At 43.0% G+C, this 60,948-nt stretch overlaps 2 protein-coding genes across 4 annotated transcripts; both read right to left on the bottom strand.

The window, feature by feature from the left end:
* Positions 1 to 2,070: 2,070 nt before the first annotated feature.
* On the bottom strand, positions 2,071 to 8,481 carry RPL14 (ribosomal protein L14). The gene is made up of 6 exons (XM_063124831.1): positions 8,382 to 8,481; positions 7,164 to 7,265; positions 6,136 to 6,230; positions 4,876 to 4,975; positions 3,484 to 3,537; positions 2,071 to 2,188 (listed from the first exon to the last, which is right to left on the bottom strand). The coding sequence occupies exons 1-6, from the start codon at positions 8,382 to 8,384 to the stop codon at positions 2,120 to 2,122; spliced, it is 423 nt and encodes a 140-aa protein (XP_062980901.1). The 5' UTR covers positions 8,385 to 8,481; the 3' UTR covers positions 2,071 to 2,119.
* Positions 8,482 to 12,393: 3,912 nt separating this feature from the next.
* On the bottom strand, positions 12,394 to 34,605 carry ENTPD3 (ectonucleoside triphosphate diphosphohydrolase 3). Of its 3 annotated transcripts, none has more exons than XM_063124717.1 (11): positions 34,534 to 34,605; positions 33,972 to 34,026; positions 28,567 to 28,694; positions 25,787 to 25,904; positions 22,770 to 22,920; positions 21,114 to 21,273; positions 19,185 to 19,415; positions 15,599 to 15,871; positions 15,150 to 15,260; positions 14,239 to 14,376; positions 12,394 to 12,685 (listed from the first exon to the last, which is right to left on the bottom strand). In XM_063124717.1, exons 2-11 carry the CDS (start codon positions 34,009 to 34,011, stop codon positions 12,452 to 12,454), a joined length of 1,584 nt encoding a protein of 527 aa, XP_062980787.1. In that variant the 5' UTR covers positions 34,012 to 34,026; positions 34,534 to 34,605; the 3' UTR covers positions 12,394 to 12,451. The 3 variants fall into 3 exon arrangements, with proteins under 3 accessions (XP_062980787.1, XP_062980779.1, XP_062980770.1); XM_063124709.1 differs by lacking the exon at positions 34,534 to 34,605 and adding an exon at positions 30,447 to 30,577 and having other exon boundaries at positions 33,972 to 34,501; XM_063124700.1 differs by lacking the exon at positions 34,534 to 34,605 and having other exon boundaries at positions 33,972 to 34,500.
* Positions 34,606 to 60,948: the final 26,343 nt, after the last annotated feature.

Raw genomic sequence — 60,948 nt, 5'->3', positions numbered from 1 at the left:
AATAATAATAATATATTTTTGGTGGGAGCACCATTCTCCCCAGTGAGCTGCAATGATGCTATGTCCATGACACAGAGGAAAATTAAAAATGGTAGCCAGACTGCCAAGTAAAATCCAGAGGAAGAAAGGCTGTTACTGCCACTGCTAATGGTAAACCCTAACTCCTAGAAACTGTTGGGGGAATTTATCCTCGCCCTAAAGAAATTTGGTGAAGTGAAATTCTCTACCACAAATATGGTAGAGAATTTCAAGAGGCCATTTACTCAAACTTTGGTCTCAGCTGCTACTATTTTAATAATTCACTTTTGGTTATAGTTTCATGGCTTCTATTCTTAGATTGCAAATCATCTTGAGTAGTTTGTAATGCAGAAATAAGACAAATTCTCAGGACCTGTTTCAATAGTTGTTCAGCGAGTCAGTTAATAAGTCAGTGTTTGATAAAAATATACACCTGGATCCATTCTATTTCCCTGCTCTGCTTGCAAGCACTTCAGGAAAATTTGGCCAACTGCTTAGAAAAAAATGGATGCTTCCGACATTCGCTGTAACATGCCTATGCAGGGCTGGCACAATACATTTTGCTAAGACACCTCCAGCCAAGTCAATGTGCATAGTACTCCAGCTTGTCCAAGTTATTTTCACCCGAGGTAGAAAATCCCACAAGCACATCTTCCCACCCCATCAATAAAAAATATAACAAATTGGTACCCTTTAATGACACCCAAAATGTGCTGCCTGAGGCGACTGCCTCACTTCGCCTTATGGCAGGGATGGCCATGTACCTATGTATATGCAAGCAAGTTTCTCAAACATATTCTAAATTTTGACATTGAATCACAGCATTTCTTAATGCGTAAGTTTCAGTAGCTGGAACAACACACAAAAGTGGGCATGCTTATTGCTTCTATTTATACCTCATTATTTAGCTTAGTCGGCAGGAAGTTAGAGCATAGGAAGCGGTCTTACCATTAACCCATCCTGCTTGGTATTGTCTAAATTGAGTGGCAGTAGTTCTCCAAGGTTTCAGACAGAGTCCTTCCCAGCTTAACCTAGAGGTGCCAGGGATTGTAACTGGGACCTTTAGCATGCAAAACTAATGTTTTTTGCCTGAGCTACAGCTTTTCCCATTGTTAATGTTAAGTCCCATTAACAGCAATTGGCACATATTTAGATCGTCAAGAACCATTGATTTCAATAGAAAATATAAAAATTAGACTCCGATTTCATCAGGTATGTTTTAAGCCTTAATCAGCTTGACATTATTTTGTTCAATTCAGAGCTCAAATTCTGTCAGATGTATTTAGATGTAGCAAGCTTTCCAAGCTAGAAGTATTCCATGTGGCGGGGGGGGCGTCCAAACTTGTATTGTAGAACTACTTTAACAATGCTTTAATCAGTGTTTTAGCCGAAAAAACACCTGCTCATTAAAATTAATTATAAAATTAAAGGGAACAGTTCTCCCATTATCTGTCTGCACTTAATATTTGTGTGAAATGGTTGTTAAACTTAATAGTGCTACAACCTTTTTGTCCCAGAGGACTCCTGGTGGTGGATCAGGGATTGCATTCCAGCAGCCAGGCTTCCCCCTCCCCTACACACAGAAATTCACCCCACTCAAATCATCTCTCACACACATACAGTCCCTTTTTATTGCTGCCCCTGCATCAGGGTCCACCACACACATATCCTTTCCTGCACAGGGAAGGCTTTCCTCTCCCTATTTAGAGACAAGAGATTGCCACTCCAGCCCAATTTCCTCCATGGTTTCTCCTGCAAAAATAACACTGTCGCAAAACTATGGAGTACTCTGTGGTTTTCCTCTCAGTAACATTATTCTTGAGAAACTAAAGAGTACAGTGGGCTAGCATGGCCACAGTATGTCTGTGGCCCTGGGGAAGTACAGTGACTAAAGTGCAGGGAAAGGAATGTTGGGCAGACAACCAAGGCACTAGCAGGCCACAGGGTAGACTTTCTGAGGGCTGCATGTGGACTGATGGTTGCCTACATTCTACAAGTACTGTTTTTCTAGGTGATTTAATCAAAGCAAGTGAAAAAAACCCAGACAGGCTATGCAATCATACTGTACACTCAGTAAAATGAAGTTTTATTTGCTGAAAGTTTATGCTTTTTTGGGAGGAGAAGAGGCCTTTTGGAGCTTCTTTATTTCATGCTTGATGATCCTGTTTCTCTGTAACAAACAAAATTGTATATAATTATAAGTTAGGGCTCAATTTTCACCAGCCTAATTAACTCTACTAATTACTCACATATAGACACTTATGGTTGTGCAAAAAAGACAAATTATAGCCAAATTATGATCTGAGTGACAGAACATTGATCTACTTAAATTATTTCTTCCTTGTATTTCAACTAAAAATACTTCTAAAGCAAAATACACATTTAAGAATAAGTTAATAATTCTTAAGAATAATCTACCAGACATGATTAAAACAGCAAAAGTTGAATGAGTACAAAAAGAAGCAATATATGCTTTACAGCTGGGTAAATAAGGTGTTTGGCTGGCATCTAATGCCATTATGTTAAGTTCCAGGCAAGCCTCTAGGGGAAAGCATTCCATAAATAGGGCATCTCAGCAAGAGACATTTTCCCTGGTCACCTTCTGCCGGATAAAATGGGCACCCTGAAGTAGGGCCACAAACGTGAAGAGGACAGGTTTGTGGGGGAGAACATAGTCCATTAGATACTTCAGTCCCAAGCTACAGAAAGCTTTTAAGAGTTAAAAGCAATCTTTTGACAAATAAAAAAGCGTATTTGATTTTATAGTGAAAGACACCCTCTTATATAATACTATAAAACAGAAAGGTCTACCAAATAAAAATATACAAGTTGGGCAGGGGCAACAGAGGACAGTAGACAGGGTATTTTAAAATGCTCCCAGAAACAGTATTTGCAAGTATTTCATCCACTGCCTTCAAAATTCATATTAACTAACTTTCCCCAGCATAAATACTACCAAAGCTGAACCTGAACCAAACTGTAAGAGATTCATATAAGAAACATCGTATTTCATTTCTTGATAGTTATTTACTTCTCTGAGTACCCATGACCCAGCCCTGCTTACAAACACAGCCACAATTATCTGGATAAGTTGATGCTTGAACTGGGCTGTACATAAATACAGCTGCAGAAATTTGTGATATAGTGGCAGGGAAATGAGCTGCCTTATTCAGTCACAGTAATCAATGCTGGTCTATATCCATAATAAAAGGGTAGCTATATCCTTCACACTTTTCTGGCTCCACATACTCACAAGTATATTTGTGGATGGTTCATATGGAAGAGCAAGTAACTGAGAATTAGCCTCAAGATTGTACATTGGGAAATGTACAATCAAAATTATGCTGGGAAATGAGCCTCACCCAGAATATAAAGCTAGACTACTAACAAGTATTTAGCAAGAATCTCTGCACTGCTTTTGAAAGTAACGATTTTTAAAGGGTCAATGAAATACGATTTACATACCATTTTCTTGGCCTTCATAACCTTGTAACGATCAAAATCGGACATTTTGGCTTTCTGTGAAAAGATGTGCCAGGATGGACAAGATTAATAAGAAGAGATCTTGTTGCCTGGTTCAGACTGTTTTCAACCCAACAAGATACATCTTACCCCTTCCTATTTATTTATTTAATAATGTCCAGAAGGTAATGTTTATCTTATTATATTTATATTCTGCCTTTCCTCGGATGAGTTTATGAGAAATGTCTATAGTTCTTTCCCTTTCTCATTTTATCTTAACACTGTGAGGCAGATTAGGCTGCGAGAGAATGACTGGTCCAAGGTCACCCGTGAGTTTCATGATTCCACCCCGTGATTTGAGCCTGCACTGCTTCTACAATATTGCAATCACTATAACAGGCAGTTTCTCTTATCTAGAGATGTTTTAAGTTTCCATTCAATCTAATGGAGGAAGCTTTTCTGGACACAACCCATCATTTTTTAATTGACTGAATGTAAATACAAAATCTTTTTACAGATGTTTTTAGAATGGTGGAAGTAATGTGAACTTATTTTAAAAAGGGCTGCTTAACAGGAGGAAGGCAATCTACTCGTATTTTTATTCCTTATTAGTTACTACCCTACAGCCAAAATGAATGTGCACCTTTCCACCTTTGTCTCATCAATTAAAAACAACCACCACTATTCAAATAATGCTTTAGTCAATCCATCCATAATCAAATCAATTAAAGCTTATAACCTATGTTTGACATTCAGATATGAAAATATCAGCATGTTTGGGAGAACCCAAAGGTTTGCACAAGTACTAAAAAAAAATTAAGGAAAACTTAAGGCATTGATGCAATAAGGCTCCTTGGCATTTTAACTCTTATTAGGGTTTTCAAAGAGCAAGTGGGGCGGACTGATTTATTATACGTATTTTACCTTACCCTCTAACCAAGTTCCCACCCTTTATTAAAAGCAAGGATGTGAGCAATTAAGACATATATATGATTGAAACATCTAAGTCTAGAAGAGCGACATGCAACAAGCCACAGAAATTTAAAGAGCCTCAAAAAAATGAGAAGGCTCCCCCTGGTTCCAAAAGGCATCAAAGTAGGAGCCGGACAAGTAGAGCATCCCACAAATGGGACACCACCATTGAAAAAGCCCTCCCCGTCGGAGTCATCTGCTGTACCTCAGATGGCAGGAGTACCCAAAGAAGCACCTCCGGCTGAAGAGCTTAATATACACGAAGGAGTCAGATGGTCATTCAATTTAATGGCTTTAGCTGCAGTACTACTGATGCTAAAGTCATCCTTAATTACTCAGCAGCCCAAGAAATATCATATTTAGCTACATTAGCACCAATTTAGTTCAGCATAATGTTGCATACGTTATATTCTGAAAACATACCTTCTCCCTGGCCTCAATTTTTTGTGCCCATCTGGTGGCTTTCCACTTGTCGTTAATGTTTTCCTTCTCCCAAGCAGCTCGCACATATTTCTGACGAGCACTAGATTTAAGAACACACACAACAAATATTTGTTACTGTAACATAACAGCTTTCTTTTATAAATGAGTCTTGACAACAACCACCTACACAGGATGCACTGAAAAACATTCTATGATATATTTTTATGTCAGTCTCCAGAGTTCTAAATCTATTCGATCAGCCTTCCACTCATTACTAAGTAAGGATGATAGAAACCCACACATCTGCTCCCTCCCCAAAACCTCTAGAGGGAAGACTTAAAAATCATCTTAATAGTCTTTTAAAGACTAAGTAAAGAGCAATAATCACAAGTTAGTTATTCATACAGTCCTAACCTAAAAAGTGAGGAAACAATTCAGCTGAAGGCTTGCTGCTGCCTGTTTGCACCATTCTACAACACGGTTTAGTGCAATATTCAAACATGGCAAATAGCTCTGGCAGACACATAAGACCATCATGCCAGAAAATCTTGTTGGTTTATCTAGTGAAGTCTTTCAAGAACCTATGTACGTAGGCTATCAGAAAATAATATTATCAGAAAATTTGACCCTATTTCAACATATGCAGCTGGCTGACTATCAAACCAAGGTGTTCAACAAAAATTCTGATATAACCATGTAGTTCTGACCACATTTGGCAGCCTAAAATGGGCTGCTGGCAGCATTCTATAAACCCATATACTACCCACCCTAGCTTAGACATGTTAATGCTGGATTTATATACTGTTAGTTTTACCCTACCCTGTGCCTGCTTACCCTACCCTGTGCCTGTTTGCATTCTCTTCCCCTCCTTATTGTTTTACTATGATTTTATTAGATTGTAAGCCTATGCGGCAGGGTCTTGCTATTTACTGTTTTACTCTGTACAGCACCATGTACATTGATGGTGCTATATAAATAAATAAATAATAATAATAATAATAATTTTGATCCCTCCATATAGCCGTTTTGAATACTGAATATACAAAATATCCTTCAAGTTGGCAGCCAAAAATACTTCCTCTTTTGAATAATCTAGAATGCAGGAAAATCCTATGCAACCATACATCTTTAGCCCAGCTTTCAACCAAGATGGAACAGGAGAAACCCTAACACCTTTCTTCCATCACCAATAATAAAAGCTATTTCCATATTAATTCAACCGTAGGGAGGCAGCAATTCTCAGCTAACAGGATAACCAACCTGTGAGGAAACTTGAGAACGAAGTCAGTTAGCTGCATGCACTTGAAAGGCATAGCCTGTCTTCTAACACCACTGCAGGGACCATCTACTAGTGCCTAAAGTAAATAGGAAAAATTGAGTAAGTTTTCTGAACAGTTTTCGAGATAGTCATTGAACTCATATTGGGGGGGGGGAAGCAAAGCAACATTATTCTAAGTCATTCTAAAAGGAAACTTGAATCAAGTTTAGATCCTAACCCTAAGGACAAAAATTTGAATGGGGAAAACTAAACTGCAACAGTTTGATCACCACGCATCCCTCTGGTTCCCTTTATCCTTACATCATATGCCTTAACTAGAAGGCAGCACCTTTTCTGCAAGCCTACTGCAATACAATGTTATAGGGTATGCCTACATCAGACAGTTAACATACTAAAAAGTTCAATGTAAAGCAAGCTGGTGGGGTAGACATGAGAACTTCTGGAGTATTACAAGATCGCCAATACAAACTGGCACCTTCAAAAAGCTAACACTTCATGTTTTACAAGCAAACTATTTCTTTAAATTATTAGCCTAGATAACTGACAGAAGAAAGGAAAGTATATCAGGGAAATGAACAGCAGTTTCTCCCTCAGTTATTAGAGTAGCTTTGTAAATAAACCCACAAAACTTGCTAGCCTACAAAACCAATTTTTACTACCCTAGTAACAGCCTGCATTGCCATGGTGGCCTTGGAGGATAGGAAACCCCCTTTCTCTGCAGCCAGCATGGAAATGCATGTTACTAGCCTCTTGGCAGATTTTTTACTAGCTTGCTTTCTACCAAGCAGACTGGTGAAGGAGGGATTGGGTGATCCATTTCCCTGCTATATCAACTCACAGTGTTTCTGTGCTGGTTGTGGAGGAAAAGACTTCCCTTTCTCTGCAGCTAGCACGAAAACCAAGTATGCTGGCAGAGAAAGGATGGCGCAATCTGACCCTTCTCCGCATGTCCCCATAGATTTGGAATTCTTGGTTGCCTCAAAAGCACATTGCAAACATTCCAACTTACCCTGTTCTGATCAATAACATCCACAATTGCTACCAGCTTGCCTGCATGCGGCCCAAAAGAAATGTAGGCAACTCGGCCAATCTCAACATAGCGCTTGAACACCTTAATGAGACAAAATATTATTTTAATGACTCCATACCTCTATAAAGTAAAGTATTATTAACTGCCTTTTTTAATTAGGGTGATCACCAAAGGTCTGGAGCAGAAACAGAACTTGGGTGGGGGGGGAGAAGGCCACTATTTCATCCTTCATGCTCACCTTTTCATACCACTTTAAGTGTACAAAATGTTTGTAAGTAATTATGCAATACCTCTCAACAGCCCTACAGAATAGACCATTTAAGATGTAGACAATGCTTTACAAAGGCTAAAAGAACAGCCCCCTGACGCTTACAATGTAGAAAAAGGAAAGCATGAGTGATGTTTGCAGTAACCCATACTTGGGTAAAAGTTACAGTAAAGGTATGGGGATGAGGGGGTTGTGTCCCAAACTGATCAAGGAAAATAATAGCTTTTGTGAAAGGGTTTAAAGAAATTAAGGGGCGGCATTATGGGCCTTCTGGTAGACAGTACTATGTATAGAAGGCAACTAAGAGAGGAAAGGGCCATGACTCTCCACGTGATTCGCAGCCTCAGATACAGTACATAAAAGGATTCCTGTATGCTCTTGTATTTCGTTTAGAAAGCCAGACAAGGCCCTGAAGGGAGAGGATAGCCTGCCCCCAAAACAGTCGTGGCCCGAACACGGATCTGAATCTGGCTCTTCCTTCCCTCGAGGCTCACGGTTTAGAGCCGTCCCCGAGTCCTTTGGCTGCCGGCCGGGCGCGGCGGCACGATGTGGTGCTCCATCACCGACCGCGGCGAACCCCCGCCCGAGATGGGAGAGCGGCTGAAGGGAAGTACCCGGCCAGGCCTGACAGAAACTCCCCGCTGTCCCGATTAACACCTCCCCCGGTTCTGCGCGGAGGAGCCCTTCCGCCGCCATCTTCGCCTCTTTCTTTCTCTCTCTCCTCCCAAGTCGTGGTGGCACCGAGGCAGAGCTGCTGCTAGGCACAGCCCGTGGCCAATCCCCTCATGGGCGCCCTCTTGCCGCCGCCGCCATCCCCGTGTGAAGCTGAGGCTTCCCCCACCCGCTGAATGACGACCCTCCCCGCCCGCCTCGAGAAAACGTTAAGAACAGCCTCGCGAAAGAGGCCTCAACCGCGCTCTCGCGCTCACCATGATGGCTGCTCCACGAGCCGACGAAGGAAAAAAAGAGAGAGCCGCTTCCGGTCGCGTCGGGATACCTCGTCCAGTGTCTTAATTGCGCATGCGCGCAGGAGGAAGCGGTAGGACCGGCACGAAGTGTACGCCGCCGAGGTTCGACGACGTAAAGCCGAAAGGGCCGACGAGGCGCATGCGTAGGAGCACGCGTGCGCTCTGTGGGAGGGACTATTTCGAGCGCTCGGCTAGTACGCATGCGTCCTTTCCGCTGCAGAAATCAAATCCTTTTGGGGATTCCCGCCTTCTTCTCCCACGGCTGTACTGTACGCATGCGCGGAGGGAAATGCAGTGTAGTGAAGAGTTTGGCCAGGTGGCAGCGCTGTGGTGCAGCTGCCTGTTACGTGGCTCTTTTGTTGGACAGCCTTTGGCTGCGCTAAGCCTCCCCTCATTGAACTCAGCGGGTCTCACTCCTGAGCAGTCCCTGTTTAGGACTGGACTGGGCACTTGGTAGGCGCTGTAACTTGCTTGAAAAGGATTTGATGATGATGATGATGATGATAATAGAAATGTGACTTTTAAATCGGCCTGAGGCATGCTGGGAGTTGTAGGCCTTTTTTCTGTCTAAACATGCATAGGATTGCGCCTTTAAAAACGCATTTGTTTTTAGCTGCAGTTTACTGAAAGTGTTGCGTTGGGCCTTTAAACTGCTGCTCTTTTTAGTTTTGTTACTGGATTGTTCTGTATGTATTTTAAATTTTGCTTTATATTGTTTTAATTATTTGTGCCTTGAGAGGGCTTTACCTTCAAAGTGTGGGGGATATGAATTCAGCAATAATATTTATTTATTCATTCATTAAATTTCTACACAGTGAGGCTTTCTGGGCAGTTTAATATATGTTGTCCAATGAGTTCCCCAAAAGCATCTGATATGATGTAGGCAAAGAAAAGATCTTAGCCTATGATCTTAGACCAATTTACTTGATGCTAGGAGTACGCCCTACTGGGCTCAAATGTGTTATTTTTGAGTAGACATATATAAGCTTGTGTTGTATGACTTCCTATAGCATGACATGTAGATAGAATTCCTGCCACCTTTTTATGCCCAGAGATGCTATGGCTTTAATAACTGAGTAACGGACAACATGCCAGGTTGTCCCCATCAGTGCTACATTTAGGGCCAGACTCTGGGGCAAAATCCAGGGCTCTGCACATAAACAGGAGCGACCCCAAATGCAGTAGGTCTAACAAGATTTTGAAGAGAAGTAACACATATTACCATCAAAGGCAGCTGTCTCCAACATGGTGCCTTCCAGGTTGGGGGATTATAGGAGTTGTAGTCCAAACCATTTGGAAGGCACCAGACTGGGGGAGGCTTGATCTAAGTATACACATGAAAACTATTTAAATCCAGTGTCCAAAATTACCCAACTACACCACTGGTTTCCTTCATTGCTATCTATTATAGCAAAGTTTTCCACTTGATTCCTGTCTGTCTCCCAGCTAATAAAAACATAGCACTGTCATCCTTAATAAAAGGCAAAAACTAGATTGCCTAGAAGTAGGGAACTTGGGGCTCTCCAGATATTATTGGACTACAATGCCATCATCCTTGGACGTTAGCCATGCTGGGCTGATGAGAGCTGGAGGCCAACACTATCTGGAGAAACACAGGTTGCCTGCCCCTGAAGAGTTACAGAAGACTGCATTCTTGGAGCAAGCAAGCTTTTTTGTTAAGTTAGCCTAAAGAGATATGGAGCTTTTCTACATGAGGCTGTCAATCGGCTGTTAATTTGTTTCAGTTTTGTTGCAGAATTAAGATCCAAGTACTACACAAGGAGCATTTCCTTTCCTGCTTTTCCATGACATGACCTCTAGGTGGCACTGTGGTATGGCTCACTTTCTTTCGCTTGCACAATGCAGCATTTTCCCTGCTCTAAAAATACTTGTTGAAACTGCTGGTCAGACAGAAGTGAAACTGGAGAGTTTCAACATTGTCAAAAGAACCTGTAAAAAAAATTGAGTAGGGCATGACAAAGGCACAATAAGCTTATATTATGGGGTTGTTTCCAGACAATCCTCTTAATAGGAACATACTAAAAACCACTGTGTAGCCAACCAGTCACCATGGGCTTGATGCATTCCTGTGGCCATATAGAAGGAACCAACAATTTCCAATGGGTGTTCTCTGCACTTTAATACACCTCCGAAGAGGGAGCATAAAGATTACATCTAGCTTTCTTATCATCTAACTGAATGTGAAAGTTTGCTTCTATAGCAGGGGTGGGGGACCTTTTTCAGCCCAAAGACTGGATTGCCACCCAGGAAACCTTCCAGGAGCCACATGCCAGCAGTGGGAGTGGTTAGAGTCAAAATGGGCATGGCTACCTCTTTTTCACGCCACCCCATTCTAACTCCCACCTATGTCCTTCTTAGCCCCTTCTTCAGATGATCCATGCCCATCAGCTGAGGGGGGGGCAGTATTTCTCAGTGCTGAGCAGGGAAAACTGATCAGAGAGAAGAGCTTTTCCCTGTCTGAGAAGAGGGGGCAGAGCTAAGCATGCAAAAGTGAAGGGGATTTTCTCCATTTCCCCTGGGGAATGGAGGAAGGGCTTTGTCCCTGCCCACTATGCAGTGAGCCACCAGAGACAGCTGCAATTGCCACTCCTAGCATGGGTCTTTGTCTCCATTTGTTGGTACTGTGCTATGTGGTCCTTCCCTTTGTGTTCTTGCTTGCGAAAGAGTGTGTTCATTCCCAGAGGATGTGAATCCTTGCCTGGAGAGATGCCTGCATGGGGACTGGCTGAAACAGCATCACTGGTGGCTGTGCCACTGGGGCGTTTGGAGTGGGGGTGCCATGGTGTCATGTGTGTGATGCAGGAGTTAAGGGGAGGGGCACGTAGCCATTGTTATCATTGGCTCCCTCCCTGTGTGGGTGGCCTGTTTCCAAACTGTTTTTACACCATTTCCAAACTGTTTCCCCACCCACCCCATCCCGCTGCCAGCATAATTAGAATATAAAATTGCTCTGCTGATCACCATAATTCCCCACACTCTCCCTCTATAAGTCTACACTGTTGTTCGTGCTAACTCATCTAGAATAACTACCAAGGCCTGGTTCCTCACTCTTAATCACTGCAGTGGCTTAAAAATTTCCACTTCATGCATGCATTGAAAGAGCTGTTCTTTAGTCTCTCTTTAATCGCTCTGATTGTGAATGCAGCAGCTTGCAGGGAACTGAAGGGTAACCAATCTACCTTAGGTGATTGGGAGTATGAGCTCTTGGAAAAAGCTGTCTTAAGTAATGGAAGAGCAAGGCAAAAACGGAGGGTTTTTTATTTTTAGATCTGGGGGAAATTCAGAGGTGTATTGTAGAAGTAACTGTTTAGAAAGGCTGTTTAGCTTAGAAAAAGGACAAGAGAGGCGAGACATCATAGAAGTGTACATTGTGGTGTGGGAAAAGTAGGTAGGGAGACATTTTCTTCCTCATTTAATACTACAACCTGAGATTTAGGACAGACAAAATGAAGTGCTTTTTCACACAGCACATAATTGAACAGTTGAATGCTACCACAAGATGTGGCGATGACTATCAACTAGGGCAGCTTTAAAAGGCGATTAGACAAATTCATGTCATCAGTGACTACTAGTTATGATAGCTGACTCCTCCAATATCAGGAGCAGTATGCCTCTAGATGCCACAAGTGGGAGCGTGCTGTTGCACTCATGTCTTGCTTGTGGATTTCTGGTTGGCCACTGTGTGAACAAAATCCTGGACTAGATAGGCCTTTGTTCTGATCCAGCATGGTTCTTCTTAAGTTAACCTTTTGACATATTTCTACAGTTTGCTGCTCAGTGCTTTTGACTGCAAATACATCCTATAGAATGAGGAAATGCCTCTCTGAATAGACAAAGCACAGTTCAAAAGTATCACAAAGTGCTGGAAGAGAACTGGGATGGATTTGGGAGTTTCGGGTGGCACATCTTATCATGCCATGCAGTTATTTCCTTTGAGCCTTTTTAATTTGATTTTTAAAAAGCGAAATTTAAGAGTTAGCGCAAGTTCAGACCTCCATTATGACCTTGTTTTATTCTGCAGCAAATACATGTTCAACATGACAGGCGTTCTTTCGCATGCGTGACACAACACATGAGTACACAAGGAAGATTAGACAGAGTAATGCCACTGCTGTGAAGAAGAAAAGGAGTCCAGCAAACAGAGAGGGATTCATAGGGGACCAGATCTTGCCGCTCTCTGCTGGAATCATGTTGGTGAGATTAAGCATGTAGCCTAGTGACCAGGCTATGCTGCTGTTACCAACCTGAAACACAGAAAAGGAAAATCATGAGATTCTGCAACCATCCAAAACAAAGGAAAAGCAGATTCTATATATACCAGCCTTCCTCAATCTGGTGCCCTCCCAGCATTCCTGACCATTTGCCATGGTGGCTGGGGCTGATGGGAGTTGAAGTCCAAAACATCTTGAGGGCACCAAGTTAGGGAAGGTTCATATAAATTCTTACATTGCTTTCACTCATTCTGCACAAGCAGCACCATTTCCTATCTCTGTGCAATGGATGGGCAGTACCCTTCTTGCAGGGAGACAGGGATAGTTTTGCTGGCAAAAGAATAGTTGTTTGCTCCTTTGAGCCTGCACAAGCCTCTGCTTCATGTACTCGCCCTCTGCCCGCTCTTCCGTCTTTGTATGCATCAGGCAAGAAGACTGAAAACTTTCACTTCAGGGCTTATTATAGTTCCGTGTTACATCAGCACTTGGAAAAGCATAGCTTGTTCTAGCTATGGGTATTTAAAAACAAACCAAGATAACTAACCATGGTTAGAAGAAACCACAGTTCCCCAAGTTCAGATGTAATAGGAACTATGGTTAGCTCTAAAGCCAAACCTTTCAGCCTCCTCTCCTCTTGCATGGAGGATGGGAGAGGAGCACAGAAGCTGTGCACGCTCTTCCTCATAATGAGAAACTAGGATTTCCAGTTACATCTGGCAATGGGAAAAAGCCCTTTTGCATCTGAAAACTTGCCCTGGTTTATAAACTTCTGTCATGGGATTTTATTTTATTCCTGTTCACCCCTCAACTTTACTAAAACCTTTTCTACCTGCAATACTTAGCGGAGTTTTCTGTGCAGAATACACAAGTAGCAATTGCAAACGCTCACTTATTGTTCCAAAAATTGGATGTGTGGGAACGTTGTGGCAAGGAAGGCACTGCAGCATCCCAAGACCACAGCTCATTCCAAAGCCACCATTGTTCCTTCTGAAATGAAGGCAACACTTGTGTTGCCTTCATGAACCCCTTTGCAATGGTCTGCAGGTTCTAACATCACCTTCACAGAGTAGTATGTACTTCACTTTTGCACCATGAACATAACATTATAATGGACCCTAAACATTTTCACAGTTGCAGTGAAAACCCCAAAGGACACTTTGCACTGTTATTTTTTCTTTAGTGATACTCTGAGGGTTGTTGCAGGCAGGAAACACTCCCCCCACCCCCCAATCTAATGCTCTAAGTGACTGCTTGCTATCACTTTATGGTCAGGGCCAGCTCAAGACATTTTTGTGCTCAGGGGTAAAAGTTCAAATGCCAGCCACACATTAATTAACAGGGTGGCACAATCCATGTTAATGAATGAATGGGAGTTGTGCAAGAACTCCAAAAAGGCCACCTATCAATGCCTCAGAGCTGGACCAACTCTGTTCACGGTAAAGCCAACCTCGTATTCTTTTGTAACTCTAAGAAAGGATACTGAGATCTGCTGTGAAAGTGGCTCTAAATGTAGAGTCGTCCCCCCTACCACACACACACACACACTTCTATTGTATCTTTCTTAGGGTATGGGGAATTAAACTTACTTCCTTCTGAAAGTGTATCTGAGGCCAATTCTCTGCATTAAACTTATACCCATGTACAAGAAGGTAATAGATGTAGTTTGCTGAAAAGCAGTAAGATCTTGCGTACGTTTCCTCAAATTTGGGTAGCACAAATGGAAGCTGAAAAACAAAAAAGGGTTATTCAGAACTAGATCAATATTTGATTTAAGAAAAAGTAAACCACAGGTGGGCAACTTTTGGCCTTCTAGATGCTTTGGCCTGCAATTCAGATCACCTTTAGCCAGCGTGTAAAGAGGAATGGTGGGAGTTGTAGGTCAAAACATTTTGAGAGCCACAAGTTGCTCACTCCTGATGTATATCCTGCCCTTCCACTGTGATTGCAATAAATGGGAGTAGCTAGAAAAATGCCTTCCTGAAATCCCAAGGCATGATTGTCAGAATAATTGAGAAATTCAAGAAGTATCTCAAGGAGAAAGATAAGGTAGGCAAAGAAAATTAATAAGGAGATCTGTCTGGGAACAACTGTGCCAATCAGTTTTTAGGAGTGATACATATTTTCCAGAGCAAGACATAGCACTTTCTTAGCAATATGTAATACAGAACTGAATATTAGATGTATGCTGTGCCATTCTAACAATATAAATCTAGGAAGAGTTACACATTTTTCTGTCCTGTTGATTTCAAGGAGAGAGCTAAGCACATGCTTAACTTTGGATGGATCATGTCCAGCATATCAGAGCATCACAGGGGTTGTGTTACGAAGTTTTAGAATGAGCTTAAAAGATTTATAAACAGCAAGAAACTGAATACATTTTGTGGTGTGATTTTTTTCTTAAGTGTTTTGGCAAAGTGAGATAGTTTGTTTTGCATGGGTGTAAGCAATGTCTTTTGTCAATACTTCCCTTTTGCAAATTCAGGAGACTGATACGGACCTGGTTCCAATTCTGTGAGCAGAAACTCCACATGCTTGAATTAAAATCAGCCAGTGAAAACTGTGTGGTTAAATTCAAAGCATTGACTGTGTAGTAAAATCCAGAAAAGGCCTATGAATAAAGCCAGATGAAAAAAAATTCACAATTATGGTTCTTATTGTAAAGAACTGTCAACTACAGGAAAATTATGTCTGCATATTTATTTTGTTGGTTTTAAAAAAGTACACTCTTTCATCTCCAAGGTGGCTTTCTAGCAAATATTAAACAACATAAAAAATACAATGCAACACAATTAGAAACAGCAACTAAAATAAGAATCAAGCACTACCATCACCAAATAATTTATTATTTATTATTTATTTATTTATTACATTTTTATACCGCCCAATAGCCGAAGCTCTCGGCAAGCAAAGTAACAGTATACTAAGCAGCAGATAAATAAAACTTACCACAAAGTTCCCTTTAACTTTTGGCTGATAGGTTCCATTAAATGAACAGTCTTCCCTGTCTCTGCAAGACGTAAAATCAAATAATACAGACACTGCCTCCCTACAGAGACCTGGATCTCCAGTTCCGATGACATTTACAGGCTGGCTTGGGTTGTAGTTCTCTGGTCTTAAAGTTGCTGTGCAGAGGCTTCCAAACAAATGTTTCATTGTTAAAACAGTTTCATAATTCTGAGGATAGCAAGGATTTTCAATCCTGGATTTATCGCTTGAATTCTGATGGTTAATAAACAGGAAAGATGTCATTAGAAGGAATTATTTAGACTGGCATAATTCAAAAACTATTTAGAGCTAAATATTTTGGCTTCTGCCCTCATCAGTAGCTGTGATGTTAAATAGATACCAAGAGTGGCAATTTAGAATGATGGGAAATGAAAATTCCTAATGAGAAAAGAACAGATATGAGTGGCATAGAATTTATGAGTTGTCCTCTAGATTAAGGCCATATGGCTAAGATTTCGGAGTCTGTAGATCCAGACGTTTTCCTTTCTGCCAAGCATGTTGTTTGTTCAATTATTTATTTATTTATTTTATTTATTGCACTTATATACCGCTCCCATAGCCAGGGCTTTCTGGGCGGTTTACAGAAATTCTAAAATTAAGATAAAAACGAGTATACAAAATTTAAAATTCTAAAACACAGAACATACACACATAAAGCATTAAAAACCGTTAAAAAAAACCTAAACATGTGGGTGATTACGATGTGCCGCCATATGCCTGGGCAAAGAGGAAAGTCTTAACCTGGCGCCGGAAAGATAGCAGCGTTGGTGCCAGGCGAGCCTCATCAGGGAGATCATTCCATAGTCTGGGGGCCACCACTGAAAAGGCCCTGTCCCTCGTTGCCACACTCCGAGCCTCTCTTGGAAGCAATTGTAAATCTGAGCAACTTATGTTCAGAGGAGTTACAATGTCTTTCAACTGGCTGCTCTAAGTTTTTGTTTTCTGGTAAGAATTGTAGATTTGTGTTTATGGAATCTTGTTCTTAGTTTTTCCTACATATTGCATACGGCATCTTCTTCTTTATATTCAATTAAATAAATCACATTAGTGGAAGTGCATGTTACTGAATGTCTAATTATGCTCTTAAAAAGTGTTTTCTTGGAGGTAACTAAAGGTAATGCAATGCACTGCTTTACATTGGTTTATGTGTGTGCATGTGCATCTGCATCTATATACATACATACAAAACTGGGATGCCATGAGAGGCAGCTGGAGAGAGAATTGCAGCAGAAAACAGCGAGGGGAGGTAAATCTATTGTACCCCACACTCCCTGCCCATGATTCTCTGTTCCAAATTGTACTCTTCTGAAGTTGCTTTGCTTTAATAAAAGCATCCATTGCAGTTTTGTTCTGTTAAACTTGATTCAGCCTTCCTCCCTTTTCCCATTTCTGCATTTTCCCTCTACTCAATAACTATAAGTCACTTGGATTAATATATACTCTACAATACTGTTTCTTCCTAATACGTTACGGCCATCAAATCCCAGAGCAAGGCAGGATACAGGACCTCAACTCTGTCCAGTACTGTGCATCCCATTTTGAAAACACCACAGATGCATTTGTGAAAAATAAATGGGCTATAATCAAGACCAGGGTAGACTCCACAGAGGGACAATGTTGGGCATTTGCCAATTATTATTATTATTTATCATACTTATACCCCGCTCCTCAGCCAAAAAAGGCTCTCGGAGCGGCTTACACTTAGCAAAAAAGACAGTCCCTGCCCTCAGGCTTACAATCTAATAAAGACATGACACACAAGGAAAAGGAGTCAAGGAGGGAGGGAGGGAGGAGAGAGAAAGAAAGAGAGAGAGAGAGAGAGAGAGAGAGTCCAGCAGGAGCAGGCCCCGATGTTACTTCTGCCTGCTCCTGTCCCCTCGGTCCTTCTTCTTCCCCACAGGGCCAAGATGGCAGTTTGCCTCAAGATGAGCAGAAAGTGCACTGCCTTTACAGTGCTAACATTTCTACTTTGCACAGAGTATCCAAGAAGATGAGATGTAACCTAAGAGAATTCCCAGTTTGCATGTTCCACCTCTTCCTGGTTAGATAGGCTCACTGAGGGGGGCATGCCCAAGCCCCTCCCCAAATCCTGGAGCCAACACTGATCAACACTGTGTATATTCTCCACAAAGAAGTTACAATTTTCTCCAAAAAAAGCAATATAGAGTAGATCTGTGATTGCTGAGATGTATCTCCTTGACGAACCTCCAGGTGCTTCCTGAAGCAAAAAGAGCTGCATCTACCTTACATGGCATTCTAATTACACAGAGACATTCTGCTAGTGTCTTCTGTGGTAAATAGATAAAATCTGAAAGGGAGGCCTGTATTTGAAAACACACAGAGGATATGCATCAGGCATCTCTGACTGAACACGACTCAAATTCATGTCCTTGAGTTTTGACAGATGTAAAATGGCTTCATTTCCTGTTTGACACTGATGTGAGAATGTTCAAATACTAATTTAATTTCAGTTCATTTGGATACTTTACATATTTATTGTGGCACAAACCAGTAGATGTAGGCTGCCATGTAAAGTGTGGAACAGTTGTGATGTTCCTTCAGATGTTGGCACAGGAATTAACACTTGCTCTGTCACATGTTCTTTGCAAACTATCCACAGACAGCTGTGCAGTGATGGATTCTGTACCTGCTCTTTCATGAAACCTTTCTAATTCTTACAGAATCATGTAGTCATATTTGCTACAACATTATCCTATCAGTCTGAATGCAGGATCTCCCTAACATTTGGGTATGTCTATGTGGTCCCAGGGTACAGAAAATACAATGAAGAGTAGACAAGTTGGATGATTTGAAAATACCACAACCCAACCCAATACACTCCCATAGTATCTAGTGTAAGGGCATATTGTGAATGCGGTTTCAAAACTTCCCATAGAATGCAAAGTGTTTCAGCTTCCAGACCCTTGCATTAGTCCACAGAACCAAATGGTGGCCAGTGTGTACTCTGCAGTTGGTATTATTGGTGTTCAACAGTGAATGCATGGAGGAGAAAGAGTTACTTGCTCAACAGGACCTGAGCAGAAAACAGGATGTTTGGTCTGGATATTCCAACCTAAGACAGCCATGATGTTTAATAGGGCTTATACAGGCCTGTGGTAGCAAGTAACATTTGCAAAATATAGCCAAATGCAGACAATATTATAGGGCAGTCTTTTCCAACCTGGTACCCTCCAGAAGTTTTGGGCTACAACTCCTAGCATTCCTGACCATTGGGCATGCTGTCTGGGACTGATGGGAGTTGATATCCAAAATATCTGGAGGGCACCAAGTTGGAGGAAGCTTTTAGAGACCCACAGGAATCTGCCCCATATCAAATCAGTTAACTTGACCTAGCTCGATACTCTATGTTCTGTCTGCCAGCAGCAACTGAGGATTTTCTTGTCACCTGTTTTTTTTAACTGGAGGTGGTAGGGATTGAACCTGGGACCTTCTGCATGCAAACCACTGAATTATCATCCCATCCAACATTCAATTTGGTCCAAACAGAACAGTTCCTTGATCATACCTGTAGTATTGACGCTAATAGTTTTTTCTCCGCTTCATCTCTCCCATAACACTGAAAGCTATGGGTGTACACACTGTATGGATAACCATACAGCTGAACCTGTCGTGTGCTGTTAGATGTTTTGGCACTTTGCTCCGGGATGAAGGATATTTGGGTTGAGGCCCCTCCTAAATCAAGTGCCCCTGTAGTCTCTGCTCCATGGGGATGGACCCAGGCACTCCAAATATTTTTCTAAAAATAAAGAGGACACATTTGAAATATCTGTTGTGGGAACTCCACAGTTTGTTCAAACTTTTTAGCTTAACGGGATCACAAATGTCCAGATCAATGTCAAAAAACTCGCCCCAGATTGTCGAAATATTTGCCCCCAGAACATTCTTGCAAAATACAACCAAAGAAGTATACAGACCCTATAACAACAGGGATGTAGGAGATAGATCAACTTGCATAGATTTGATCAGGAATAGAATCCCCATCAAGCTACATGGTGTCTTTGCCAAGGTGGGTGGTAACCTATACTTGGATTTGAATTTCTTTATTCAATACAGTTATATATTACATTTATCAGTTGTTGGTGTTAAGGGAAATTATGGTTATCAGGATCAGAACAAGCCAGGATCTTAAACCACAGTTTGAAGTTAATTCAAGATCATGGCTTGTTCTGTCCCTGGTAACCATAGTTTCCCTGTTTGACAATATGGGAAACCATAGTTAGACTTCATGGTTTACTGGGGCACACCAACAGGAGAAAAGCAAAGGAGCTGCATATGTCATGACTAACTCATCCCATTGATTTTAGTGGGTCTACTCAAAGCATGACTAAATCTGGTCCAACCTACTGATTTTTCAAAATCAAAGACGTGCAATGGAAGGGAGGGATAAAATTGCATATTATAAGTGTATAGACAATTATTTCCAGCCTGTACACATTCAACATCACTGTGCAGGGTCTTGATATACAGAACTCAACAGAATTCATTATTCTCAGCATAGAGCTGCACTGAAAGGGAAAGATTCCACTGCAGAATTTTGTCAAACAGCTGTGAAAGGGAAGGAGCTGCCATCCCATAGGCACAGTGGCAGCCCTATTACATCTCTGCTCCCAACTTGAAGTTTTAGCACCATGCAATAAGAAGAGAGCCTCTCTAAAACAGCCATCTCCAGTCTGGTGCCCTCCAGACCCACGCTGATTGGGAATGGTGGGAGTTATAGTCCAACACATCTAGAGGGTACCAGGTTGGGGGAGGCTGCTGTAGAAGAATGGGGGGAACTGCATGGTCCTTGCTTGTTAGGTCATCCAGTCTGTGTGACCTGTAAAGTTATTATTCATTCATTTATTATATTTTTATCCCACCCAAAAGCCAATACTCTCTGGGATGGTCACAAAAGTTAATGGGACCCATGATCTCTCCCTGTCTTCAGTGTAGATAAACGGGGAACAATATGTGTGGAATATAGACCATGGACCTGGCTGTTAGTGCTTTTGCTTTTCAAAACATGCCTGGTTTATTCTAGAGTGCCAATAGTTTAAGGTCAGTGAAATAAAAGGGGCTGCCTTATTAGGCAAGGTGAACTATAATTGGCCCCTTAAAAGAGCATTTCTGAGGACATGTATCATTATCAGAACGAACACCATCACTTTATAGGGTATTTAATGCCTGCAATATATAAGAGATCGATTTCCTAGCTAAAACAGAAAATTGTTATAACAAACGGACTTTTGCTATCAACATGCTCTGTTTTAGGCTAGGTTTTCATTTTTTAAAAAAAAACAGAACAAACACTGTGCTACAGTTCTACCAAGCCATACTGCGATCTTCCTTTGCATAAAATGTAGGGGATTAAGCTAATCTCAGAATACATCCATTCAAAGGCTAGTGATTTATCAAACAGTAGTATGTAATAAAACATGCAGATTGTTCCACACACCTCCAAGAAATTGCCCATTAAATAGTTGGCTGTAATCCATCCATACACCCCTTCATCTTGCCCAGTTATGATTTTAGCACCCCTAAATGCAAAGGGCTGGGATGTGAAGTAGTTATGAATGCTGTCAAGGACTTCACTGGCTGCTGATTCATTTTGCAACCTAAGCAATTCACAGAACACAAAATGCTGAGTGTCCGAAAGTAGAAGTTTACCCTTCAACATTTGCCAGATCTAGTGACTAGAGGAAAAGTTTATTATTTTCTATTTTTAGCTTGGAAGGGCAGCCTTTAATAAGTAACAATCAAGTGGGGGGAGTTCATACATGCATGCACATTGGATGATTCAGTCAAATGTGTTAACTCCCTTTATTGGAAAAATATGTTTGAGATGATGTCAGAGAATATGAAAGATTTACCTCTAGTGATTAATTTGTGCAGGTTCATTGTCATTCATACATCATCACACTTGACAAATGATGAACATGCATGTGTGAACAAGCCCCAAGATACACACCCAGCTAGACTAACAGCGCAACCTATGCATGATTATTTGGAAGTAAGAGTCACTGTGTTCAATGGAACTTACTCTCAGATATGTGAATATAGGATTGCAACCTGCAATTCTATACCTACTTACTTCTGAGTAGACATGTATAGGTTGCACTGTAAGTCAGTTCCAAGATCTAAAGGTGGTAAAGCATATACTTCAAGCAATATGGAATGTTATTCCTCATATAAACATATTTTTGTGTGCACAATGATCTCATGTGCATAATCTAAAAGTTCCAAATACTGGTACCCTGTTCTGTTAGTGTAAATAACAAGTTTAGCATATACTGTGCCATAATACTTATTCAGTAGACACATCAAATAGCTCACATGCAAAAACATACAAAGAAAAATGCTGTAGTTCATATTTATACATATCATATACTGTATATCATCAAGTTATTATTTAATGTCTTGAGAGTCATAATAGGTATTAACCATAATTTATATGCACCCAATGACCATTAGTACAGTAGGAGGAGGACACCATTTCCTCGAATCAAATTTGGACCTTTTTTAATATAGCAAACATTTCCTTTTAAAGGAGTAAAAGATAACCAACCCAGACCCAGCCACAACCTATTCCTGTGTATTGCAGGCCACTGTTGCCATATGGCAAGTTAGTCATTGCTCTGTAAACGCACCCACAAAAATCTGTGGACGCTTTTTAAAAAAATACAAGAGGCACATGCATGCATAGCAACAAATGTTGATTATGGTTCCCATGCATTATTGGCAGCACACAGCACAAAGTGAACTGATCAAGGGCTTTGTTTGCCTAAACTCACTCAAGAAAACCAAAACATTTATTGTGATACAAGAACACTCTGACAAATCTACCTTTGTTAAAGCCATCAATAGTCACAACCAGTTTAATCTAAGGGAAATTTTTACTTCTCAATAATATCTCCAAGGAAGATCAGAACCCATATTCAGTTTATAAAGTTGCCTAACACACCCACAGCTGTTAATCTCCATAGATTGATAGGTTTTAAGGCAAGGAGGAGAACATGTCATAATGAATCATTATTCTGCTCTATTGCTCTTGATATTGTAACAACGGATAAAGAATTATGTGTCAAAATTCCCAGTGGTTTGCCTACTATACCTCAGAAGTCTCATGCCAGCTGTGGCTCCCAGGTAGACAGATGTATTTCTGTGTAAGTGAAAAGGAATTTTCTCCTTGACTTTATCCATACAATCATTGATGGGCTTAGCAATTTCTTGAGGGTTATTTCCATAGCTGGATATCCCAGGACCTAGGGGAGAGTAATTAAAGGATTCCATTTTCTTCCGAGAATATTTTAAACCTAATCACAAAGATTAACATAGTAAGAGTTTTGCTATTCCGCCTTGCCTTAAAGTAACCTTGTTTTGAAATTTTATCCTTTTGTTTTAAAGCAAGTAAACAAGATTGCTATTAAGACCACTGGATTTCACTCAAGGCCTGTTCTTTGAATCTGGCATCTTGTATATACTTTCAACTGCTACTAATGCTGCATTAATGCTCTACAGGTGTCCAGGCTTTCCAGATAAATCAATATACATACCATTGGAAGGCTTTCTCAGATCCCACATTCAAGAACCTTTAAATATAAGGCAGTTCAGATTTACTGAGGTAAATAGGACTAAATCCACTAGGGTTGCCAGCACCTCGCTAATAGAGTACATGGCTAGCGTACAGGCAATGCATGAGGATGGAATAAAAACATTAGAAGTTACAGGAGGCATGTAAAACACCCCCATAAGTAGGGATGTATGAGAAATTCATTTCATTTCTGTTAGCAAATAATCAGAACTTGCTCCATTTACAACCTCAAATACAAATGTGCAACCTTTTTCAGGGAAATGCAGTCACACTTCCGAACTTGCAATTATGTTCAAAAAATATGTGTGTGTTTTCTGGAAAATGGGCACTTTAAAATGGGCACAATGGGGGGGGGATATGCATTTTCATGCTTTAGCAATGGGGGAAAGTGTTTTTTTGTAAAACTGCAGGAGAGAGAGAAAAAAGTATGCTTGAATGGAACATGGTGAAGGTGCTTTCAAACTGCCACCATGAATTACACCTGTTGTCACTCGATAAGCCCACCCAGAAGACTCACACAAAGGAGATGAAGGTGAAAACCAACCCATGCCATCATTCACTCTGTCATGGGAAAAATCCAAATGTGTGGCCCTCTGACTCAAACAATCCCTTACCACATGAGCAAATCAGGGTGAAAATCTTGCTTCAGATTACAGCTGACTGTGGCATGCATACCCTTTCATTAGTCACAAAAGCAATCCCATGAAGCCAATAATTTTCAGACCGGAGTCTATTTGAAGACTCCAGTTCCTATTATAAACTATTCTAGTACCATGAGCTTGGAAAGAACATCAAATGCTACCACAGAAAAGGCACTACCTAATTGCATGCATGAACAGAGATGCTCTTGAGTTTGTACCCAGCAATTGAAAATCTCACTTCGCTAACAGCATCCTTTGATCAAAGGGTCCATACCTAAACAACAAACAAACCCTGACACATCGGGCCTCCCGTATGCAGAGAACCTATAAAGCAACCAAAGAAAATTTAAAGCCTAATTTAACTGGGCACTGCCATGTAGGAAATCAAGAAAGGGTTAGTCATGAAACCAGTGAACTTGTGGTCAGCATCTGGGACTGACTCCCCTCCCCCACCCCCATATCCCATTCAGGCCTGAAGCTCACGATCAACCTCTCCCAGACTAGCCTATCTCACAGGGGTGATGCAAGGATGAAAAGGCTGATGTCCTGCTATGGCTGGATCAGGCTCAGGGGCAACCCAAAAGCAAGTCAATTAGCAGGCAATGATCAAAAGCACAGTTTTATCAGGCAAGAGGAAGAATTCCAAAACAGAAAGTCTGAAGAGCAGCCAAGGTCAAAAGACAGAGGAGCAGTCAGATACAATAGGCAGTCCAAGATGTGGAGTTAAGCAGAAGTCCGAGGTCAGTAGCCAAGAGGTGCAAGATCCAGAAAAAGGCTACAAGGCACTAGCAGCCAAGACTGCTTCCAGCCCTAGCTAGACAGATACTGAAGGTATTAACACTAAAGCCTGCTGAGCCCCACTCAGGGCTCAGCTGCAGTACATTGGAGGTCTCTGATCTGAATCCTACGCATGAGGAGTCACTTTCTCCTGAGGAGTCCTTCCTTGCAAGCGAGCGCTCCTTCTCATGAAGCCCACTAGCTTGTTGCTTGAGGCAATGACACTCCTGGGGCCAGGGGGTTGCTCAGCCTCTGCCTCAGGTGGGAGGGTGCTGTTGCGCCATGACCTGTTTGTAGGTCCCTGGTCAACAGCTGGCTGCCCACTGTGTGAACAGAGTGCTGCACTAGATGGACCCTTTGTATGACCCAGCATGGCTCCTTTTATGTTCTTATGTACTTCAACTCCTGCTGCAGTTTCCATGGAACTGAGGAATAGAAAATTTAATGCTTGTGACCTGCCACTTTCATCCCTGCATGTTAATCTATCACAGTTTACAATACCACAGAGACTTGGGTGACCATATGGAAAGGAGGACAGGGCTCCTGTATCTTTAACAGTTGTATTGAAAAGGGAATTTCAGCAAGTGCCATTTGTATATATGGAGAACCTGGTGAAATTTCCTCTTCATCACACCAGTTAAAGCTGCAGGTGCCCTGCCCTCTTTTGAATCTGGTCACTCTAGTATAGCTCCTGCAGCTTTAACTGTTGTGATGAAGAGGAAATTTCACCAGGTTCCCCATATATACAAATGACACCTGCTGAAATTCCCTTTTCTATGCAACTGATAAAGATACAGGAGCCCTGTCCTCCTTTTCATATGGTCACCCTGACAGAGACATACATGGCAACTCGTGCATGATTCCTGCTATGGTGAGATGTGTGAACTTCCCACACACTTTGAATTGCCAAACCTGTCCCTGAGTTACAGCTATTAAAGGCAGACGAGATCTCTGGATTAAGAACAACAGTCCTTTTTATCATGTGCCAGACATGTGCTGAACATGAGTGAAATGTAGGAAGTGCTGATTTTCCTCCCCGCGTCCACCTGAGTGTCCAGTTTTCAATATTGGTTGTGATACACCCCATTGTTTGAAAATTATGACTTTTTCCTTCCTCACCTTTCACATTGCACTTGAAGGTCTGACTCACTACTCCTGTATCATTTTCTTTTTCTGCTGGCCATTCATATACATAGGCTGTCGTTCGAGATGATCCGGCATCAAGTACTATTCCATACTGGAGAGAAAAAAAAGGATATGGGGTCACAATACAAAAAGTAATTTCTTTTAGGGGGAAATGCAAGTGTTAGAAAAGCAACCTGGAATTTTAATAGCTACTTAGCTCTTTGTCCTCATTCAGTATTATTTTTGACCTTTTTGTGGGCAGTGAACAGGTGCCGAGTGGGAGTGGTGAGTTAGTGGCAGCGGAGGTGTAGGAGGACAGAACTGGGTGTGCCATGCACCCTGCCTTGCTGCCTTTGGGTCCAGTGGAGGCTGGTGGATCCAATGTGAGAACCAGACTAAACTTTAAAGGACCTAGCATAGCTCCTTTAGAGTTCTGACTGGTTCTCACTGAAACCCAGAGTGGATTATCTGCCCCATGACTTCTGAGCCACCATCTTCCACCACAGTGGAAGGTACTGTCCCATTGCCAGTGTTGAAGTACAATTCAATGATGTTGTCCTTTGTTTCAGGCCCTGTATCTTCCACATCACCAATTGCTGTTAAATTTTCTCCCTCATGAAGAAAGGAAGGGGGCACAGCTGTTGGACAAAAACAAGTTTAACTCCTCTTTGAGCTCACAAAACCAGTTTCGTGGTTCTTTTGATACTGACCACAGATGTGAACATTGATGAAATCAGCATGCTCTGTGAAGTGCCACCTCTCCATCCTGCACAAATGAAAGTGCTGGAATGAGCTACTACTTAGGCCTTAGCTAGACCTAAGGTTTATCCCGGGGTCATCCCTGCCTGCTCCCGGGATATCCTGTGTGTCATTTACATGTACAGGGATGACCCTGGGATAATCCCAGGATAAACCTTAGGTCTAGCTAAGGCCTTAGATTATGGCTTACATGGTGGGGGGGGGAGAGAGATTATTCAGAGTGTGATCAAGTAAACAGAAACTAGGGGAATTATCATCATCTTACTGTTGTATTCATACAGTAATCTCCTCTCTGACAATGTTATCCATTTTATTTAGTGGTGTCACACAAGTATTTTGTAGAGCTGTGCCATGTTTTATAGGAAATAAAGAGTTTAGGCTGCAATTTTAAACATGCTTATTAGGGGCGCAAGAGGATTTACATCTAAGTAAACTTGCCTAGGATCGCTCTGCTAGAGATTTAAGTCCATGTTGTTTTGAATGTATTTTATGATTAGCCAGAAAGAACAGACCCCAATTCGGAGTGTTTTTTTTAAAAAAAACTAAACAAGCTAATGTGTGGGGTGGGGGAAATCCAGATTGACATTGTGGGGAGGGGAGAAGGGATTTAACCCTTTCCCCACCAATGTACTCCCCATCTGCTCTCCCCATGGCTGCTACTTGCATCAGGAGGAAAGCTCCTATTGTTGCCTCCACCATCCCTGGTGATAAATGAAACATGGTTATTTGCAAGGAGTTACAGCAGTTGTGCAAAACCCTTCATTAGCTGAATGTGGAAAAGTGGCAAATGGAAAACAAGTCCTTAATAGAGAAGCAGATTGGCATTAGATCAAGGATGGTCCCATCAACACATAGCAGAATTGAAGGTGGTCCCATCAACACGTAGCAGAATTTTACTACATTTGGGGGATACGATTATTTCAACAGTTATTACTTTTGTCAATAACTCATCTTGAACACTGAACTTATTCCATAGATTATTTCCCCTACTTGATTCTTTGCCTTTGGAATCATTAAGCAAAAGGATAATGCCGTCAACATGTTCTAACTGGTGGGGCAAGCAAGCAGTTAACACCCATCAAGTCCAAATCAAGCCTCAAGGAAAACATGCACAGTCAAGATGAGTGGATGAGGTATCTTTCAACAGAATCTGCAAGCCCTTTCAGGTGGGTAAACTTCTACCTTCAGGCATGTAACTGTCCAGAGATCTTCTCAATGATGACCTAAGCCTTTACATAATTACTACCCAAACCTCTACCATGCTAGCAAAGGGAATGCTTCTTGATTAGTATGTTATGCTATAGAGTGGCCTTCCTTTTACTAGGGCAGCAGCAGCCCACCAGCTCAGTTTACACATAACATTCTTCCAGCCCAATGGGTTTCATGTCTCCCCTCTTCTTGGGATGTGCAGATAAATGCACGTCATTTAAGCATTGAGGCCACTGTAGTAGCAGACTCAAAATGTTTGGGACAACCTCACCCCTTTGGAGCCAGGAAGGGATGTTGGAGAAATCCACAACGGAACCAAATGAGTTCAGATTTGTATGGATCCAACTAGAGAGAATTCCTCAGCAGACTGGTTTTTCTCCTGTCGGGCAGAGTCCACAGACTTGTGGGTCATTTCCTTAATCTTCCAGAATTTGGGGCAAGTTTTGTTGACCACGATATTTGAGAAATACTGCTCTAACGCCAAGTATGGGCTACTGAGGTTTCAATTATCATATGCAATCTACCTGAAGAGCTGTTTCTACAGTAATGCTGGTAATTAACTAATAGAAAGAGAGGAATTGAGGCTCAAACCTGCATGATGTTAGCCCACCACCACCACCACCACCACACCACACACATATCTAATCCCGGATGCTGCGGTTACTTCCTGGACTGGTGATAGGAAACATTTTTCACACGCTCAAAAGCACTTTTCTTTATTACTACATCACTGGTTCATTGGCTGAACCATGGAAAAAATGAAGCAATGGTTATTGCATATGTTTCAGTCTACTCTTTGGACTTGCCTTCAGACCTGGAGAAAGGACCTCTTTCTGATTCACCTGGACAAGAGTAATAGTCAGAATAATTGCAATGCTTAAAAGCAGAAAGATGAAGGTGACAATAACTGGCATTTTGTACAGCACTCGGAAACCTAAAAACAAGAAAGAGAAAAATATATAGCTTGCATTATGATGTTTTAAGGACCAATTTCATTATTTTTCACTGTACTTTAATGAAAGGAGTCCAGGTTTATCATTTGTTTGGGATGAGGAAGGCAGACTCCTATAGGACAGTCTACATGAAAGTCTTTGCCCATTAAAAAGAGCGAGGGGGTACATATATTTCCATCCACTAGTCCAGACTTTTTCTCCCTAACAGAGCTTCTGTGCCTTTCACAGCTGCATGATGGGTAGAAACGCAAAAGGGAGACACTGTGACTGAGAATGTTTGATGGGAATCATTTCTCCTGTTGAGTTTTCCTGTTGCCTTGCCCCGCAGCTGTTCCAAACATAAGAATTCTGCCAGCATAAAGATGACAACACATGCATGTATGTTGGTCAAACTTGATTTTTTTTCACACTTCAGTGTGTTGAACCAGCATCACAGATGAGCCATTCAAACGATATGAAAGTTCTGGCTGCAGTGCTTGATCAGTGATCACTCGTTCATAGAATCATAGAATAGTAGAGTTGGAAGGGGCCTATAAGGCCATCGAGTCCAACCCCCTGCTCAATGCAGGAATTTACCCTAAAGCATCCCTGACAGATGGTTGTCCAGCTGCCTCTTGAAGGCCTCTAGGGTGGGAGAGCCCACATGTTAAGTCATTCCACAGTTACTGTGAATATGAATAAGGACTGTAAAGCACTTGCACTTTAAAAGCGCCTCAAAAAAGGGAGGAGGCTTAAATCTTGCTAATTTTTTAAAAAAATGAAAGCTGGGTAACTCAGGATTCTGCTCAATATGCTCCATTCTCCACTACGGCCATAGTCTGCCTGTTGTGGCTTGACTGCAGTGCTGCAAGTTACTGGACCTCTTGACAAAGGAGTCCCAAGAGGAAAGGGGGCATTGAAGACTCTCAGCAGATACAACAGTCTTCAGGCACATCACGCATTGATTCCAGCAGAAAATGCTTTGACCTGCAAATCCTATCAACCCTAACCAGCATAGCCAATGGTTGTAGGACAAAACATCTGGAAGGCCACAAGTTGCCCACACCTGGAATATATGGATCTGCAGAGGTCTACGGTGTATGCTGGCCAAAACTCTCACTTCCCTTTGCAAAATGGTGGGAAGGAATTCCTGCTCTCATCCCATTGATGGTTGGGCCATGTTCTGGCACTGGCTGAAATAGATATGTGGGGAACGGCAAGAACAACTTTCTCAACAACACCCCTTTCTGCAACAGTTTTTTTGCGGGGAGAGAGGGGGGAAATCTAAGGGGCCCAGTCCCAATCCAATCAGATTGGCACATCCTCTTTCAATTTCACTGTGGCTCTTTCAGGGGGGACCCAATGCCCAGCAAATAGGGCTTTTACCATGAAGATGCAGAGCAACTCTCTGCTTCCTTACCCCAGCCTCAGTCATGGTTCTTCTGACATTCAAGTATAGTTTTTCAGTTCAATGCCAGAAGTTAAGGGCTGTGTTCTATGTTAGTCTTTTCGTAAGCTTGATGAATAAAACTGCGTCACCACCACCCACCCCATCATCTGCATCACCTTGGTAAATCAACGCTTATTATGACCACTAAGAAGAACTAGACATGGTGTTGGAGACTAAAGCATACTAGTAGAGATAGGCATTCAAGAGGAAGGGGGTCTGTTTCTATGAGCCTATCTGGTGAACTTGAGACAAATGGAACATACACACACACAATTTGTGAGCCTCATTGAGACACAAGACATACTTTTTTTGTGTCCATCAGGGATGGGGACTTTCTGCCCGCAAGTGAGGCAATCTTTGAAGGAGCTGCATTGCGCCATTCAAAGCCAGACGGTGGAGTCTATGAGCGAAACTCTCCCTGAGGAGAAATGTTGGCTGTGCCAAGGAGTTGATGTAGTGAATGACTATGAATAACCCAACAACAAAATGGGGGGGGGGGGGGACACACTGAAAAGTAAAGTATTGAAACTAATTTTCAGCAAAACATGGTTTTTAAAAGAAGCTTCCCAAACCCCTGAAACAGGAGAACATTCCCAACAGATGCTGTTCAGAACTGGGCAGGAACGCACTTGCCTGTCTTCTTAGATATGGATATAGCACAGATGCCATCCCCTCAAGGGGAGGGGGTGCGTGCCAGCTCCCATTCTCTAAAGCAGGCCAAAACAGCTAGAGGGGCCACAATTTCCATAATCCCTCACCAGTGGCTGGCTAGGGCTAATAAGAGTAGCAGGTGGTGGAGGCTCCGACATCAGTGGGGCAATGAATCCACTCTGGGTTTCAGTCAGAAACATCTGGAACTCTAAGCACCCTGGCTCACTCCTTTAGAGTTCAGACTGAAACCCAGAGTGGATTTACCACCCCAGTGGCATCGGAGCCACCAACCTCCACTGGTTGTGGGCTAAAACATCTGGAAAGCCACAAGTTGTCCAGATGTGCTGGACATGAAATCCTGGGAGAAAAGGTGGAGGTACATACATTTTAAAATCAATTACCTTATCTATTTATTTATTTTGAAACTTGTACGTTCTATAATTTCATGTTCTAAAGAGGCTGCTCTTGAACTTCCTGAAATGCTGTTCTGCACAAACACAGAACTCCGGTGTGTGAAGAACGACCAACTAGCAAATTGTGTGCTAGAAGCTGATGCTTAAATATCATCATGTAGGAGGCTCTGAGGAAATTACTCTTAGCACATTCTTGCTATTTTAAATTGCGAAAATTAGAAATATTATGTGGAGGTAATCAAATCTGGCTTGCCCAACTTCTAAATTTACAAAAAGACGACACATATTGGGAATGTAAATTGGGCTGGGAGAATACTGGTAACAGATATGCAAGAATGGCAATTTTGTGCAGGAGATACATGTTCATCCACTTACTTTGTAAAAAGAAAAACGTTGCCTGGAAAATACAGGCCTACAGGTGGCATCTTGGAATTCAAGAGTTTCAAGTTCGGTGCCCTGTTCTGCTTACAGATGATTCATCATCTCATCATAATTCAGTGGAAATGGAATTAATAACACTTCCTTACCTTAAAGGCTTGCTGAATAAATGTATGGGAGGTCCTCGGATACTATAACAATGTTATCTTTAGTTAGCAAAGTAGCGATTCTCCATGCATTCTTCAATTGCCTAGTTATCTTCAATAGGTATACTTTGGAGAAACTTTTAAGGTCTTTGGGGTTTTTTTAAATTACAGTCTATAATGCATGTAAACTGACACACATTTACTTAAGATGCCTTATTCTCTGTAAAACGTAAAACTTCAGCGATTGGGCGGAATAGAAATCCAATAAATAAATAAATAAAATGCTGCTTAAGCTGTTTTTCAATCACACTGTTGGGTCCTGTATTTTGCAAACGTTATTCTAGAACAGCCTTCCCCAACCTGATACCCTCCAGATGTTTGGTGCTACAATTCCCATCATCCCTTACCACTGGCCATGCTGGCTGGGGCTGATGGGAGTAGTAGCCCAAAATATTTTGCGGGCACCAAGCCAGGAAAGTCTGCTCTCGAAAGTGCCATGTACATCCATGATGCTAAATATAATAAACAACAAAAGGAAAAGTGGGAACGCAGCCTTCATATTGAAAAGCTGTTACTGCTAGAAGAACAGAAGAGAGGGCAAATGTCCAGGAACTTTAAGACAGCTTTTTAAAAAGGAAGTGTATAAATGCATCTTCCTTATAACATTTATCATTGAATTTAGCATCTGTCAGTTGCAATTTCAACACAGTATACTTTATAATTCCAGGCCTAGCCAACATACCTTTTGGCAGGAACGCACCTAATGTGGTCATGTCAGTTGAACCCATTAATTACAGGCTAATTGGGTGATGGAAGGTTCATGACACTGGAGTTAAACACAGGACAACATTGTCTCCTAACAAGGTCACAGGCCCAACAACGTCATTGCCTTCCAATGGAAAAGAGAGCATCATTTAACCCAGTTATACATGTCTATCCAGAAATAGGCCCCACTGAGTTCAAATGGTACCTACTCCCAGGAAAGTGAATAAAACTAAAGCCTTGTGAAAGTTGTTGACATTGCACCAGAAGTGAGTATGGCACAATATTTTTGATGTGGTTCTATGGATGTGAGCAGAATTTTGCTCAACTTAGATAACAAATCCTATGCAGCCCTAAAAGCTCAGGATGGGGAACAAAACTTGGAAAACCAGAGAACCAGCAAATGTAAACCAATAAACATATAAATGTTATTTTACATCTAAAAGACCCTATAACAGCTGACTCTGGCCACCAAAAACTACCCCGTTCAAGGAAGTCTCCCCAAACACATTCAAGTGCGATTTTGTACATGACACCTTACCACCACAACTAAGAGACCACGAAGGAAGCCTTTGCAAACTGAAAGGGACTTAGTTCTGTTTGGACATCAGTGGCGAAAATGACTAACACAGGCAAGCAAGTAAGGCCACAACCCTATGCATATTTAGACAGAAAAGGCCCTACAGTTCCCAGCACTCCCCAGCAAGCTATAGCTCAGTGTGCTAGAACACCTGCTTTGCATGCAGAAGGTTCCAGGTTCGATCCCTGGTATCTCCATGTAGGGTGAAGAAAAGAATCCCACCTGCAACCCTGGGGAGCTGCTGCCAGTCAGTGTTGTGAATACTGGGCTAGATGGACCAAGGTTCTGACTCAGTATGAGTCCTATGTCTTTTCTGTCTAGACATGCATAAGATTATGCCATAAAAAGTATTGTGAACTTGTCACTTTTTTAAACAAACAAACTTATTTTCAAGGTTGCTCAAGCACAGACTAAGGTGGATGGAGAATACACCCTTGAGAACATGTCTTTGGATGAACACAGGTAAATTAAGGATTCAAAAGGACACACGAATATAGAAGAACTAGATGAACACAGAAGCTAACAGCTACATTTTTAAAAAAATGTTGATAAAATCTCAAACAGCAGCTGTATTTCACTATTAGAACAATATCTTATTGGAACAAGGAATCAAGTCTAGTAATAACTTACTGGAACAAGTAACCAATCAACTCTCAAATCCTAATTTAGTTACATGGGATGGACCACACAGGATTATTTGTTTCCAATAGTTTACTGAAGTTCAAGAGAGCCACTTCCTAAGAAGCCAGCTCGGCAACTATCTGTCTTTGTAACCCTGAAACATGTGTTCAGTGAGCTAAGTTAAATATACATTTCCTCAAAGAAAGAAAGAAAAATGTGTAACATCCATTGAAATGCACCTTGGCATGTTGCCATGCCAATCCATTGAAAGTACTAACCTGTTTGTTCACAGGGCTGCCGAGACAACGCAGTAAACATCTCTTTTTGTTCAAACTGTACAGCAGGAGAAATACACATCCAACATGAGATTCACTTATTACAAACAAGACACATAACAAGAGATAGCTGTTGGCTTCAAAACGTTTTTGGGCCTACAAAGAGCTTAGGGATCACAAACAGCTTTCTGGGGAAGCAGTGGGGGGTGGGGGGGAAGCAGTGAGCACTTTACAAATCCTTTGAAGCAGAGGAGAGAGGCATGGCCCTTGGAGTGTCCAAATCACAGTGTAACATCATCCAAATGGGACTCTCAGCCAGAAATGAATGAGCCCTGGTCCAATCATGCTCCCAATGTGGTGGTAGAAAGCTCAGGTGGTCAAATGGACTGCAGCTCTTCAGACTACAGGTGGAAGATGCCATGTGGAGGGACATTCAGAAGTGGTAGTGCCCTCATGTAGAACATTAACCTATCAGGGAGAAATGTTCTCTGCTCTGCTAGTTTTCTATTTGCAGGGAGGTTTTTGTTTTGTTTTTATTTGGAGGAACAATAACATGTGATCTCACCTGCAATCTAAATAGGTACAAACCATTCTACCACTTCATCCTGCTGTTTATGCAGTCCTAGACAGAGAAATAGGACATTGAAGTCCTATATGAAATGCAGGTCAAAGAACACTCTGCTAATTTCCCCAACACTCATTCTCAGTTTTGATTTTTATACACATAGCTGAGTATAAATACATGCAACTCTCATCAGCTAGGAACACATGTTCATGTAAAATCCAGTACATGCTCCTTAAAAATACTCAGGAACATAAACCAATCCTTTCTGTATCAGCATCTTGGTGCGTGTTTTTTTTTTAAAAAAAATTAAATGTGCAAAATGTTGCTTACATGTGCCTTTTTCAATTGAGCAGAAGTGCACATATTTTGTACTTGGGTATCCATATCCAATTACAAGATGTAATGTTAGATTTAGTTTTTTAAAAACAACAACACAGAGGCTGGGAAAAGAAAGCGACAGCAGTGGAGAGATGGTTAGTGAGTGAGCACTCATAACTTACTGTGTGTGTAAGAGAGAGAAAGAGAAAAACAGGAAAATATTCTGGGCACCTAAATGAAACAGGACATGGAGAGGTGCAAGGGGTGTGCGTGGACATTTATGCATAGAGAAACTAAATGCAGAGTCACAAGCAACACCTTGATTAGGGCCAACCAAAATTCCACAAAAATGTGCAAGCTTCAGAGTTCTATAGAACTCTCCATCAGACTAGGTGGCACAGAAACAAATGGGAGACAGATAACTCCAAACATTCGGCCACATGTTGTAAGCTTGCACATTTTCTGTGGAATTCTGGTTGTTCCTAATAAAGGTAAGATCTAGATCTAAATAGATAAAGATATGTCCTGAACCAGCAGAGCATTATTTGTTTTTTTGTTAAGTGCAAAATGTGTGTTTATCGCAGACATGAACAAAATTGAGCATATTGTTGAAACTCTCTGTATGAGAGAAAGTGCATCTACAGGAGCATGTGATGGGGGAGGGAGCATGCCAGAAAAGCCTGTTATGTACATGTGAAAGAGAGGAAACTTATTGTGGTGATTGCACGGGCATGTGAGTGGACAAGAGAGAGATCTGGGTTGTGGGTGGGTGAGTGAGGGACATAACAAAGGGGCAATGTTTGTAGCATTCTCCAATGAGGCATTAGACCTTGAACATCCTTTCAGCTCACCACCAGGCCTGAATGTCCCGCAAGCGGGTGGCTCATTACCCACACAAAATGTGAACGTCTCTACTAATTGCTCAATCTCATCTCTAAGCTTAATTACTAAAATACAGTACGTTGCTAAAAACGTTTAACAAAAGATGCAATCTGTCAAAAAGACTAAAAGCAAAGCACATTCCACTAAGGAAAAGAAATGAAGGTCAGTTTAAGTGCACGCATATAAAATGTGCTAAACATCTTTATGGTATCCAAATTTTCCTCTCTCTTTTTTTTTTTTTTTTAAAAAAATAACCAATACTCAGTCTTACTAAGAAGCTTTTCTGCTGCTAGGTGGCTGGCCTCCCTGTCTGTACATCCTTCGGATGTAGGCTCTAACAAGTGCAACCCACGCAATCCCCTTAGGAAGCTTTTTTCCCTGAGCTGAATTTACACGCAGAGAGATGGCTACCCTTGACCCTCTCTGGATTGCCCTCCTCCCACCTCGTGCTCCCCCCACAAAAAAATAATAATCTCTCCACACATGCCAAAAGCCAAGCAAAAACACTTGCTGCCCCCTGAAGCCGAGATGTGCGGCTATCGGAAACCGGACCCAGAACGCTCTGCCGGCGCGCGCGCGCAGACCCACCCCGCACCCCAGAGCCCCCTCTAAGCTGACCCCGGCGCACGCCGTCCGAACACGCGACGGTGAGCCGAAGGGGCGGAAGAAGGACGCCGCTCTCTGGGGCGGGGGGCGGGCAGCGCCGGCGCTTCTCACCTTCTTCTGCAGCAGCGGCTGCCGAGACGTTGTTACTGCTGGCTCGGGGAAGGACGCTTCCTCCGGATCCCGACCCTATCCTGCGTGGGGGGTGGGGGGAGAAGGAGCTGCCTCTGCTCAGACCTGGGACTCATCATCGCCAAGCCAGGAATGCACTGGGGAGGGAAGCGGGGGGTGGGGAGGGAGAGGTGACGAACCGAGCTGCCCGCTCGCTCAGCAGCTTTTCCTGCCGAGTCCTGCCGCCTTGCTATAAATCCGCGCCGGCGCGCCCCTCCCTCCGCCGCTTTCCGGGGCTGCTGCTGCCGCCGCCGCCGAGGGAGGCGGGAGATGGGCGCCCGTGCCCTGGGCCGAGAGGGAGACGGAGGATGCCCGCCTTCCCCCCTTGGCTCCCACTCCCCACCCCGCAGTCGGTCGCCTCCGCCACCTCCTCCCTGGAGGCAAGGCTGCAGGCCTCGAAGGGGCGCTGCGGCAGGGAAACGCGTGCGCGCCTCGCCCGCTGCTACAGTCCCCCGCTCGCTTCCCTCCGCGGTGGCTTCAGGGGCAGATAGAGTGCCGGCTGCTCGGCTCATGCCTTGCCTCAGGGACGGCTGCCCTCCGCCTCCTCCCTTTGTGGTTGGAGGAAGCCCGTTGCGGTTCGGGTTGCAATCCGACGCACGCTTGCCTGGAATCAAGCCCCTTTATTGAACGCGTGGGGACTTGTTTCCGAGAAAGCCTGCCCTGCAGCCTCCCCCCACACTCGTGCCCTCCAGATGTGTTGGACTACAACTCCCAGCCAGCTGTTTCACAGGATTGGACTGTTCGATATTCCCTACTTTGGTTGTATCCGGTGTTAGATCTACTTAGAGTAGATCCATTGAAGTGAATGGGATCCACGTTAGACGAACATTGGATACAAAGCTTTGATTCTTTTCGCACAGGCTTTGGCTCCGCACAGGTGTACGGAACAGCCCAATCATTAAGGGAGGCCCTGTGGTAGAGGAGTGATGGAAATGTACCACTTCTGGAATGCAGGTATGTGTATGGGGAGCTCAGATGACACACTAAGCCATGGTTAGGCCGCTAACCCTTTTGCAGCAAATGGTTAGTCAGCGTGTTTAAACCGTGGGTATGTAGCCACCAGGGTTAGGAATGGTTCACACGACACGCTAAGCCATAACGTTTAGCTCAAAATGCTTAGCCACTGTGGCTTAGCGTGTCCTCTGAACGTGTCCTTGAAGCTTACCTGCATGGGGAGCGCTACAATTGGGGGTGCAGTCCTATGCCTGTTTAGCCAGAATCCTGGGAGTTGTAAATCCTTTTCTTGGTCTAAACATACATAAGCTTGTGCCCTTACTTCTCCATTGTTTTCATAATTTAATTCTCCAGTTATTTAATTTACAGATGTATATATGCCGCCCCTCAACCAAGGTAGACCCCAAGGCAGGGGACTGAAAAGAAACTGTGTAATTACAACCCATTTAAGGACAAGTTTAGTAAAGCAATTAATATAAACCATAGTTGGAATACAGCAGACAACAAATTAAAAGCTTCTTTTAAACCTATCCAGCCCCAAAGCCTTGGGGATTTAAAACAAACAAAACTCTGCAAAATCCTTGAAGCTCTGCAGTTCAATGCTTCAGCAGCTATTGCCATGTCCCTGTCTTTCCAAGATCAGTTTCATTCTCCCACTGTGCTTTCACGACACCAGCATGTGACCATTGCTACAATTAAAAACAAATGAAACCTCAAAATCATACTGCCGTATTATGACAATCTAGTATAATAAAGATTGTGGTTAGCTACTGGAAGCCTGCATGCCAACTGTTGCGTCCATACATCCGTCTTTCCTGTCTTCCTCCCCTCTGTATTCTTTTCCTGGAAATTGGAAGCGTGAATTTAAAGTAGCACATTGACATATTTCACTGTTATTTCTGGATAACATACTACATGGGCAATGCAAAATCCTTGCTAAGCAACAGTCCCTTGTGTTTTCTCTCCTTTTCCAAGGAACTCTTTCCCACATACTGTATGAGTGCAAGTATGCGGAGGAACATTTATAGGGTCAGGCAAGCACAGAGAGAAGGACATGACCTACTTCTCCAGTATAGGTGCTAGCCAATCACATTGCCAATCACTGTCAAAGAAGAATTTCCCTGTTACAGCAAAACAAGAACCAGCCCTGGCATCAGTACATGGTATCTTTGGACAGGTACAGGATTCCTGTGCCCTCACAGACTCCACCACTGCACTGACATCTGCTCTGGGCCCTCCACATTGAGCATCTTGGGAATGTGGTTTGAAATTTCCCACAATGCCCTAGAACACAAAGTGTCAAACTTTGTTTAGCCAAGGGCTAAATTCATTTTCAGAGAAGCTCTCGGCCCAGTGATGGTTGGGTTCGCAGCCGAAAGGAGCCGGGCTAAAGGCAGGGGTTGGGGGCAAAATACCAGTGTATTTCAGCTTATAGCTCTTACTGACAGTAACTGAGCCTCTTCAACCTTTTAGAAGTGGAGGGGGGACACAAAAGCTGGAGAACCTCCAAATGATCAGCTTTTGGGAGAAAGGGGGTATGATTTTCAGGGAAATCACAGAAGGCCAGATTTGGCCCACAGGTCTGAGGTCCATCACACCTTCCTTGCAGCACTGCTGCTTTGGCCCCCTTCAAACCAGGAACCAGGCTTGACAACAGCCCAGAGGCAGGCATAGGCAGACACGAAAAAGAAGCAACTGAGTAGGCTCATGTAAAGTGAACACTGGAGTTATTACTTAGCACAGAGTGAAACCCTGAAGTGAATAAGCCCTCAATTACTAATTTCCTGCATACCACTCCTTCCTACACACTCTCCACCCCTGTTTGTTAACTCTCATTCCAGCACACCCACCATTCTTCTTCTCAGGTCGCCTTTAGTTGTGGCCCGTATCTGTCATCTTGACAACATTTGATTTATTTTAACTGAGGTAGATATGATCGGTTGATGTTATTGTTATTTTTGAAAAAGAGCCAATTGGCCATAAATTGGGATTTTACTGCCTCAGGGAGGGAGAAAAAAATGCCAGTTTTATTTGGAACTCCCCCCTCCCCGCCACCCAAGACCTTTCCAATAAAAAGAAAAGAGAAAATGCAGCCTTGGCAGCTTGAAAACTGCAAAAATAAATAAATTGCTGGAACCAATATTTGAACTAAGGACATTATATTTTGGGGAACAGATGCATCGTTTACTTGGGAACACAATGCCTTATGCTCCATTACATGGAACAGGAATACCAGAGTAAGTAATGAACATAACGCGTAATTTCCAGGAATACCATAATGAGTAATTTTCAAAATGGGTGATCCAACATGTTTCACTTCTGGTTCCCAGCAATCCTAGGGGCAGATTTACAGGTTGGCAAATCCAACCTGTAGCCAACACATGACCTTCAGAACCTAATATGAATGTCTGCTGATCCCACTTTCTTTTGGGACTCAGAACATGCAGATGTTGTAACTTTGATGGTGCTATATAAATAAATAATAATAATAATAATAATAATAATAATAATAATAATAATAAGTCAGATTTCCCCTCCAGACTTTTGTAACATGTTGCCTGATGAAGGGACTTCAAGATCTCAAAAACATTGGTGTGATTGTTTGGTTGCCCTCATAAAGGTCTCATACTAATATGGATAATGAGTGGAAAGACTGATAATTGGGGTCAAAGTTCCAGATCTGCCATGTTGATCCCTTTCCTATACATGTTTACTCAGCCCTAAGTCCCACTGTGGTCAATAGGACTTACTACCTGGTAAGTGTGTTCAGGACTGCCGCCTGGAGGTTACTTCTGACACATCTAGGATTTTTCTGTTAATATGTGAGAGATATTATATTATATACTTATTATACTCAAGGGTGATTAAGGAGCAGTGGAGGCTGGTGGCTGCAATTTTCATGGGTCTGTGAATGAATTCTGGATTTCAGTCAGAATCAGCCAGAACTCTAAAAGAAAAAACTATCCAAGGTGCTGAACCCATTTTGTGGATAGGGTTAAGCATTTTAGATAGTTCCTTTAGAGGTCTGGCTGGTTCTGACTGAAACCCAGAATTCATTCACAGCCCCACGAAAATTGCAGTCACCAGCTGCCACTGGTAAGGTGTTATTTAGGGCAACGAAGCCCTGGCCAATGAAAATGGGTCTCCCTCAACACAGAGAAGTCTCTCTGAACTTTTGAAATTCGCTAGCCATTGGTCACATACTTTTAGCCATAAGGACTAGAAACCTGTGGAATTCTGAAAGAAAGAAAAAGATTGAGATTTTCTGAGAGTTGAATTCTGCAGCCTATAACAGGTTTTTATTTGTAAGTAACACACACAGAATCATGGAATACACCCAGCCCTGGTTGCATTTTCACCTGTTAGGAATATTTACAAGTACTTTCTCTCTGGAAGGCTTTTGTATGCTATAGCCTATAAGTAAGGCTCCAGTTTACCTAACTTTTGTTCTAAAAAGAACCAATCAGCAAGGTTATATATACAGCGATGAATTCCTAAAATATTTTTAAAAATAAGTGATGGAGAGCAAACATGCCTAATAAATAGTCCTTTCTAATTTTATTTGTGCTCCAAAATGAGAAGATTGTGGTGAATAGCAACTCTGGTCAAAAAGCAATATATCAGTCCAAAGTGTCCTCCTCTTCTTCTCGGCACCTCTCGCCTGCCTGAATTTAGGTGAAGGACTGCATGTATCCCTTGGGCTGCAAGTTGCCTACTCCTGCACTAGAGTAGCATAATTATGAGCCAGTATTGGTACTGAGGTGGAATTCCTCCTATCATGAACTGGCACAACATCTGTTTGGGTGCAATCCTAACAGCAGCATAACTCCCATTTAATTTAATATTGCCAGGTCTACTGGTATTCGCAAAATTCCTGTTTCCCCCCAAAAAAAATTTCACCTGAGATGCTCAAAAAAGAAAGGGAGGAGGGAGATAAAACCAACCATGTCGAAAACAAGACTCCTTGGGAGACACGAAGGAGGAAATTTCAGGCATAATGACACACTGTTTGTATTTCATCATGATAATTGACAAAAATCACCACAATTCAATTTTTGGCAGGTTTTGTAAGCAGATGGTCTTCCCATTTCTAAAATGCATTTCCCGCCTCCCTGGCTAATTATATTGATTTCTATCAAACTGTGACATTCTTTCGCTGGCAATTTGAGTGCTTCAGCCATTATTTCCCAAAAACTTTCTTGGTTGTAGCCGGAGAAAATATAGGTCACTATTGAAATATACACAATGTCACTGATTTATCTAGCTGTTCATCCAAAAATAACTGCCAAGTTCACATTAGCTTTTTCGCCCCAACATCCCCCTCTGCTGAAATCTCTAGATCAAGATAGCACAGTGCTGAGTAGAACTCAAAATAAATGCCTGAACAGAAGGAAAGAGCAGATGCTTGTGTTTCGGATTTGAATATTTGCAGATGACAAAGAAGATTCCATACGGAGGTCCCCAAGAAAAATGTTAGGCTACCTTGGCTATGTGCCCAATTGAATTGCCATCTTTTCCTGGCACAGATCTCGAGTAAGGCACACACAACAATTTAGCAGGGGGAGAACGGCTAAATTGGATTATCCCATCTCCGTGCTGGGAAAAGCTGACCTGCTGAAAGTGAGACAGTTACAGCCCAAAGGCCCCTCTAGAAATGAGCAGCAACTTTAATATCCATTCCTGTGCCCTCATATTCTGTACTTTCTTTGTCATTGTGACCCTCCCCGGAGTTCCACCTCTTGCTATTTCACATGTGCCACTTTTAAATCCATCTTGTTTCTTAATTTAATGTGTTTATTTGTTACATTTAAATCTCTACTTTCCTCCAAGGAGCCCAAGGCTACATATATGAACCTCCTCCTCTCCATTTGATCCTCACAACAACCTTCTGAGGTAGGTTAGGTTGAGAGTCAGTGACTGGCTCAAAGTCACCCAGTGAGCTTCCTGGCAGAGTGGAAGACTAGAACCCGGATCTCCTCAGTCCTAGTCCAACACTCTAACCACTACACCACATGTACTCTTCACACAGTCAACCCTAACGCCCAAGTTTCAAACCTTTCCTGGCTTTCTCACATACTTCTAATAGCCCACTCATTCTGTTGTCAAACAGCCAGTGCTGAAAATGAGGTGGGAGGATTGGGAAAGAGATTGGCATGAAGTTAGATTGTTCGAAGATATGGCAGAGGCCAGGATAAGGTAGACTTGAGCAAGAGGAACTCTGCATCAGCTGTATAAGTTGAGCTGAGAATCTGCCTCCTGTGTAAAATGCTGGTGGAAGGTAGAATATCTTTCCAGTGGAGACTGGTGGCTCTGATGTCAGTGGGGTCTTCTGAACCAGAACCTGGCTTTGCTTGAGAGCATCAGCAGGACTTCTGGTAGCTTTTAGCTGATACATTTCTACAAACAATCCAAGGACTGTATTTTTTGCCTGTGTCCCATAGCTTAGAGCATTTATGGAATTATGTAGACTGTACAATACTACATATGCTTACCTGGGAATAAGTCCACTGAACACAATAGGATTTCTGTGAAGATTATGTATAAGAGTGCATTTGCCATAATTTACCCCAGGCTTGCATGGGGCGACTTGTGTGCACAAGAGACACTTAAAAATAAAAAAAATCCCAGGATGCCTTTCTTCAATTACAGTACGAGCTTTCCACCCTCCTGCCCACTTACCCCACATATTCAGAGTCGCCTACTATTTAAATAGGCAGTCTGGTTTTAGCTGTGGTAGTGTAAACTGTGCCTTGCACTTTCTCACTTAAAGTAACACCCAAAAGCCTGTCAGGAAAGCATCCCTTTTACATTCAAACTCTACTATATGTGACTTTCTAGGGGCCAAAGAGCATAGTAGAATCAAATACTGTCTTCTTTACACCTCTTCCCTATTTCTGGCTGTTTCACATCAGTGTGCCCCTTACAACTGTAAACCTTGCAGAGACTCTGGCTGGCACTTCACTATAAAAGAAAGATGGGGGGTGGGGGAGAAATAAAGAAAAGCTGTAATTAAAGCTGCAGGGATCAGACACTGACTAATTAAAGAACAATTCACCACTAATCTACCCTCAGTTGCTGCCTCTGAACAGGAAGCAATTAAGGGGGCAGACTTTACTAGGAGAAAGCCATTCAATAGTGCTGTAGAAGGCCTTGGCAGAACCAGACTTACTTGTAAGTATTATAGAAAGCTCTTAGCCCTAGGAAAGAGCAATGATGGACAATATAGCACGTACAACCACTGGTTTAATTCAGCTTCTGGCTGATGGTGGAAAAGCAATGCCTCAACTGCACTGAAAAGGTGTCTAGTCTGGAAGTGGCCTTGTCTTTCTGCCAGAAGTAGTTCTGACGGCTGAAGGATTAGGCTCTCAGAGGGTTGGGTAGAGCTGAAGATGTTTGGACGTCCCCTTTCTGAGCAGAGACTCTGAGATAAAACCAGAATATTTTCAGCCTTGATTCATACATTACTGCAGTCACGTAGGAATGTCCTTCCCATACATTTTCCCCATGACTCTGAGTGAACTTCTGTTATGTCTGAAGTAACATTTTGGAATAAATGATGTGGTTCTCTCTCACCTGAATGTTGCCTGGAGAGCAAACGAGTTTATAGTTGATGCTCAGAAACCCCACACTGTATAATAGAAACTTACAAGTCCTAGTCCTGCCTTAACATGTGAAGGGCAGAATCATAAATTGTTGAGTTGGAAGGGACCACAATCCTCTACAATGTGGAGGAAAACCAATTAAACAATCCATGAGAGGTGGCTGTCCAGCTGCTTCTTAAAAACCCACAACCTGCATAGATAGACTGTTCCAGTGTTGTACGGACCTTACTTTCAGGAAATTTTTCCTTATATTTAATTGGAATCAAGGTAGCTGTAACTTATACCCATTATTTCAGGTCCTAATTTCTGTGGCCATAGAAAATAGTTCTTGACCATCTTCTCTGCGGCATCCTTTTATGTACTTGAACATGGCTAACGTGTCTCCCCTCAATCTTTTCTCCAGACTAAACATCCCAGGTTCCTTTGGCCTGTCCTCAAGTCCCTGTATCATCTTTGTTACCTTCCTCTGAATGCTCACTGAATCCTCACTGGATTCTTCCCCTCTATCATGTTCCTATCACCAAACCCTCCACACGTTGGTGGAGATGGGGTAGCCATGTATCCCCTTTTTCAGAGGACAGTCCTTTATATGAAGAGCTACCAGAAGAGTGTCCTCTATTTGAAGACATCCTCTCTTTGATGGGCTGCCCAGTGCAAGGCCTGGTTTAAAGATAACCCTCCAAAGGAAGAGCCCAGGGGCCCTGGAGTTGCCCATCAACAGTCAGCACTTGGACAGCAGACTGAGCAAGGCTCACAAGTCATCTTCCACTGCATACACTGCAGTGTATTTCTATTTAAATTATAAATGTGCATTCTGACATATAAATTAGCACTAGAAAATGTCATGAAATTCCCAGGTTCTCTTTTTTAGGCAGTGCTGAAGTGGCCACCCTAAGCCGGAGGAGGTCTGTCACAAGAAGCCTGAGTTCATGTAGACTCCCACATGACTTAGATACCTGTGTGATCATGAGCACAGTATCCTCCCCACTGTGGACCTTAATCCTCAACAAATGTGTGTGTGGCCAGGTGATAGGGACTTAAAGGAGCGCATGGGCAGTGCTCTCCTCCTCACTTGCCGAAAATTGACAGCCCAATAGCGCTACACACATGGGTCTCTGCCCTTAGGGATGTTTGTATGAAAGCTGTTTGTTAAGCTACTACTAAAACAATTTCCTAGGCTGAGCACAATACATACTGACGGTGTCCTTTCCCCCCTCCCCCACAGAATGTGTATGTTTTTGAGCCCACACAATGCAGAAATATCTATAATAAAGAATAGAAGCCAACAACTATGTAATACAAGTGGGCAAAGACAATTTTAGCCAAGGAAATCAGGGCGTGACAAAGACATCAGGAGAAACAACCCTGTCATATAGTTACATCTGCAGAAAATGTTTTTTCTCAGCAACACACATGAAAGGAAGCGTGGGATCAATTAAGGCTGAACAGAACCTTACTGAGACAAGGTCAGTATCTGTTTCACATCTCTAAGACTGTGGCATGAAATCTGATATCTAGTGAAGCTGACAAAACCTCAGCTTCATTACAAAAAAACTTTGAAAAGGTGGGGTGATTTCAGAAGCCAGAACATCTCCTGGTGGCAGTGGGGGAGAAGATTTCTGCTTAGTGCTTTGACCTTACCCCATTGCTATGTTTCTGAACCTCTGCTCCTACAGCTTGCCAAATCCCCAATTATAGACCAGGGTGGGCAATGCGTGGTCCTCCAGATGTTTCGGTGAATCAGGCCTCACTTAAGCAGACCTTTAGATAAACAGACTTTCTGGTTACCAGGAGTTACACTGAAACAAGAGAACACTGAGTGCGCATAGTGCAATCGGATAATCAAGGAAATTCAACAAAATCCTGGGAGGGGCAGACCTCAGGCTTCAGTGACCTGCTTTGTTCTTTACTAGAACCCCAAGGTCCAATCAAAACCAATGCAAAATAATGGTGCAGGCAGAGGAAGCAGACATGCACTTAGAATGAAGGGACAGGGTGACTCTGAGCACACGCTCAGCCTAGGAAATTGTTTTAGTAGTAGCCTACAGTACTTTCACACAAATATTCCTAGGGGCAGAGAGCCAGGGAGCAAGTAGGCAGTGGTATCTACTGTCCCCCCCCTTCTCACCACCACTGTTGTCTGGGCCAGAGAGAGAAAGAGAGGCAGGTGAACAAGGTAGTGGTGATTAGGAGGAGGAACTCTGGGGAACACATGTCAGTGGCCCCCTGCTGAAATATGGGCCCTTGGCAAGAGTCCAGCCATGCTGACCCTTGATGCTGGCCCAGAGCTAGCCCCCATCTATACTACAATGGGATTGCTCCTCATTGAATATAAACCTGAATTTTCGTAGATTCGAATCTAGGCAAAGAGCATCACACTGCAGTGGTTATTAATGCGCACAAACGAGGCTACGGAATGCTAAAGCTTTATGTGCAGACCTCCGCGGGAAGAAACGAGGCAGCCAGAGGAGGACGCAATAGGTGGGAAGGCGGGAAATCGGCCAATCACTTTGTCCTGCCCTCAAAGTTACGCCCACATTTCAAAATGCGATTTAACTCCCCCAAGGACACATAACTATAATGCGGTGCAAACTCGAAGGTTGATCCAAAAGTCGCGGTAAATCGCAACTACGAATATGCGCATTATCGGGTTAAAAAGCCGGTGCTGTGGCGAATGGGCGGCTGCGTCGTGTGTCCTAAAATGCGAATCTGCACATTTAGGTCGGGATAAAGAAGCTGTATAGATATGGGAGCTTGTCTCCTGGGTCATATAATGCTGATATTGTACCGTCTTCACAGCTGCAGATCTTTTCTGAGTTGAAGCCACCGAACATGTCTTTGGGATTTGCTGCCCCAGGAGGCTCCCCAGCTTCCTCTGTATTTGTTTTTTTTAGGGTCCAGGTCAAGCCCCTCCGGTTTACATAAACATTCGATGTGGACGGTGGCTGAAAGGGGTCAGCTTTAGCTTGTTCTCCTCTGGTGCTGTTTCAGTTCAAGCTGCAGCCGTTTTATTGATTGTGATGTTAATGCTGTTGTTGGCAAGCGCGTTCCGTTCATGCACTTGTGTTTGGTTTTATTATACTTATGAGTATCTTGAGCCATCTTGAATGCTCACTGTGGACAGAAAAGTAGGATAGAAATATTTAAGTAACATATTATCATAATATAACATAACAAGCAGGACTTGCAACAAAATGTTGTAGCGTAAAATGCTCCTGTTCAGTGCTTCAGGCTGTAATCCTATACTCACTCTGCTAAGAGTAAGGTACATTGAACTTCTGAGTAGACATGGCTTCAATTGTGCTGCCAGCCAGCCGAGCTCTCATCCAGCATATTCCAATTCCATTCCCTCTCATCATTTTTCCATTTCTCCCCTCATCCAACAGTCGGACAGCATTCCATGGCAAATGAGCATGCGCAATCCTCATTCAGCTTCTTTTGGTGGTGGTGGTGGAGTATTCTAGTTATTTGTTGTATTTCTACAAACCTTGGGGCTCCTTTGAGCATGTTGATACCTCCCTCTTGTGCATGGATGGTGGTTTCGACTACATAATGACCAAAATTTGAAGAATTGCTATTGCTAAGGGTGTGGGGGTATAGCAGCCTTCCCAAGTCTGGTTCCATCCAGATGTTTTGGACTCCCATCAACCATAGCCAGCATGGCCAATGGACAGGAATTTTGGGAGTTGTAGTCCAAAACATCTGAAGGGCATCTGGAGGTTTGATGGGTTTTTGTGGACTACGACTCTAGAACGTAATGCATTTGCTAGTCTTTAATGCAGTCTTCCCCAACCTGGTGTCCTCCAAATATGTTGGATTACAACTTCCAGCAACTCTATGGATGATGGGAGTTGTGGTCCAATACATCTGGAGGGTGCCAGGTTGGGGAAGGCTGAGTTATGATGAGCTGTGTCTTCCCTGGACCTAAAATGCCTTTCAAAGTAGCTGATATCCACACCTTCATTGCTCCACCATTTGGACACATGCAAAGAAATTATACCAGCCCTTCCACATACACAGCTGAAACCATCTGCTGTAAAAAGACTGCCTCACAGGTGGATTTGCAAGAAATCCAGCACAGATCAATCTGCACAGTACATGTAATTGTTGTAATATTTCCATTGGCACACTTGTAAAGGGCAGGACATGGACGTACATCTCCATGTAGCAGATGGGTCTTAGCTGTCACCTCTACAGAAACGCAGTGGTCATTCTGAATCCCCATGCCATAAAAGTATCATTACAGCTAAGGAACTCTGCTCAGCTGGAGGACTGACCTGTTCTTGTGCAGCTGCCATTCATTTCCATACTGATGGCCTGGACAGGAGAACTCCCCAGGAGATGATGCCTGGAATGCACAACATTTCAAACACTTTTGGTTTGGGAAGCAGAACAGCTAGTGAGTGTGGGTTGGGGGCAAACGAATGGCTATTCTCTCAGGCTGACACAATAAGTAGGCTTGTTGACAAAATGAATTAAGTGGGAGAGGTAGGGGTGCGTGGGAAAGAAATGCCCATTTGAGCTCCTGCACACTGAAGCAGTTGTTCGTGTGTGTGTGTGTGTGTGTGTGTGTGTGTGTGTGTGTGTGTGTGTGTGTGTGTGAGAGAGAGAGAGAGAGAGAGAGAGAGAGAGAGAGAGAGAGAGAGAGAGAGAGAGAGAGAGCATGAGAATGTGATCCTAGTAAGGTTGCCAAGAACGCCAGAGTGTGATGACATGAGAAAACAGCAGACATTTGGCCACCTAACATTACTATGATTTAAGAGCCAGAGGGCCGATTTGTAATTAGCTTGTGGATCAAGTTACCTCTGAAGTTTCTTTAAAGGCATTCCTCCCTTCATTTATTTAATTTTTGTTACTGTTGTTGCATTTTACCTGGAAATGTCCCAACCTGTCCGCGAAATTATAATGAGGAAGAACAGCAGCTGTGCTGCTTTGATGCAAGCAACCCCATACGGTCGTTCCCTCAATTCCATAGAGAGTGTATTTTAGCATTCTTCTTCAGCATAAAAAACAAACAAAACCCAACTAGAGAAATGATTCCAGACAAGGCGGACGACAATAATGTTTTGGATTCATGAATGCACTTGGCTTCAAATTCCCATTTTGTCATAAAGCTTGTCAGGTGGTCTTGAGTATATATTTATTTTATTACATTTCTATACTGCCCAATAGTCAAAGCTTTCAAAAAACAGCTAAAAACCATAACAAATAAGCTAAAAACCATAACAAAAACTATGGGTGGTGATGTTTTTTTTTTAAAAAAAATAGCAAAATCTCCAATAATAACATCAACACTAATAAAAGCTACAAAATAAAACCAAAGTAGTGCCAAAATCTAGAAAGCACCGTTTTTTAAAAAACGGAAGGATGAAAAAGTCTTGGAGAATAACAAGATCAACTGGTGCTGAAAAGGCACAGTGTAGGCACCAAGTGAGCCTCTCTAGGGAGGAAATTTCACAAGCAGGACACCACCACTGAAAAAGCTCTGTCCTTAGAAGCTGCCTGCCTCATTTCATTTGGCAGGGGCACCCAGAGGAGAGCCTCTAAAGATGATTTCAGGGTAAGTAATTTCCATTTCATCTAACCTTTCTCACAACATTGTCATGCAGTTAAATGATGCAGTGTTGTAGATTACTCTGTCGCCTTCAATGCTGTTAGGAAAATGTTGTCTTATAACTTTCTCCTCAAGAGGTATAGGGATTGCCTCTATGGCAATGGATTGCCACCGCAATAAGCAAAACTCCGCGCTTTTCCTGGGTTGTGGTTGTGGTGGTTAATCCTGATGTGCAGCGAAAGCACAGGGTTTCCGGTGGCCGGGCCCATCCCTTTCCCTCTGTCTGGGTGGACGGTGACCAATCGCCATCTGCCCGACCAATGCTCCACATCAAGGATGCATTGAGGTTAGATGGGGGAAAGGCCATGTTCAGCTCGCTCCATCTTAGAAGTTGGGGTAAGTCCCCAACTTTTAAAATGCAGAGCTTCTTTGGAAAGCCCCGTGGTGGCTGCTGTGTTGTATAATCAATGCAGTGCCACCTCAGGGCTTCCAGAATGTGTAGACAGCGCCCGTTATCTTACTCAGTGGTCTGAGCGACATTTCTGTGTGGTGGTTTTTATTTATTTTATTTATTACATTTATATCCCACCTTTTTTCGTCCAAGGAACCCAAGGCAGCATACATAATCCTCCTCCTCTCCATGTTATCCTCACAACAACCACCCTGTGAGGTAGGCTGGGCTGAGAGTCTGTAACTGGCCCAAAGTCACCCAGTGGGTTTCCATGGCCAAGTGGGGACTAGAACCCAGATCTTCCAACTCCCAGTCCAACACCTTAGCCACTACACCACAGTGGCTCAGAGTTCAGGGCTTGACCCTCCTTTGGTCTAGCCAAATTTGTTTAGGACATGCGTACGAGAACAAGGCCATTTAGAGGAATTCAATCTCCTTCTCGCTGAGCTTTTTACTTTTCTTTTTTAAGGTGTCTCTCATGTTATTTACTGAACTTCATTGTGGTGCCCTGATGGTGGCACTCACTCTGCCTCAAATTCTTGTATTAGGCACATTTAAAATTAGCTTCTGATTTAATCTGACCCTATCAGAGTTGATTTGAGCTGGATGTATTTTAGTATTATTTGCCTGGGCATACTTTTTATGAGTGCTTCAATATTGAGTTTCCATTGTAGAGGTGGAGGTAATGAACAGAGAAAATAAACAACATTCCCCTTTCTTCCTTGCAGTGTGGTTCTGTACATAGGCTCTTCAAGTGCGCACATATTTCCACTTGCATAGTGCTAGCAACAAAATTGCTCTCTAGAGTGGTCCAATCAGAGGGAGGTTGTTGCAGCGGAAGGGACAGCCTGGTGCTCTATATTTGTTCTTTAAACATCTTGTTCTGTAGTGCAGATCACAGGTTTTTGTGATCATATCCACAGAGTGACCTCTTGTGCACATAATACCATATTTAGGAAGGAAATCATCTTAAGACAGCTTTCTCACAAACTCCCAAGGGCCGCTGCTAACCTCATGCCAGCTGTAAAAAAAAAGTGCTATGTTTAAAAGTCACTGACACATGGAGACATCAAAAAGCTGGAAAGCTGAAGAACAAATTAAGGCTGCGATCCTGTACACACTTACACAGGAGTAAGTCGTACTGCTCTCATGTAAGTAGACATGTTTAGGATTGCTCTTTAAATATACGCAGATCACATAGAACAGGGGTGGGGAACCTCTTTCACTTCCCCATTTAAGGTTGGTCAGATCAAATCTAGGGGCAAGTCAATAAGCAGCCAAAAGGTCAAACACTGAGGTATCAGTTCAGGGCAGGAGTAGTGAAGAAATAGGCAACTGTCAAGGCAAGAGGGAGAATTCCAAGAGAGAGGTCCGAGGTGTGCTCAAGGCTCAAACACAGGTAAGCAAGCAGTCAGATACAAACATAGTCCAAGAAGCAGAGTCAAGCAGGGATCCAAAGATCAGTAGCATAAAGTTTCAATCACAGACCAACACCAGAGAAACAAACGTTCAAAGCAGTAGAAACTGAGGTAAGGTGCTGTTTCCAGCAACTAATAGGTAAAACTGCTGGAACATCCGGAGACCCGACCCAGAACTCAGCTGCTCCCTATGAGATGCTTGCATTAGTCTTCCCCATGAGAAGGGCTCTTCTCATGAGGTGTCCTTTACTCACGAGGAGTCCAGTTGCTGTGGTTCTTGAGGTGCATACTTTGCTTCAGGGTGGCGCCAGCATGCTCTAGGGCTAGACAGATGCTCAGCTTCCTCCTCAGAGTCTACGCAGGATGTCTGGTCCTCAGAGCCCCCATCCAGGAGTTCCCCAGAGTCCACCAGTATGGAGGACCTGGTGTGGCTTCCCTGAAGCTCCTACAGGTATCAGTGTCAGAACAATGCACAGGGTCATTGGACTCAGCGGTCGCTGAATTGCCCTCTGGTGAGTCATCCTGACCTGTGTCAGGCATGATGGCCGAGAACATGACATTGAGCCAGAGGGACAAATTCAATTTCAAAGAAACTCCCAGGGGCTACTTTCCAGTGGTGGGTGGGGCCAAAGGCAAAGGGGTGGGGCCAAAAATACAAAACAAAATGTCAGACATACCACATATTTTCGTTTAAAGCTCTTAGTGCCAATAGCTAAGCCTTAGGAAAGGCACTTCAATCTTTTAGGATAAGAAAAACCTGGGAAACCATCAAATGATCAGTGGTTGGGTAGGGTGACCATATGGAAAGGAGGATAGGGCTCCTGTATCTTTAAAGGGAATTGAATTGTATTGAAAAGGGAATTTCAGCAGCTGTCATTTGTATATATGCAGCACCTGGTGAAATGCTGTCTTCATCACCAAGAGGAGCCGTTAAAGATACAGGAGCCCTGTCCTCCTTTCCATATGGTCACCCTATGGTTGGGGAAAAGGAGGGCATCTGGGGAACCTGGAGGGCTGGACTGGAACCCCAGGAGAACAAATGTGGCCCCTGGGCCTGAGGTTCCCCAACCCTGACACAGGAAGAAGGAGTTCCCCCTCCCTTGCCTGGCTTCCTTCCCAGAAGTTTGTTCCCCGATATGCTTTTCCCCTCAGGACAATGAAAGCAGGAAGGCTGTAAAGGCAGAAAATCTTGAGGTGCACAAAAGTATTCTTTTATTGAGCTCAAGGTATGATCATCATTTCTGGCACCATTTGAAAACCAAAGCCAGAGGTTGGTTGTGCCCAACCAACTGAAGTCCCCAAAGTCACTAATGGATTCCATAGTCTGGATCCATTCCAATGACAAATGTAGAGGCCATTCTGGTTAGATAAGATGACAGAGGAGTTCTTTAGATAGAGGTTGCAAGTAACCAGGTGAAGAAGTGGGATAGGCCCAAGAGCTAGCAAGCAAACCACTTCAACCCAGAAATAGAGGCGGAGCAGAGTGGGATGCCAATGTCGAGTAACCAGTTCCGTTCATTCTGCCATAATTTATCAAAGAGTCTCTGGCATAGGCTTGGTGAAGGGCCACTACATCAATGAAAACTAATTTGAAGCTGAAACTCCAAGTGCCAAAGCGGGGAGGCGGTGGGAGAGGGAGAGAGAGAGAGAGAGAGAGAGAGAGAGAGGAAAGGATGAAACAGTGACAGTGCAGGTTCCTGGGAATTCAACCTATTGGAAGAGTATATGCCCAAAAACATTGCTATGACAGCTACGCAGGCTCTGAAAATCCCGTAAACAGAGGCCCACTGCTGAGATTCAAGGGATGAACAGAATGGAAAGACAAAGAAACAACAACACAGAAAGTTCAGGGGCTAGGATGCCCTGGACTAGCCTCCCACAGAGAGGCTAGACCAAGTTGCGCATCTCTGCTCATAGCACCAGGCTATGGAGACTTCTCTATTGGACTTCAGAATGGGTTAAGGCTTCGCCCTTTAAAGCAGAATGTTCCTTTCTTTCTTTTTTTACTGTTGTGATAAAAATAGCCAGTGTACACCATAAACTCTCTCCCAGCAGTGGTTCAATCATAATAGAATTGACCCTTACGCATCTCAGGAAACATTAAAAAAGAGAATCAATGTGAACACAATTTCAGCAGCATCTTTGATCTGAATTTCTATCTTATTCGTTTAGGCGCTATAATGAATCCCGGGACCTTAGTTTAGAACACTACAAATAGAGGAAATGCTGGATTCCAACTGAAATGCTCCGTCAATGAGGAGAAATCTGTTCCACGGTTTTCATGGCTTCTCAGAAACTTAGTGATGCTGCCATCCAGCTTCTTAAAATGCCGCAGACGGAGGAATAATTTGGCCCGGCCATTTTTTTCTCTTTCAAATGAAGGAGGGAAACTTTTTTCTATTGAGGCCCTCATTCCTTTGGGAGTAATCTGTTGGGGGCTGCATGTCAGTAGTGGGTGTGGCCGAGGCCAGTGGTGGGCAGCGGCAATCCTTTCCTTTCCTTGAAATACATGTTTATTCATCCCTCCAATAAATAGTTAAACAAAACTTTCAACCTTACTTTGGAGTACAAATGCTTATTGTACTGTAGGAATATCCACATTCAATATTGTAGTGTATTACACACCGTATCATAAAGTGTTGCACAAAGTATACATGCAAATGTCTAAGACATTGCATCCCTCCGGAATGATCTCTGTGTGAAAGGCTGGCTGATTGCTTTTGGCCATCCCTTTTCTCTCTCTCTCCTCTCCACCACACCCTTCTCTTTTCCCCCTTCACCACCCACTGGGCTGCTGGAGAAGTCAGATTGCTCTTACCAGAGGTCTGAACTCATCACCTGTAGAGAGTGTTTGAAGTGAGGTCGATGGCCAGACGCCGCCCGAGGGCTGCAGGTTGCTTTCCCCTGCTTTCAAAAAAAAGTTTAACAGATTTTTATTACTTAATGTATTTTTAAACTGATTTCAGGAAAGAATATTCTCCTGAATTGGAGCAGAGTGGCAATTTGTCTGTCTTTTTTAGAAAGGTGACATGATGTGCTTTGTAGGGGTTTTATGGTCCACATTTTTAAGGGAACCGACCTAATTTACACTTATAGGCGTGCACAGTACTCTGAGTTTTGCTATAGTGTTTTCAGATCAAAAGATGTGTACAAAAATGCATATTTTATGGTAAAATGCATACAAAAACATGCATTTTACAGGGAATGCATACAAAAATGGTAAGCTTCAGATTTTCTTCCTGCTTAAGTGTAAGAGTGCAACTACATTATGCCAGCATCAGCCCTGGCATAGCGACCACCAGCATAGCAGACTTGCAGGATCATCCAGTTAAGGTTTAGCGCACACACACACACACACACACACACACACACACACACACACACACACACGTCCTGGTTTAGACATGCAATTCATGTTCCTGCTGATTGTATATGTCGAAAATGTAAATTCTGGTGTGATAAAGAGCAGGATAATTGTCATTCACTTTCCTTAAGTCAAATAAACAAATCTGCTGAGACGTAACCCTGCAAAGCTACTGGCCCATAAAAGGGCATCTGTGTCAGTATGGATAGTAGATCATATGGCAAACTTGCACTCTCTCTACTTCTGACAAATTTAAATAACTATTAATGTCCTGCAGCTACCAAGTAAAGAATTTGAGGGTTGGTTAAGGAAACAAAGGAGTAAGTTGTTTGCAAAGTTGTATATTGGAATGCCTCCCTTCTAAAAACACAGATTTGTGTGTGTGCAAATCATGGTATTCCTTGTCAGCATTATTTCAATTGAGTGTTCACTTTGAGTGTCTTCACACATCACAGAAGAATTCCCATTCATCCACCGTCGGGGAGTCATTTCTCTGATCGTGTCGTAAAAACACACTTAAAAATTTCAGCCAGCAGTGTATTGGATCTAATGGTTACAACAGCAAATGGTCTGATCCTTAGCCCAGAATACATGTGTTAAAACCTTTTAGTCCAGTGGAAAACTGGATTCTGCAATGAGGCTGGTTTCTTAATCTCAGTGTCCGTTTCCCCCACCCCCCCATAGCACAGGAGCTCTGAGTGCATGGAGCTCCCTATGAACAATGGTTTTAGTCACTTTGATAGAAAAGAAGGATATGTATATCTGAATACATATGCATGCAGAAGGATATTTATTTATTTATTTATTTATTGCATTTTTATACCGCCCAATAGCCGAAGCTCTCTGGGCGGTTCACAAAAATTAAAACCATCATAAAACAACCAACAAGTAAAAACACAAATACAAAATACAATATAAAAAGCACAACCAGGATAAAACCATGCAGCAAAATTGATATAAGGTTAAAATACAGAGTTAAAACAGTATAATTTAAATTTAAGTTAAAATTAAGTGTTAAAATACTGAGAGAATAAAAAGGTCTTCAGCTGGCGACGAAAGGAGTACAGTGTAGGCGCCAGGCAGACCTCTCTGGGGAGCTCATTCCACAACCGGGGTGCCCCAGCGGAGAAAGCCCTCCTCCTAGTAGCCACCTGCCTCACTTCCTTTGGCAGGGGCTCACGGAGAAGGGCCCCTGTAGATGATCTTAAGGTCCGGGTAGGTACATATGGGAGGAGGTTTTCCTTCAAATAACCTGGCCCCAAACCGTTTAGGGCTTTAAATGTTAATACCAGCACTTTGAATCGGGCCCGGACCTGGACTGGCAGCCAATGAAGTTGTAAAAGGACTGGCGTAATGTGATCTCGCCAGCCAGTCCCTGTTAGTAAACGGGCTGCCCTGTTTTGTACCAGCTGAAGCTTCCAGACCGTTTTCAAAGGCAGCCCCACGTATAACGCATTGCAGTAATCCAAACGAGAGGTTATCAGAGCATGGATAACTGTAGCTAGGCTATCACTGTCCAGATAAGGGCGCAGTTGGTATATCAGCCTAAGCTGATAAAAAGTGCTCTTTGCCACTGAGTTCACCTGTGCCTCAAGTGACAGTTCTGGATCGAAGAGCACCCCCAAACTACGGACCCGATCCTTTAGGGAGAGTGCAACCCCGTCCAGGACAGGGCAAACATCACTTCGCCGGACAAATGAACCACCCGCTAACAGTACCTCCGTCTTGTCTGGATTGAGTCTCAGTTTGTTAGCCCTCATCCAGTCCATTACCGTGCCCAGGCACTGGTTCAGAACAGTCACTGCCTCACCTGGGTTTGATGAAAAGGAAAGGTACAGCTGGGTATCATCCGCATATTGATGACACCTCAGTCCACATCTCCGGATAACCTCCCCCAGCGGCTTCATGTATATGTTAAACAGCATAGGGGATAAAATAGAGCCCTGCGGAACCCCATGGCTTAGGAGCCATGGCACAGAGCAATAATCCCCCAGCACCACCTTCTGGAATCGGCCATCCAAGTAGGAGCGGAACCACTGCAACGCAGTACCTCCAACTCCCAGCTCAGACAACCTATCCAGAAGGATACCATGGTCGATGGTATCGAAGGCCGCTGAGAGGTCTAGGAGAACCAACAGGGTCGCACTCCCCCTGTCTCTATCCCGACAGAGGTCATCCCACAGGGCGACCAAGGCAGTTTCCGTTCCAAAACCAGGCCTGAAACCCGATTGAAATGGATCTAGATAATCCGTTTCATTCAAGAGTGCCTGGAGTTGTCCTGCAACCACCCGCTCAAGCACCTTGCCCATGAAAGGGATATTAGCCACCGGCCTGTAGTTGTTAACATCCTCCTGGTCCAGATTAGGCTTCTTCAGGAGTGGTCTAATTACCGCCTCTTTTAAAGAGGCCGGCACCACTCCCTCTCTCAAGGAGTCATTTACAACCTCCTGGACCCAGCCGGCAATCCCCTCCTTATTTGATGTAATGAGCCACGAGGGGCAAGGGTCAAGCACACAGGTGGTCGACCGGACTTGGCCAAGCACCTTGTCCACATCCTCGGGCCTCAATAACTGAAACTCATCCAATAAAACTGAGCTGGACGGCGCTCTGAAAGCCTCTACTAGTGGTGCTGCATTAAGTGTGGTGTCCAATTCATGACGAATCTGAGCGACTTTATCTTCAAAGTGCTGTGCAAACTCGTCACAGCGTGCTACCGAGGGTTCCACCATCTCTCGCCCTGGCCCAGAGTATAACAGGCCGCGAACCACCCGGAAAAGCTCCGCCGGATGACACTGAGGAGACGCAATGCTGGTGGAAAAGAACTGCCTCTTTGCCACCCTCACTGCCACAGAGTAGGCTCGATAGTGAGCTCTAACCCGTGTTCGATCAGACCCAGCATGAGTCTTCCTCCACCTGCGTTCTAGCCGTCTCCCCTCTTGCTTCATCACCCTCAGCTCAGGTGTATACCAAGGAGCTGACCGGGCTCTGCTCAGAGGGAGAGGACGCTTGGGCGCGATCGTGTCAACCGCCCGAGTCATCTCTGCATTCCACAGAGCGACCTGGGCTTCGACAGGAGCACCAGCCATATCAGCAGGAAAATCCCCCAGAGCCCTCTGGAATCCATCGGAGTCCATTAGCCTCCGGGGGCGGACCATATGTATATCTGAAAGACTATTCTTCCATATGAGCCTGCCTGTGCTCTGAGATCTTCTGGGGAGGCCTTTCTCTCAGTCCCACCAACATCCCAGGCATGCCAGATGGGTATGCAGGAGAGGGCCTTCTTGGTGGCTGCTCCAAGGCTTTGGAACTCCCTTCTCAGGGAGGCTAGGCTGGCTCCCTCTGTGTTACACTTTTGGAGGCAGGCAAAAACTTTTTTGTTTCAGCAGGCTTTTGGAACTATACTGGACCTGTGTTAATATATTGGATTCCCCCCCCTTTTTTTAACCTGTTACAGTTTTTAAATTTTTAACATGTTTTTATTTTTACTGTAGGTTTAATTCTATTTTAACTTTTGTAATTTATATTTAAATGTTTTAATTGTACATGTTTTAATTTTGTAAACTGCCTTTAGTCCCAGTACTGGGAAAAAGGTGGGATATTAATAATAATAACAATAATAATAGTAATAATATATGGGGGAGCTGCCCCTCCCACTAATGTGAATGGAGAAATACTTGTGCAGTTGGCACTTGTGTGCATCAAAATACCTGCGATGCTCTGGGTCAGAAGTTGGATTCAGTGGGGACAAGTCAGTTTAATTATGTTGGTTACTGCTAGGGATGGATCAGTCAATTTCCAGTATGCGTCAGTTTCACATATGTTCAATCATAAAAAATGCATTTAAATTATATGTATTTTTATCTTTTTATTTATTATTTACTTACAATATTTGTATACACGTCCACACCCAAGTTTTTGGAGTGGTGAACAGCAGATGGGATAAAAGAATAATAACACTATATCAGAATAATTACTATTTTAAAGTAAATACAAATTTTTGTAAGCATTTCCCCATAAAATATGCATTTTTGTATGTATCTGTTGGCATCGCTACTTTAGCACTTGTTTCTGCAGCTATTGTTAAGCCGCCCCTTTTACTTTTCTGACTGTCATGAACTCCGGAAAGGCAAAAGAGTCCAGGGAGGAGCAAGTGGGAGAAGCCCCCCAAAAGAATAGCTGCTTTCTCACTTGTCAATGCTTCTGCTGGTTTTGCTGGTAGTTCACATGGCCTGGGGGTGGGGGAACCCTGAGTAAAGGGTAGCAGCTGGAATAGATAGTGGGCCAGAAGACACCTTAAACCATGGCTTTAACCATGGTGAATAAGGCTTTTTGCATTATTCACCATGGTTAAAGCCATGGTTTAAGGTGTTTTCTGAACGGGGCCAATGCCTTTCACTGAATGGTTGAGAAAAGACGCTATCATCTAGATCAGCTTTCCTAAACCTGGTGCCCTCTAGATGTTTTTGACTGCAACTCCCACCATACTCCAAACCATTAGCCATGCTGGCTGGAGTTGATGGGAGTCATAGTCCAAGATATCTGGAGGACACCAGGTTGGGGACAGCTGATCTAGATTGGGGGGGGGGGCTTCTGTCCCGTGGACCCAATCTGGCCCACCAGGCACCCTAATCTAGCCTCAGATTGAAGATTGTCTTCCATTTCAAATGCCCCAGCCCATAGCTCCCTGATGTTAGGTTTCAGGATTCACCAGCTGGGGAAGATAACATGTTCAGTAGTAAAATACTTACCCATTCCATGTAGGGAGGTGCAGCAGATCTCTGCCTCCAGTGACTGCTTGCCTTAGCTTGTATGCTGCAAGAAAGAATGACCCATGAACGTTAGCCAAGCAGACTTAGGAAATGGACTGGTGTGCTCAGTGTTCTCCAACAAAGGTGGCAGTGGTACTTCTGGGAGTTTCTGGCCCACAGGGTCCCCCTTTCCTGCAAGTTGCATATTCCCCACTGCACACACTATGCACATTAACATTCATGTCAGAAGATGCAATGTACCTATCTTTTAATACAAGGCCTTGGCAGGTGCTATAGAGTTAATTTTAAAGGTTTACATTTACAGAAAGTCAAACCTCCTGGCTTCTATGACTGGCCTGCTCAGCTAATCTTGTAAGTGAAACATAATCACATAAAGTACCAGGAGCTCTGGATGAAAGCAGGAATGGTAGCCCAATAATAATGCTTATTATGATCTTTGTTAGTGATCCAGGGAAAAGATAAAACAGGAGATTGATTAAAGTGACAGATAATCAGGTCTTACCCATTTATGGAAAGACTTTCCAGGATGGAATCTACAGTCATCTGAATCCACCCTAAGGAGACCTTTAGAAACTATAAATAAAGTAGATGATATTGTTGCTCTTAATTAATTAAGGGGACTGGAATTTTAAAAGCTTGGTCACCCTACATCTTTACGTAGGGTGACCATATGGAAAGGAGGACAGGGATCCTGTATCTTTAACAGTTGTATAGAAAGGGGAATTTCAACAAGTGTTATTTGTATGCATGTAGCACCTGGTGAAATTCCCTCTCCATCACAACAGTTAAGGCTGCAGGAGCCGTGCCCTCTTTTGTAGCTGGTCCTTCTAGTATAGCTCCTGCAGCTTTAACTGTTGTGATGAAGAGGGAATTTCACCAGGTGCTGCATGCAGACAAGTGACAACAGCTGAAATTCCCTTTTCTGTACAACTGTTCAAGGTGCATGAGCCCTGTCCTCCTTTCCATATGGTCGCCCTACTTTAAGGCCAGACCACGTTCCCCTTCTTTCAGGACAAAGAAAAGGGTTATTCTGCAGACTTCCCCAACACTTCCAGATATGTTGGCCATACTGGCCAGAGATCATGGGAATTAGTCCAACATGTCTGCAGGGCACCATGTTGGGGAAAGCTGCACCAGAGAATAGCCATTTTTTAGCACCTGGCAATTCTACATTTCTTACATTATGTTTTTATTCTAATGAATAAAAAACCTGCGGGAAGGGAAACAGATCATGGCAAAAAAAAAAAAAAAAGCAACACTCTTCTGAAGATATCCAAACACTCTTGAATTAATACCATATGAAAGCATAGGAAATTAAAGGAATAAAAA

The sequence above is a fragment of the Elgaria multicarinata genome, chromosome 1, assembly GCF_023053635.1.
Source record: "Elgaria multicarinata webbii isolate HBS135686 ecotype San Diego chromosome 1, rElgMul1.1.pri, whole genome shotgun sequence".
NCBI classification, from domain to species: Eukaryota; Metazoa; Chordata; class Lepidosauria; order Squamata; family Anguidae; genus Elgaria; species Elgaria multicarinata.
Note: the sequence above shows the minus strand (reverse complement) of the source record. Positions and strands in the feature narration are given on the sequence as shown.

Coding starts and splice junctions, on each gene's coding strand:
- RPL14 (XM_063124831.1), bottom strand. Junction 4,976..6,135: donor GTTCTCAAGTTTCCTCACAG/GTTGGTTATCCT, acceptor TCTTAAATCTAG/TGCTCGTCAGAAATATGTGC. Junction 3,538..4,875: donor AAATTGAGGCCAGGGAGAAG/GTATGTTTTCAG, acceptor ATCTTTTCACAG/AAAGCCAAAATGTCCGATTT.
- ENTPD3 (XM_063124700.1), bottom strand. CDS start 34,050: ATGTGTATTTCTCCTGCTGTACAGTTTGAACAAAAAGAGATGTTTACT. Junction 25,905..28,566: donor TCCTTTCTCCAGGTCTGAAG/GCAAGTCCAAAG, acceptor TTTTCTCTCCAG/TATGGAATAGTACTTGATGC. Junction 19,416..21,113: donor TAATGGGCAATTTCTTGGAG/GTGTGTGGAACA, acceptor CTTTATTTTTAG/AAAAATATTTGGAGTGCCTG.